Source organism: Manihot esculenta, chromosome 5 (genome assembly GCF_001659605.2).
Source record: "Manihot esculenta cultivar AM560-2 chromosome 5, M.esculenta_v8, whole genome shotgun sequence".
NCBI lineage: Eukaryota > Viridiplantae > Streptophyta > Magnoliopsida > Malpighiales > Euphorbiaceae > Manihot > Manihot esculenta.
This window is the reverse complement of record NC_035165.2, coordinates 27,095,236-27,159,358: the sequence shown is the minus strand read 5'-3', so window position 1 is coordinate 27,159,358 and position 64,123 is coordinate 27,095,236. Positions and strand designations below refer to the sequence as shown.

At 37.2% G+C, this 64,123-nt stretch overlaps 6 protein-coding genes and 1 long non-coding RNA gene across 8 annotated transcripts; 4 read left to right on the top strand and 3 right to left on the bottom strand.

The window, feature by feature from the left end:
• Positions 1-33,689: 33,689 nt before the first annotated feature.
• Positions 33,690-34,073, bottom strand: LOC122723709. Its single transcript, XM_043956815.1, has one exon. It carries the CDS (start codon positions 34,071-34,073, stop codon positions 33,690-33,692), a length of 384 nt encoding a protein of 127 aa, XP_043812750.1.
• A 1,806-nt stretch (positions 34,074-35,879) lies between these two features.
• Positions 35,880-42,597, top strand: LOC110615976 (putative DNA-3-methyladenine glycosylase YfjP). The gene is made up of 2 exons (XM_021758253.2): positions 35,880-37,217; positions 42,309-42,597. The coding sequence occupies exons 1-2, from the start codon at positions 36,079-36,081 to the stop codon at positions 42,328-42,330; spliced, it is 1,161 nt and encodes a 386-aa protein (XP_021613945.1). The 5' UTR covers positions 35,880-36,078; the 3' UTR covers positions 42,331-42,597.
• A 604-nt stretch (positions 42,598-43,201) lies between these two features.
• On the top strand, positions 43,202-45,688 carry LOC110616333 (long-chain-fatty-acid--AMP ligase FadD26). The gene has a single exon (XM_021758729.2). It carries the CDS (start codon positions 43,608-43,610, stop codon positions 45,558-45,560), a length of 1,953 nt encoding a protein of 650 aa, XP_021614421.1. The 5' UTR covers positions 43,202-43,607; the 3' UTR covers positions 45,561-45,688.
• Positions 45,689-47,245: 1,557 nt separating this feature from the next.
• On the top strand, positions 47,246-49,016 carry LOC110615150 (zinc-finger homeodomain protein 5). Its single transcript, XM_021756871.2, has 2 exons — positions 47,246-47,597; positions 47,703-49,016. The coding sequence occupies exon 2, from the start codon at positions 47,783-47,785 to the stop codon at positions 48,698-48,700; it is 918 nt and encodes a 305-aa protein (XP_021612563.1). The 5' UTR covers positions 47,246-47,597; positions 47,703-47,782; the 3' UTR covers positions 48,701-49,016.
• A 4,102-nt stretch (positions 49,017-53,118) lies between these two features.
• Positions 53,119-54,190, bottom strand: LOC110614389 (protein P54). The gene is made up of 2 exons (XM_021755908.2): positions 53,418-54,190; positions 53,119-53,339 (listed from the first exon to the last, which is right to left on the bottom strand). The coding sequence occupies exons 1-2, from the start codon at positions 53,795-53,797 to the stop codon at positions 53,231-53,233; spliced, it is 489 nt and encodes a 162-aa protein (XP_021611600.1). The 5' UTR covers positions 53,798-54,190; the 3' UTR covers positions 53,119-53,230.
• Positions 54,191-54,454: 264 nt separating this feature from the next.
• On the top strand, positions 54,455-60,118 carry LOC110615012. The gene is made up of 5 exons (XR_002487881.2): positions 54,455-54,602; positions 54,732-54,758; positions 56,176-56,223; positions 56,441-57,210; positions 59,486-60,118. It is a non-coding gene; the product is annotated as an uncharacterized LOC110615012 (long non-coding RNA).
• LOC122723644 (protein RADIALIS-like 5) lies at positions 54,916-56,684 on the bottom strand. 2 transcript variants are annotated; one of them, XM_043956483.1, is made up of 2 exons: positions 56,389-56,684; positions 54,916-55,212 (listed from the first exon to the last, which is right to left on the bottom strand). In XM_043956483.1, exon 1 carries the CDS (start codon positions 56,682-56,684, stop codon positions 56,400-56,402), a length of 285 nt encoding a protein of 94 aa, XP_043812418.1. In that variant the 3' UTR covers positions 54,916-55,212; positions 56,389-56,399. The 2 variants fall into 2 exon arrangements, with proteins under 2 accessions (XP_043812418.1, XP_043812417.1); XM_043956482.1 differs by having other exon boundaries at positions 56,404-56,684.
• Positions 60,119-64,123: the final 4,005 nt, after the last annotated feature.

The window sequence follows — 64,123 nt, the reverse complement described above, 5'->3', positions numbered from 1 at the left end:
AACGGATTTTTCCGTTACAAAAATTTGTTACTAATTAGTAACAGATTTTTCCGTTACAGAAATCCGTTACTAATTAGTAGGATTTTTTCGTTACTAATCCGTTACTAATTAATAAGAGATTTTTCCGTTACTATTTTTAACGGATCAGTAACAACTTAATCCGTTACTAATACGTTACTATTTATAAAATTACAATAAAATATTATAAATTATATAATCTAATCCGACAATTTAACCTGTAAATACACTCACCTATTACAACTCATCTCAATAACAAAATGTAAAAATTAAATGTCATGAATGAACTCAAATCCAATATCATATATTATGTAAATCAAATCAAACATATATCCAAACATCAAGTTGTGCAATTTTAAACTAAAAAAATTAACAAATTATTTATTATCCTAGTACATGTGTAATGAAAAAAGAAACTATATATCTGTCTGTGATGCTTGCTCTTTCAAAGTCAGAAAGCGGTCCTTCAAAAAAAATACCATGTGATCTAACAGTATAAACTACAAATCAAATAATTTACTATAAATTTATTTAATTTCTCACATGAATGGCCTTTGAGCGTGCATCAACAAACTCTGAGGTACCCTTCTTCTTATGCGTAGCCTCAAATAACTCATGAGATAGAGGATCTCTGCCTACTCTTTCGCGCTGCAAGTAAAATATAAATAGTAATAACATGCTTCAATATAAATTCACAATAAATTGGATAAAATTTAAAGTATTTGAAAAAATTTAAGTGAGAATGAATATTACGTACCATCTGTTGTTGATGCCTATACTGAGATATGGATCCTCCACAATGTCTTGATGGGCCAGCGCCTTGCCCACCTGTTTCACTCTTTCTGTTATTTGAGATTTTTTTGCATTTCTCTTTATACTCAGTTGCTCCCCAAGCGGATTGCCATGCATCCATTACTCCTTCTGTCAGTGATAGTCTCTTTTCCTTCCCATTCCTTATGCTACACATAAGGCTACAATACCGCTCGGCAGCTTTCTTCCTCCAAGCTATCTTCATAAGTTGTTCTATTGCCTCCTCCCATAAGAAGTGTTTCTGTAATTACTCACATTTAGCTACAAATAATGCATAATAAAAATAATCACATGTATTGTAAAATTTGTATTACCTTAAATTCTTGCCAATAGAATTCTTTAACCTCTTCTGGTATATTTTTCCAACAAAAGCCATCTGCTACTAAGTTTTCCTTGAAGATCAAGGTAATTCGCCTAGCAATCGGATCAGAAGGCTGCATGCTGTAAAAGAATAATTGACAAAAAAATTATTTTGAAATAAGCATAAAAATTAAATGCATAGTTAAAAATACTTATAAATTTTACTCACACTGAGTTTACTAAGGAAATATGTGGTCTGAGCCCTGTAGGTCCACAACTACCAGAAGCAGATGCAGATGCAGATGCAGATGTAGCCGTAGATGCAATAGGTGGCAAACCAATGGGAGCTGAGGCAGTAGCAGATGTGTGCATTGAAGCAGGAGTGGATGGTGCAGCACCCTGTGTGGATCTCTCACCCTGGTCTGGTCTAGGAATCAAAGCAGTATATTGCACCAAATCTTGATTGACATTTTGTGATTCACTTGTGTGGTCATTACCCCTGCCATGGTCTCCTCGACCTCGTGATGAAGATCCACGTCCTCGTCCTCTCATCCTGTAAAAATTTACATTAAACAAATCACATGTAGTTAACATATTTAATAAACGAGAATAAAAATATATATCAATTGTGTTATACCTTTTATTCACTATCTACATCCAAGTCATCAGTTCCATCATCATCATCATCATCAGTTTCTGTTGCTATTATAGTTTATCTTCATCATTTTCTTCACTATCATCAATTTCAATAACATCCCCAATAGGATCATTTAATTGTTGTATTGATTCATCAATTTCTCTAATAATGGCAGTGTGTTCTATCTCATCTTGTTGAAATGGTTCATCAGCAGGTTGTGTGTTTTCTTGTGTTGGAAGTTGAATTACAGAACGTGCTTTGACTTTTACAGCAGCCCACCATTCAATTTTATCTCGCTTTAGGCTAGGATACGGAGTATATATCACTTGTATTGCTTGTACTCCCAGCACAAAAGGCTCATATCTATTAAAAGATCGTTTATGATTTACATTGATAAGTTTATATTTACTATGGATCTTTGTTCCTACATTTGGAGTGGGGTCAAACCAATTGCATTTGAAAAGTACAACTCGCTTTATTGGAAGACCTGGATACTCCAAACGTATAACTTCAAGCAATTGTCCATAGTAATCGCTCTCTTCGCTGCTGTAATTTGACCCCTTAATACACACCCCACTGTTCATAGTTGCTCTACTTGTACAGTATGACTTTGATTGAAACTTATATCCATTCACCATATATCCATTATATGATGTCACACTTTGTAATGGACCCTTTGCAAGCGATATGATAAACTTGTTGGATATATTACTACATGAATCATGAGCAAAATTGTTGAACCATATAGAGAATTCACTCTCCAATTTGATGTCAATCTGAGAATCATTGACTAACGGATCATTTGAGCGCAATTGATCGATGTAAATGCTGGAAAAACCTCAACTTAATTAGAAAAAGTAATTTAAAAAAGTAATATATAAATTACTTATTAACAATAACTTACTCAATGTAGGGTTTCACTTCTGGACAATTTAATAATATGTACATGTGTGCTGCTTTATACTCATTCTCCATGAGATATCGAGTTGTCCCTTTTCCTATTGGTCGACCTGACTGCATGAAAATTGATAGATTGCCTTCATAATTTTCAGTACTTTCTGAAATGTCAACATTCCTTGGCACTTTTCGATGTCTAGTTTGGACATACGGCTCAAAGTAATGTGCACAAAATGAAGTTGCTTCTTCTACTAGGTACGCATTACATATTGATCCCTCGACTCTAGCTTTATTTCTGACATTATTCTTAAGCCGTCACAGATATCTATAAAATATATGACCAATATTAGTAAACATTATTAAATAACTTAATTAAAGTGAAGTTAAAAGAACTTACCGTTCAAAAGGATACATCCATCGATATTACACTGGACCTACCAGCCATGCTTCATATGCTAGATGGATGGGGAGGTGTTCCATACAATCAAAAAAACTTGGAGAGAAAACACGCTCAAGCTTACATATGATCAAAGAAATTTCACCATGCAACCGCAACATATCACTCTCACTTATAGCGGTAGATGTTAATTCCTTAAAAAAATTGCTCAACTCTGTTAAGGGCTGCCAAATATTCGAAGGAAGCAACTCACGAAATGCAATTGGCATAATCCGCTGCATGAAGACATGACAATCATGACTCTTCATACCAAACATCTTCAGCTTCTTCATATCAATACATCGCCCCATATTGGAAACATATCCATCGAAAAACTTGAGATTTCTCAACCAATCACATAACACTTGCTTACTTTGCTTATCAAGAGTATAACAAGCTTTGGGATATCTCCCAGTGACTTGATCCATTTCCAACTCTGGCCGATCACAGATCACATTTAGGTCTGCCCTTGACTTGGCATTATCCTTTGTCTTTCCTTCAACACTCATTATAGTGTTGATTATATTTTCAAAGAAAATTTTCTCAATGTGCATTACATCAAGATTGTGCCGAATCAAATTACTTTTCCAATACGGTAAATCCCACAAAATACTTCTTTTTCGCCAACCGCATTGCTTTGATAGACGAGAATTTATTTCAAATGCATCTTCATCTGTAACCCTCTTAAATCCCAATTCATCAATCTGTTTCAGTACTTCTTCACCAGAAATTGGTGGTTTAGCTTTCTTAGTAACAGATACATTCTTCCTAAAAACTATTTTATTTCTTCTAAAAGAATGACTAGGAGGTAAAAATTTGCGATGATTATCAAACCATGATTGCTTACCTCCTCTTGTCAATGTGAATGCATCACTATCTTTCATGCAATAAGGACAAGCGGTCCGTCCTGCAGTGCTCCATCCAGATAACATTGCATACGCAGGAAAATCACTTATAGTCCACATTAAAGCAGCTCGTAAGTTGAAATTTTCTTTATTGAATGCATCATATGTTTCAACTCCATTCTCCCATAAATCTTTCAACTCGGTTACTAGGGGTTGTAAATATACATCCAACTTATCTTTTGGATTTCTAGGCCCTGGGATAAGTATAGTGAGAAACATATACTCACCTTTCACGCATAACCATGGGGTAAGTTGTACGGTGTCAATATGACAGGCCATGATGAATATTGCTGACCAGATTGTCCAAAGGGTTGAAAACCATCGGTACATAGTCTTAGACGGACATTACGTTTCTCAGCACTAAAATGAGGCCAATTGTTATCAAAAGCTTTCCATGCATGCGAATCAGATGGATGATGCATTAAATCATCATCAGTCCCATGATTGGCATGCCAAGTCATATCCTTGGCTGTAGCATTAGATGCGTACAACCTTTGTAATCTAGATGTAATTGGCATGTAATACATTTTACTATAAGCAACTTGGGTTTTACTAGAGTTCTAGCTATCTCGCAATCGTTTGTACCTCGGATGATCACATACCTTGCACCTGAGCAATTCATTATCCTCACCCCAATAAATCATACAACCATTTAAGCAACTATGAATCTTCTGAATTGGTAATCCCAAGCCTTCAAGTAATTTCTTGATAGAGTAGAAATTATCAGTAAATAAATTATCAGTAGGTAAAATTTCTTTGATAAATTAGCACATATTATCGAAGCAGCGTTCAGACAAATGATGTTCACTTTTGATATTCAATATCCTTGCCACAGCTGACAATTGTGAATGATTTTCACAATCTGGCCACAATTCATGATTAGCAGCGGCCAACATGTCATACAATCTCTGAGTATATTGGTTTGGAGGCTCATTACTTATTGATGGGGAGAAACTAGGTCCTGCTGCATCTACAACTAGTTGTTCATAAGCATTAGAGAACTCACTATGTTGATATTCCACATTGCACGTGTTGTCAGTCGAATCATTACTTCTCCCATGGACCGCATTATACTTTTCAATTTCACCATGCAAATACCATACATAATAGTCTCTAACAAACCCATATTTCATTAGATGAAACCTAACTGTACTCTCATCTTCAAAACTGCGATTTTGGCACTTAAATCGATTACATGGACACCTAATTAGTTCTCCATTCAAACAGTCTGGAAACTGTTTGGCAGCTGATATGAATTCATTTAATCCTTCAAGGAATAAAGGATTTAGTAGACCATTTTTTAGTCTTGCATACATCCAACCTCTATCAGAAGACATATTGTATCTATTGTACCTATAATATATAATAATAAATAATGAGTTGGTCAGAACGATATTCTCATCTAGAAAAACTAAATTGAAATGTGGAGCTATTTAAATAATATGGTTTGAGCAATTATTAACTTGAATACTATATTGAAATGAACGAGACAGTTCACTAAAAGGCATTCATAGACTAAACAATACCTGTTTTGTTCAACTCAAATTCTTGAATACTCACTAAAAAGGCATTCATATATAGTTTCAATCAATGTCAACTTTTAACACTAAATTTATAGGGTGCCTGCTATTCTTTTGCTCTTTATATCTATAAAGTTTTGCATAAGCATATCCATGTTAAAGTGAGGAAAAACAATAGCAGCAGCCAACAGGAAGCATAAGGAGAGAAACTATCCATGTCAAATTTTGATCAATTCGGCTTGATCAATTTGTGAATCGAATTGTTCAGTAATAAATTAATTTGTATAATAGATTGTAATAAATTCTGAAACTGACTTTTTTTAAATTCAACTACTATTTAAATTTAATTTAAATTTAATATGATATGAAACCTTCAATCTTAGATTAATTAAAATTTAATAAATGTATGTGTGATGGTGGTATGATTAGAGGGATTCCTAATTCCAACAATATCAATTTCAATTGTTTTCGGGTTAGTTATTTTAAGTATTAATTTAATTTTAAATTGAAGTTGCTTGGGAACTGTATTGATTTTTCACCAATCTAATCTCCAAAAGTAGTATGATTGATTTATCATAATTTTATTCACTAAGTTTAATATTGGTGATTTGATTTTGATTAAATTAAAATAATCTTTCCAATATTAATGAACAATTATTCATTTACTTATTCGATGGAGCAGTATTGGCTTCCCTAATTCTTTTTTGGATGCATGAAAGGGGACACAGAGAGTCATCACAATCAATATGAAAGCTCAGCACTGCTGTGTAGATTTTAGAAAAGGATGGTTCTTTGTGATTTTCTTCCTGCAAATGGGTAATTGATGGGTGTTGGTAGAGATCAGAGAAGGACATGGGAACAGACTTGGCCTGCCAATACTTAGAGAAAAAAGGGTAGCTTCAAAATGTGGGGTTTGTGTTAACATGGCCAGCTATTCATCCAGAATATCAACTAATCAAACAGAAACTTGAAATATAATATTCTTTTAGATTGTTGTCTGGTGCCAACAACTGACACATGCTATAGTGGCAATGGACATAGTGAGAACGAAAGATATTTAATGGGATTGCATCAAATCAACCTTGCAATTTTATCCAAAATCACAAGAGAAGAAAGGGTAACCTCAATAATTATCTTGAAAGAATTTAACCAATCCAACCCAGCCGCTACCTTTTCTTTTTTCTGTGTAATTATAGGTAGTAGGAATATCATTAAGAATTTTGAAAAAGAAACAACTTGTTTTTGTGCCTCTGCATGAAAGGGAGAAGATGTATCTCTGGTTGGAGATTTTACTGGAAACTGGAAAGAACCAGTGAAGGCAAGTCACATGGGTGGTCCAAGATATGAAGTTGAAGTTAGACTTCCCCAAGGAAAGTAAGTAATGTGCTTCCTACAACAGTTCCTTGATCAACTTTAGAGTTTCCAGTATATGAGCCTTTCATGTAATTTGCAGCATGGCGTCTTTGTTCAGATGTGTCAAGAATTGTTTAAGACTCTGGCACTGTGCATTTCTTTATAGATATTGTCTAGGATTGGAAACAAGCATCTTATACTAGGAACTAGGTCTAAACTCTTCTCTAGTTCTAATGAAAACTTGTGGTTCGTTAATTTGATCTTTCAAATTTATTCACACTATGGGTGGGGTTTTTCCAATCTTCTTTCTGGGCATTATTGTTTACATATTGATTTTAGCTAAATTGCCAAGTGATGCAGGTTGCTGCTGTTTCCATTTGGTGTTTTCTATGTATTTATTTTTGGTGCCCTGGGTTTTACTCAGTATATTATCTGTGATGTCAATATTATGCGATAGAACAGGCTTTAAATCTTCTCATTTTGTACTTTGTAGTCATAATGCTTTTCGTATAATATCAATCATAAAAAATTACTCGTTCTAATCTGAAATAATAACCTTTTATGGGGTTGCACAACCCTTGGGGTTATGCAGATATAATTTCATACTCTGAAATCATGTGACTTGCCACTTATATGTTTTGAAATAATTTTATTTTAACATTCTCTCCTTTTTAGGTACTACTATAAGTACATTGTTAATGGGCAATGGCGGCATTCAACAGCTTCACCAACAGAAAGGGATGAAAGGGGAAATGTCAACAATATAATTATGATTGGTGATACTGCAAGTGTGAGGCCTTCTATTCGACAACAAAAGAAGGTTGGTCATGACTCTTATATGAACTTGAAATATAAGGCATCGTAATTATAACGACCCGAAAATCGGACCGCTACCGGCGCTAGGATCCAGATCGGCTTAAGGCCGCCGGGACCCGTAGCAAGCCTGACATATAACCTGTAAACCTGTATAATCCCATACATGATCAACAACATGCATAAAAATTTAAAACTTTTCCTTCAAACATCCAACTCAACCTGAACATACATGTACATAGTCATAATCATAATCGTGATCCCTCTGTGGGATCTCATCAATGCCCCAACGGGCGATACAACATGAGATGAGTTGGCTTTCATGAACATTATAAAACATTTTTGATCATGTAATAAAAGGGATACCTCATACACAATGTCAAGCACAATATCTAATCATCAATATCATTACATGACTGAAACTGTACTTTTACATAACATTAATACATTTATCATGTCCACACTATCTATTACATAAATCAGACTTCATTACTCTTGTAAACCTCCTGGTCTACCCTGTACCTGCAATCCTGGGGAAATGGGAGAGGGGTGAGCTACTAGAGCCCAGTGAGCAGAATAATAAAAACATTTAAATCATATGGATCATGGAATGCATCACATCACAGCTAATCACATCAAGGATGAATTTGTCACCAATAGCCCTCTACATGGTCCAACTGTGCCAGAACGTAGAATGGGTCCTGGTCTTTCCCTTACATATCATAACATAACAATGTCCAACTGTGCCAGAACGTAGAATGGGTCCTGGTCTTTCCCTTACATAGTGCCAGCGAACGTAGAATGGGTCCCACCGGTCTTACATTCCGTACCGTACATATCACATCGTCATATCATAGATCGAGGGCTATGGATCATCCAACATTCATCCACATCAACATAAAAATATACAATGCAACATATTCGTGAATTCTAATGCAAGCAACCTAATTCATCACATGGCATTCATGATGCGTGAAACATGCTGAAAAGTTCATTCTTTTCTTTAAAACATAATAAGTTATTCCACTCACCTCTGGGTAGCTCCGACCAGACACTGGGGCAACAGACTCACTGCTGGGGTCCTCGGTTCCTCGGGTCCGAACCTACACAGGTGGACTCAAATGAGGGACCAAACATACATGAACATAACTCTAAACTATTCCCCAAAAACCCCCTAAAACATCATAGAATAATCATAGAAAAACATGCAAAGGAAGGCTGGACAGGGCACTTTCGGCGGCAGGTTCGGCGGCCGAAAGTCCCTCCAGAGCCGAAAGTCAGGCAGGTTCAGCGGCACCTTCGGCGGCCGAAACTCCCAGACAGAGGCGAAACTCATGCATGTTCGGCGGCACTTTCGGCGGCCGAAACTCCCAGACAGAGACGAAAGTCTCCTTTCGGGGGCAAGCTTCGGCAGCCGAAGGCTGCCTCCACAAGCACGTTCGGCGGCCGAAAGTTCCTTCGGCTGCCGAACCTGGTTTCTCCCAGAATGGCAGAAACTCAGCTCCCTTATGCATTTGTGCCTCCAATCTCATCTAAACATGCATAAACCTATTCTACAACATTCCCAAACATACACAAGCAAACATACAAGTTCCTAGGGGCATCAAACCATCAAAAACCCCAACTACAACACACAAGCAACTCACATTGTTCAAAAATCACACCAAAAACCCATAAACATAACTATGACCTAAACATGCATTCTACCCCCATGAACTTCATAAAACTTACTTAAAACATACTATAAGCTAGAGATCGACTCTTACCTCTTGAAGATCGAGAGTAGAGGCGACCAAACTTGGAGTTGGAAGAGATTCGAGTTCTTGAACCTCAAAGCTCCAAAACTTTGCTCAAAAGCTCAAATCTTCAAAACGAAGTTAAAACAAGTGAAAAACTTGAAAGATCTAGAGGAAAAACATCAAAGATCGGTGAGGGGCGGCGGAAAGCTCACCTTGGTCGAAAATGGGGAAAAGCTCGCCCGTTTTCGCCTAAGGGACCCTTTTATAGTGGCTGGCCAGGCCACGTTCGGGGGCCGAATGTGCCTCCGCATGCATGCCATGTTCGGCGGCCGAACTTGAGGTTCGGCGGCCGAACCTGGACTTCCCTCACTTGTGCTTTCGGGGGCCTAAAGGAGCTCTCGAAGGCATGCATGTTCGGCGGCCGAACTTGAGGTTCGGCGGCTGAACCTGAGTTTTCCTCCAAGGTTGTTTTAATGCAAAAAAACTCATTTCCATTTTACTTAAAACCATGAAATACCTTAAAACATTTTATGAAAACATGTTTCTACCCTACTAGAGGCTTCCGACATCCAAAATTCCACCGGACGGTAGGAATTTCGATACCGGAGTCTAGCCGGGTATTACAGTAATATTATTTTTCTGGTTACTAGCTAAAAAAAAGAGAGATGATGGTGGAAAGCTGTATGTATTGCATCTGGATGTGTTTTAGAGTCCAGGCTACTGCTTTGGTCAATGAAAGAAGATAGTTGCTATTAGGGACTTGTCAGTAGACTACCTTCTTTCCCAAATGGCACTCTGGTTTTCCTTCCAACTTTCTATAAATAGTTTTTAGGACTTAGCAGTCTTTCTTAAATGTCTTACAAGTATCAAGCATTTAGTAAATTAATTTTTAGGACCTGCCGATAAGATCTATTTTGTCACTTAAAAAATTCCTACTGCCATTTATCTTTTGGCATCCTGGAGTTTCTCTAAAATCCTAGAGGATTTTTGCTTATTCAGAAAATGACATACTTAAATCACTACTCAAATACAAGCGAAATCACGACATCAAGCGAACTTGTATATAAGAAACAACTAATTCAACCAAAACAAGCAGAGAATCTTAAAACAATAAAAAAGAAAAACCATAATACCCTTACCTTTATAGACAGACTGAAGAAGAAGAAAAATTTGAGATGAACGCGATCTCTGGAAGCAAGAAAGGGGTCTGCAGGCGTCAACTGGTCTGAAAGCAAGAACACGATATCTGAAACCAATCTCTGATAGAAGACAGCAATGTACCAAATGGAGGGGAGCAAGAGACGGCAATGAACCGAGGGGAGGGAAGAAAGAGACGGTTGACGGCGATGAACCAAGAGGAGTGGCGTCAACTAGTCTGGCGTCAAATTCCGCCGGCGATGAACCAAGGGGAAGCTGGGATTAATTGAGATAGCTAGGGATTTAATTTGTTAGCAGACCTCAGAGTTTTGTGTGAATGACGGGGGAGAAAAAGAGGAAAGTCTTTAAGTTAGCGATTTAACTTTAGTAACGGTTTTATTCCGTTACTAACTTATAAGTTAGTAACGGATATCATAATCCGTTACTAAAATATGTTAACGAATTGCACTTCAGTAACGGATTTGGATATCCATTATTATATAATAAAAATTAAAATAATTTAGTAACGGATTTGTATCTGTTACAAAAATTAGTAACGGATTTTGTAATCCGTTACTAATTTGTTTTCTATCTTAATATCCGTTACTAATCTGTTATTATTTAGAAACCGATATTATCCGTTACTAATTTCCGTTACTAATCCGCTTTTATTTTGTAGTGAATTGAATAAATTCAAAAACTTACTATCATAATTAAAAAATAAAATTTTTAAATAATAATAAACATATTCTACTCTAAATAAATATGATAAATCATAGATAAAATGAAAATAAATATTAAATATATTAATTTCATAAGTATTAATTATTATAATTTATAAAATAATATCAACAAAACCTTTTATATAAAATTTTTTTTTAAGCAAAACTACTGATTGTATTAATAAAATTTCATCAAACAAAGAGGGATATCATCCCAAATAGAGATGATTATACCTAATACATTCTCTAGCCAAAGTATGAGCAGTTAGAGTGGCATGGCGACGAACCCATCTAACAGAAATATCAATTATAGAGTCTAACAAAGATTTACAATTATTTAAAATCAAATTCAGTTCAGAAATGTCTAAATGTGTAGACTGAAGAGCTTGAACTATCTGCAAACAGTCCATAAAAATGCAGCCATTAAAAAGCAAAAATTCCATTGTAAAGAGAAAACAGTGACGGAGAGCTAAAATTTCAATAATTACCGGCATACCATTATCTTCCGAGAAACCAAAAACACCACGTTGAAATATACCCTCAGAGTTTTTCACAACAAAACCGTAGCCAATAAAATCTTGAGCTTAAAACAAAATCCTATCAACTTGACAAAACCAACTGAAATTGTCCAAACTTGAAGATGACGCACGAATTTGGAAAGAAATGGCTTTAGAATCACGAGCAGGGTTGGAGGATTAAAACAAGTTCCTACCCTGATGTAAAGTAGTAGTGGTATTTCCATGCAAAATGTCAGCACGTTGAGCAGCTTTCCAATCCAAGATATGATGCATGACGTATTCCACAAAGTGAGCTGCTGAATTTTGCACCTGGTTCCATAATAATGAATTCCTTACTGACCATAATCTCAATGCATAGACCATTACAAAGGTTTTTTGAACCTTGTATCGGGACTTCAAAATCTGCAGTAAAAAATTAAAAAAATTATCATTAGGCTGCAAATCTCCCACTCTCCCTAACCTCCAAACGCCCTTGGACACAGGATAATGTAACAAAATATGATTGACACTTTCATCTTCATGTCACCAAGGGCATCTAGCATCCACATCCACACTTTTTTGCCTTAAGTTATCCTTTGTAGGCAATATATGTAACGACCCGGAAACCGGACCGCTACCGGCGCTAGGATCCAGATCGGCTTTGTAATACCCGGCTAGAGTCCGGCACCGGAATTCTACTTTTCGGTGGAGTTCAAGCTGTCGGAAGGCTCTAGAAGGGTGAGATTTATGTTTTTCTTAAATGTTTTGCTATGTTCATGAAGTTTTAAGCATAATGAAATGAGTGTTTGAGTGAAATGAACCAAGGCAAAAAAGCCAGGTTCGGCCGCCGAAATTGAGGTTCGGCCGCCGAACATGCATGGCTTTCGGTTTCACGTGTGGCCGCCGAAGGTGGTCTGGCCAGCCACCTATAAATGGCCCTCAGTCGGTTGAAGCGGTAGAGCACCGTTTCTTTCACTTGCTGAGGTGAAACTCTGCCCTTTGTGAGTATTTCTTCATGTTTTCATTAAATCATGCAAAGATTTGATTAGTTTTTATGATCTTTTGAAGGTTTTAAGCTAAAAACTCAAAGTTGTGAAGTTTGGAGAGTTTGAAGGAGAGTTGCTCCAAAACTCCACGTGAGGATCATTCATCTACTTGTTTTCACAAGGTAAGTGAAGATCTTGAGCTTGTTTTTATGTTTTCTGACGGTTTTATGGGGTTTATGGAGAGAGTTGCATGAATAGGGTTATGTGTGAGGTTTTGATGATTTTGTGCATAGAGCTTGTTTCTGTGTTGTTTTTGTTGTGTGTTTAGGGTTTTTAGGTAGTGTTTGACCCCTTTGAGCATATACATGAGTGTATGCAAGTTGAGGAAGTGTGGTGTGAAGTGGGAGAGGAGTTTGGTGCATTTGGCGAGAGGCAGGGCAAGTTTCTGCTCTGCTGATGAACTCAGGTTCGGCAGCCAAAGGTACATTCGGCCGCCGAACCCCTGAGGAGGTGTGAGGAGGTGGCTTCGGCTGCCCAAGCTTGCCCCCGAGCTTTTGGACTTTCGGCTCTGGAGGGGAGTTCGGCCGCCGAAGGTGCCGCCGAAGGTTAGAGACTTTCGTCTCTGGAGTGCCTTTTGGCCTCCGAAACTTGCCCCCGAAAGGGTTCGGCAGCCGAAAGTGGAAGTTCGGCCGTCGAAGGTGCTTGAGTTTCATCTCTGGAGAGGACTTTCGGCCGCCGAACCTGCCGCCGAAAGTGTTCTGTCCAGCTTTATTTTGCATGCTTTGCATGGTTGTTAAAGTGAGTTTAAGAGAATTCTTGGGGAGTTTAATAGAGTTGGTCATAAGCTAGTTTGGTCCCTCATTTCAGTCTATCTGTATAGGTACAGACCAGAGGAACCAGAGAGAGCAGCAGTGAGTTCTGCTCCAGAGTTTTCAGAGCCTGCAGAGTCAGTCCAGTTAGCCAGAGGTGAGTGGAACTAAACTTAAATATTTTACTTGCACAATGGAATGTTTTAGCATATCTCATGCATCATGATTATGCCATAGGTTGATTGCATTAGTATCCACGAATATGTTGCATTGCATCGTTATTTGGTGATGTGAGTGAATGCTGAATGATCCAATAGTCTCAGACAGGAAGTCCAGGAGCCTTTGACTACGCCCTGGCAATGGTAAATACAGAGGTGTTATATACACATATACATATATGACAGGAAGACCAGGTGCTCGATTCTACGCCCTGGCACAGAGTTACTGGGACTATGTGGTGACAGGTTTACTCTTGATGTGGCTTGTCTGTGATATGGTGCATTCCATGAGATCATGTTTTACTGAGAAGTTTTACTGTTCTACTCACTGGGCTATAGAGCTCATCCCACTTCCTTAACCCCAGTTTTGCAGGTTCAGTGTACAGTGTACAGGGACAGTCCAGCAGAGTACAGAAAGAGTAAAGAGATTTGTAATAACTTAGAGTGGACATGTAATATTAAAGAGATGTAATAGTTAAAATTAGAAATGTGCTTGACCTAGTGATGTATGTTTTGTACATGATCTGGATATGTCTATATGTTTTGCTGTATGTGAAAAACCAGGCTTAACAGGTATGAATTAACCCATCTAGAGCAAGCTCTAGTCAGGGGTACAGAGTACAGAGTACAGAGTACAGAGTACAGAGTACAGAGTACAGAGTACAGAGTACAGAGTACAGAGTACAGAGTACAGAGTACAGAGTACAGAGTACAGAGATAGTGCATGCACAGGTTAAGCCTTGGTTCAGAAAAGAGTTTTTATTTTCACAAAAAATGTATGATCATGTATGAGTTTTACAGGTACACAGAGAGTATAGCAGGCTTGCTACGGGTTCTGGCGGCTTTAAGCCGACCTGAATCCTAGCGCCGGTGACGGTCCATTTTGGGGTCGTTACAGGCTTAAGGCCGCCGGGACCCGTAGCAAGCCTAACATACATCCTGTAACACTGGTATAATCCCATACATGATCAAACATAAACATAAAAGCTTTAAAACATTTCACTATACCAAGCTTGACCTGAACATACAACATACTATAAACATATAACCCACACTATAGCCCTCATCAAATGCCCTAGTGTGGTCAACATTACGTATGTCAAGCCTGGTTTCTCATAAGACATCATGAAAAACATAACATACATCATGTACAAAAAGGGATTAACCATACCTTAGGGCCAAGCACAATACGAATCCATAAACATAACTCTACTTTACGTTACATTACTTCACATTACATTATCTTACAATACATTATATTGATTTACATTACATCTCCACGCTAACATACTAATCTATTACATAAACATAACATTAATCCTTGCCGACTTCCCGCACTACCTCAAACCTACAAACCTAGGAGTTAGGGGAAAGAGGTGAGCTAAAAAGCCCAGTGAGCAGAACAGAAAACAGTTTAATAAATCATATGCTCTCGTGGAATGCGTCACATCACGGATGGACATGACCACCAAAACTCCCTCTGTCTGTGCCCGGCCCTCGAAGGAGCTCCGCAGGACTTCTGTAACATATCATAGTGCCCGGCCCTTCGGGCTCCTCAGGACTTCTGTAACATAACATAGTGCCCGGCCCTTCGGGCTCCTCAGGACTTCATTATCATATCATAGCTAGGGCTATTGGGGTCGCCTTGGTCCATCCACATCAACAGCAAATTATGCAATGCAACATCTTCATGAAATCTAATGCAAGCAACCTAATACATATACATTGTATTCATGATGCGTGAAATATGCTTAAAACATTTGAGTTAGTTCTACTCACCTCTGGCAGACGCTGGACTGACTCTGCAACAGCTAACACTGCTGGCCTCCTCGGTCCCTCGGGTCCGATCCTACACAGGTGGACTCGAATGAGGTGCCAAACACACTCTAAACAACTCATAAATAACTCCCTAAAAACCCCCCTCAAACATCCTCAAAACATACATAGAAGACAACCATGAAAGGGTTGGACATGGCACTTTCAGCGGCACCTTCGGCGGCCGAATGTCCCTTCCAGAGCCGAAAGCCATGCAGGTTTGGGGGCACTTTCGGCGGCCGAAAGTCCTTCCAGAGCAGAAAGTCTAGCACCTTCGGCGGCAGGTTCGGCGGCCGAAGCCTCTCACAGATCCGAAAGTCCTGGCCTTCGGGGGCACGTTAGGCGGCCAAAGCTGCCTTCCATGCAGGTTCGGCAGCCGAACATACCTTCGGCGGCCGAACCTGGTTCCCTCCGAACGGCAGGTCCGAATCCGACATAAGCAAAACCAACCTCCAAACCACCCAAAACCTCACATGCTCTCTTTCAAACATGCAAACACACTCCCACATGCATAAAGGGGCATAAACTAACTTAAACCCCAACACAAACATCACATAAACATACATTGGGCATAAAACCCACATAAACCATAACATGCATATCTACCCATACTCAAGCATTAAAACTTCTTAAAACTTCATTAAAACAAAGAAAAGAGTGTGGATCTACACTTACCTCTTGAAGATCGAGGGTTAGTGCGATCCCTAACTTAGAGATGGGAGGAAACAAATTCCTTGGGTCTCCAAGCTCCCAAAACTTTGTAACAGCCCGCTTACCGGACCATCACCGGCACTAGGATCCAGATCGGCTTAAGGCCGCCGGGACCCGTAGTAAGCCTACTGTCAACTCTGTGTACCTGATAAATCCCATACATGATCACACTTAAGCTGAAAACTGTTACTTACTCTTCTTTTTCTTTCTTTCCTTGCTTGTCTATCTTTTCTTTTCTTGAAACTTTTCTCATCCACTAAGCCTGGACTATGCATGCTCTATCTGTATGCACTCGAAGAGTGATACCTGCTATGGTACCATACAGTAACTACAGAGATAGAAAGACTACCATGCACCAAGCCTAGCGCATCATAACAGCATTATCTCAATCATACATAACATAAAAGGATCATGTGCAAAGGGATAACAAGCACTAGGGCCAAGCACAATACTATAACTCACTATATAACTTGCTATTACATCATTTCTATATATTACATAAACTCTGTACTGTACATCATTATCATGTCCACTATTCTATACTATTACATATGCCTTTTACCCTTGCTATCTCTTTCTCTTTCTCTTCTCTGAGGCCCTGAAAAATGGGGTTAGGGAGCGGGATGAGCTGCTAAAGCCCAGTGAGCGGAATCTATAAAAAATCACATTTAAAACATGCTATCATATGATGCATCACTGCACAAACATTTCACATCTCGGATTGGACATGATCCCAAAACTCCCTCTGTCAGTGCCCGGCCCCCAAAGGAGCTCACACAGGTCTTTCACTAACTACTCATGGTGCCCGACCCTATAAGGGCTCTCATAGGACTCATCCAAGGTAAATGCCCGGCCCCCAAAGGAGCTCACACAGGACATACAATAATGACAGACTTATGGGCTATTGAGATCACCTCGGTCCAATCCACATATACAAGTAATAATGCAATGCATCAACTTGATGAATACTAATGCAAAGCATCCTACATACACATGGCATAATGATGCATGAATTATGCTAAAACAATTCTTAACTTTTAAAATAAAGTTCTGTTCCACTCACCTCTGTCAACTGCTGAGCAGTCTCTGTAACTCTAACTCTGTGGGCCTCCTTGGTCTCTCGGGTCCGTACCTACACAGGTGGACTCAAATGAGGACCAAACTTACTTAAACATAACTCTTAATATCTCCCCAAAACCCCTCTAAAACATCATAGGCATGCATGGAAAAATGGGCAAAAGAAGGCTGGACTGGGCACTTTCGGCGGCTGGTTCGGCGGCCGAAACCTCCCTCCAGAGACGAAACTCATGCATGTTCGGCGGCACCTTCGGCGGCCGAAAGCCTCGTCCAGAGACGAAACTCATGCACTTTCGGCGGCCGAACTCCCTCTTTCGGCGGCCGAAAGTCTCTTTCTCACCCAAAAGCCTAGCTTTCGGGGGCAAGGTTTGGCAGCCGAAACTGCCTCCACAAGGGGTTCAGCGGCCGAACCTTGCTTCGGCGGCCGAACTTGGATTCTCCAGAAAGGCAGAATCCGAGCACAACTCATGCTCTCAGCCTCCAAAATCCTATCAAACACCCATAACATGCATACCAACACTTCTCAACTCACAAAGAACATAACTCATGCATATAGAGGCCTAAAAACTAGCTCAAGCCTCAAAAACAACAACAAAACTCATATGATCAACATATGCTCAAACTCATGTTTATACCCCCAAAACATGCCATAAACCTCTCTAAAACTCTTAAAACTTGCTTGAAACATAAGGGGAGGTGAGGATCCATGCTTACCTCTTGAAGAACTAGAGGATTGATGATCCAAGCTTGGAGATGGGGGAAAACTCAATCAAAATCTCCAAGTGCTCAACTTTGCTTCCTTTTTCTCAAAACTCTAAAACAAAGCTCAAATCAAGTTAAAACATGCAAGATTTGAGGAAAACATGAGAAATCACACCAAGGAGAGCTTGAACCTACCTTTGACCCAAAAACAGAGTGTTTAACACTCAAGTCTCGGGCAAAGGGGCTTTTGTGGTGGCCAACCGACTCTTCCTTCGGCGGCCTAACGTGCATGCAAAACCATGCAACTTTCGGCGGCCGAACTTCACCTTCGGCGGCCGAACCTGGCTTTTGTCCCCTTGGCCTTTTCATTTCAAAGTTCAATTTTTCTTAACGCAAAACATGCAAACATGATAAAAACACTTAAAAACATCTTAAAAACCTTTCTTATACCCTTAGGGCAAGCTCCGACATCCTCGAATCCCGACTTCCAACGGAAAATCCGCCGAAACGTAGGAATTCCGATACCGGGGTCTAGCCGGGTATTACATTCTCCCCCCCTTAAGAACATTCGTCCCCGAATGTTCCTCTCTAACTCAGACATACTCAAAACATAACAGAAAGCACATAAAGACCAAAAGAAACTAGAACGAACCTCAAAAGAGATAGGGGTACTGTTGGAGCATAGACTCCCTTGTCTCCCAGGTGCACTCTTCGATATTATGGTGGTTCCAGAGGACTTTTACCATCGAGATCTCCTTGTTCCTTAGCTTTCTGATCTGGGTGTCAATGATCCGTACTGGCTGCTCTACATAGGTGAGATCTCCTAGGATCTCCACATCTGGTTCACTGAGAACCTTACTCGGATCTGACACAAACTTTCGTAGCATAGAAACATGGAAGACTGGATGGATTCTTTCCATAGACATAGGCAAATCAAGCTTATACGACACAGTTCCGACCTTCTGTACAATCTCAAAAGGTCCAATGTACCGCGGAGCCAACTTACCTTTCCTCCCAAAACGAACCACCCCTTTCATTGGAGACACCTTCAACAAGACCAGATCCCCCTCCTCAAACTCTATATGCTTCCTGCGAACGTCTGCATAGCTCTTCTGCCGGCTAACAGCAGTCTTGAGCCTCTCTCTGATAATGGGCACCACTCTATTTGTGATCTCTACTAACTCAGGTCCTGCTAGGGACCTTTCTCCAACCTCTTCCCAACAAACTGGTGACCTGCACTTCCTCCCATACAGAGCTTCATATGGGGCCATCCCTATGCTAGCATGATGACTATTGTTGTAGGCAAACTCCACTAAGGGTAGATGCTGCCTCCAAGATCCGCCAAAATCTAGCACACACATGCGAAGCATATCTTCTATGGTTTGGATGGTCCTCTCTGACTGTCCGTCAGTCTGTGGATGGAAAGCAGTGCTGAAGTCTAATCTTGTGCCCATAGCCTCTTGCAGACTTCGCCAAAACCTGGAGGTAAACTGGGGTCCTCTGTCAGACACTATAGAAACAGGAGCCCCATGCAACCTCACAACTTCCTCAAGATACACCTGCGCTAGCTTGTCCACAGAGTAGCCACTCCTGACAGGAATGAAGTGAGCAGATTTAGTCAGTCTATCCACAATCACCCATATGGAGTCTAGTCTGTTGGACGTCGCCGGTAACCCCACTACAAAATCCATCGCTATGTTCTCCCATTTCCATTCTGGAATCGGCAGTGGGTTAAGCATTCCAGCCGGCTTCTGGTGCTCTAGCTTCACCCTTTGACATATCTCGCAGGCTGACACAAACTGTGCCACTTCTCTCTTCATTGCTGGCCACCAATAAACTTTCTTCAGATCTTGATACATCTTGGTGGCTCCAGGGTGAATGCTATATCGCGCATTATGAGCTTCCCTCATAATGTCTCCTTTCAAACTGATGTCGTCTGGTACACATAATCTATGCCCGTAGCGGAGAATCCCTTGGTCGTCGAATCTGAACTCTTCGCTCTTGCCTGACTGAACAGTCCTGGCAATCTTGACCAACACTGGATCCTCATGTTGTTTCTGAGCCACCTGCTCCAGAAACACGGGTGTAACTTTCATCTGTGCAATCAAAGCACCTGTACCAGTTAACTCTAACTGTAGCCCTTCCTCAACTAATCTGTAGAAGTCCTTCACCACCGGCCTCCTCTCTGCTGTAATGTGAGATAAACTGCCTAGTGATTTCCGGCTCAAGGCATCGGCTACAACATTTGCCTTTCCCGGATGATACTGGATCCTGCAATCATAATCACTAAGCAATTCCACCCACCGTCTCTGCCTCAAGTTTAACTCTCTCTGACTCAGGATGTGCTGTAGGCTCTTATGATCTGTAAAGATCTCACATTTCACCCCATAGAGGTAATGCCTCCACATCTTGAGTGCAAAGATAACAGCTGCCATCTCAAGATCGTGTGTTGGATAGTTCAGCTCGTGCTTCTTCAGCTGTCTAGAAGCATAAGCTATTACTCTGTCATTCTGCATTAACACACAACCTAATCCCACTCGGGACGCATCACAGAACACTGTGAAGTCTTCATCACTAGTAGGCAGAGCTAACACCGGTGCTGAAGTTAATCTTCTCTTTAGCTCTTCAAAACTCTCTTCACATTGGTCAGACCATGTGAATCTCTGGTTCTTTCTGGTTAATCTGGTCATAGGAGCCGCTATCTTGGAGAAGTCCTGAACGAACCTCCTATAGTAGCCTGCCAAACCCAAGAAACTCTTGACCTCTGTCACTGTGGTGGGTCTAGGCCAATTGGCTACAGCTTCTATCTTCTTGGGGTCCACTGCTATACCTTGATCTGACACTACATGCCCTAAGAATGAAATGCTCCTTAGCCAGAACTCACACTTGGAGAACTTGGCATATAAACCATGCTCTCTCAAGGTCTGCAGGACTATCCTCAGATGATGGGCATGCTTCTCTGCATTCCTGGAATACACCAAGATATCATCTATGAAGACAATAACAAAGTGATCCAGGTACTCTCTGAAAACTCGGTTCATGAGATCCATGAATGCTGCAGGGGCGTTAGTCAACCCGAACGGCATCACTAAGAACTCATAATGCCCATATCTGGTCCTGAAAGCTGTCTTAGGTACATCCTCTTCCCTGATTCTCAGCTGATGATAGCCCGATCTCAGATCTATCTTAGAAAAACAACCTGCTCCTGCTAGCTGGTCGAATAGATCATCGATCCTGGGTAGAGGATACTTATTCTTGGTAGTGACTTTGTTCAACTGCCTGTAGTTGATACAAAGTCTCAGGGATCCATCCTTCTTTCTGACAAACAACACTGGAGCACCCCAGGGTGAGGTACTTGGACGGATAAAACCCTTTTCTACCAACTCCTGTAGCTGCTCTTTCAACTCCTTAAGCTCTGCTGGTGCCATCCTGTAGGGAGGAATAGAGATCGGTCTGGTACCAGGCACTAACTCAATCTCGAACTCTATTTCCCTATCAGGTGGTAGTCCTGGAAGCTCATCTGGAAACACATCTGGGAACTCTCTGACTACGGGCACTGAACTGGGGTCCCTAACCTGACTGTCTAGCTCTCTCACATGAGCTAGATACCCCTGACATCCCCTCCGGAGCAACCTACGAGCCTGTAGGGCTGATATCAGACCTCTAGGCGTGCCCCTCCTGTCTCCTCTGAAGACAAACTCAGATCCATCATCATCTCTGAACTTAACTACCTTGTCTCTACAGTCCAAGGTAGCACCATATGCAGATAGCCAATCCATCCCTAGAATGACGTCAAAATCTGTCAACTCTAGAACCACAAGGTCAGCTGGAAGGCATCTACCATCTATAAACACTGGACTATGTCGACAGACTGTCTCTGCCAACGATGGATCACACTTAGGGCCACTGACCCATAGGGGACACTCTAACCCAGACGTCATCAAACCCACTCTCTCTATGGCTCTGGGAGCAACAAAGGAATGCGAAGCACCAGGGTCTAACAAAGCATACACCTCAAAACACCCAATGAGGAGATTACCTGACACCACGGTGTTAGAAGTGTTTGCCTCCTGCTGTGTCATCGTGAAAATCCGCGCCGGAGCTGATGGACCTCCACCTCTGGGACCTGCAGATGAAGAGGCTGACCCTCTCCCTCTGCCTCTGCCCTGCGTCATCACTGAAACTGGTGGCTGTGGCATGCTAGCTGGCGCTGTCTGCTGGGATGGTGCCGTGAAAACTGCCTGAGGGCACTCACGAGCCATGTGTCCCTCCTGGCCGCACCTGTAACATCCTGTAATCCCAAAGCGACAAACTCCTCTGTGCGCTTTACCGCACCTACTACACACTGGAACCTCTGAACCTGAACTCATGCCACTGCCCAATCCCAGACCTGCTTTAATCTTGTTCCAGAACTTATTCTTCCTCGACTTCTGCGTGGAACCACTCCACTTCTTACCACTGGAAGTTGCTGCACCCTGTGAAGAGGGATCGGACTTACCCCTACCTGGGGTCTTAGAACCTGAAGACTGTGCCGGCTGCTGTTTCACTGTACCCTGTATAATGGCACTCGCCTCCATTCTCCGTGCTAAATCCACCACGGTGTGGAAACTCTCCCTCTCGGCTGCATGGATCAAAGAGGAATACCTGGAATGCAGTTTCATAGCATACCTCCTAGCCTTTTTCTGTTCAGTATCATAGGCCTGTCCTGCATACCGCAGCAACTCTATAAACCTATCAGTAAACTCATCAATACTCATATCCTCTGTCTGCTTGAGCTGCTCAAACTCTATCATCTTTAGCTCTTTCGAGCTATCTGGAAATGCCCATCCGGCAAACTCATTAGCAAACTCCTCCCAAGACATGTTATCCAACCTCGGGTCCACATAGACACCAAACCATTCCTTCGCCTTCTTACATTTTAAAGTGAACCCTGCCATCTGAATGGCTCTGGTATCATCTGCCCCTAGCTCATCTGCTATCATCTTGACTGCTTTGATGTACTCAAACGGGTCATCTCCGGATTGATACTTAGGAGCATCTAACTTTAGGTAATCAGTCATCTTTACCTTGCTTCTCACAGATGGGCCAGGTTGAGGTGTTTGGATAACTGGGGCTTCTGGTTGTACCACTGGTGGTGGTGGTGGAGGAGGTGCAGAACTCTCTGGTGTAGAGTATGCTGGACTGGGGTAAAAAGGTGAGGGTGGATACATGGGATATGGTGGATATGGGGGGTAATACGGTGGATACGGCATATATGTGGGATATGGGTGAAAACTAGGATGATCCGATGTACCTCCCATCGAATATCCTGGGCCCTGTGGGTAGGGCTGATAGTGGGGTGGATAACCATACCCCGAGGCCTGACCGCCTCCCTGTGATGATCCCACATCCTCCTCTGTAGTGCCAACACCTAACCCTCCATCCCTTCTTGGATCCACATCCATCTCTTCCCTTGTATCACTCGATCTTCTTCTCTGTTCTGTCTCCCTCCTGCTTTCATCAAACGACCTTCTAGGGTCCCTTGATGATCTTTCTCTGCCTGCCCTTTGGGACATAGCTCTTGGCAAAGCAGGGGGACGCCCTTCCATACCCTCATTCTCGGGCGGAGCTCCAGTCAATCTAGCTGATCGACGGGTTCCTCTCATCTTAGCTTCTGAAAACATAACATGAACTTTAGCATTATATGATCCATGTAAAAACATGAACCCTCAACTCATAGCATATCAGGAAATGCACATGCATAAATTCATGGCATCACACGCATCAAGACAGGACCCAACATCCTATCCTAGTGGACATGATCTTCCTATTGTGCTCGCCCTCTAAAACAACCTCTTTCCGATGTGAGATATCTCTAATCCCTGAGCATCTTAGCTCAGCACACCGTACTCTAGAGGCCCTATGCTCTGATACCAATCTGTAACAGCCCGCTTACCGGACCATCACCGGCACTAGGATCCAGATCGGCTTAAGGCCGCCGGGACCTGTAGTAAGCCTACTGTCAACTCTGTGTACCTGATAAATCCCATACATGATCACACTTAAGCTGAAAACTGTTACTTACTCTTCTTTTTCTTTCTTTCCTTGCTTGTCTATCTTTTCTTTTCTTGAAACTTTTCTCATCCACTAAGCCTGGACTATGCATGCTCTGTCTGTATGCACTCGAAGAGTGATACCTGCTATGGTACCATACAGTAACTACAGAGATAGAAAGACTACCATGCACCAAGCCTAGCGCATCATAACAGCATTATCTCAATCATACATAACATAAAAGGATCATGTGCAAAGGGATAACAAGCACTAGGGCCAAGCACAATACTATAACTCACTATATAACTTGCTATTACATCATTTCTATATATTACATAAACTCTGTACTGTACATCATTATCATGTCCACTATTCTATACTATTACATATGCCTTTTACCCTTGCTATCTCTTTCTCTTTCTCTTCTCTGAGGCCCTGAAAAATGGGGTTAGGGAGCGGGATGAGCTGCTAAAGCCCAGTGAGCGGAATCTATAAAAAATCACATTTAAAACATGCTATCATATGATGCATCACTGCACAAACATTTCACATCTCGGATTGGACATGATCCCAAAACTCCCTCTGTCAGTGCCCGGCCCCCAAAGGAGCTCACACAGGTCTTTCACTAACTACTCATGGTGCCCGACCCTATAAGGGCTCTCACAGGACTCATCCAAGGTAAATGCCCGGCCCCCAAAGGAGCTCACACAGGACATACAATAATGACAGACTTATGGGCTATTGAGATCGCCTCGGTCCAATCCACATATACAAGTAATAATGCAATGCATCAACTTGATGAATACTAATGCAAAGCATCCTACATACACATGGCATAATGATGCATGAATTATGCTAAAACAATTCTTAACTTTTAAAATAAAGTTCTGTTCCACTCACCTCTGTCAACTGCTGAGCAGTCTCTGTAACTCTAACTCTGTGGGCCTCCTTGGTCTCTCGGGTCCGTACCTACACAGGTGGACTCAAATGAGGACCAAACTTACTTAAACATAACTCTTAATATCTCCCCAAAACCCCTCTAAAACATCATAGGCATGCATGGAAAAATGGGCAAAAGAAGGCTGGACTGGGCACTTTCGGCGGCTGGTTCGGCGGCCGAAACCTCCCTCCAGAGACGAAACTCATGCATGTTCGGCGGCACCTTCGGCGGCCGAAAGCCTCGTCCAGAGACGAAACTCATGCACTTTCGGCGGCCGAACTCCCTCTTTCGGCGGCCGAACTCCCTCTTTCGGCGGCCGAAAGTCTCTTTCTCACCCAAAAGCCTAGCTTTCAGGGGCAAGGTTTGGCAGCCGAAACTGCCTCCACAAGGGGTTCGGCGGCCGAACCTTGCTTCGGCGGCCGAACCTGGATTCTCCAGAAAGGCAGAATCCGAGCACAACTCATGCTCTCAGCCTCCAAAATCCTATCAAACACCCATAACATGCATACCAACACTTCTCAACTCACAAAGAACATAACTCATGCATATAGAGGCCTAAAAACTAGCTCAAGCCTCAAAAACAACAACAAAACTCATATGATCAACATATGCTCAAACTCATGTTTATACCCCCAAAACATGCCATAAACCTCTCTAAAACTCTTAAAACTTGCTTGAAACATAAGGGGAGGTGAGGATCCATGCTTACCTCTTGAAGAACTAGAGGATTGATGATCCAAGCTTGGAGATGGGGGAAAACTCAATCAAAATCTCCAAGTGCTCAACTTTGCTTCCTTTTTCTCAAAACTCTAAAACAAAGCTCAAATCAAGTTAAAACATGCAAGATTTGAGGAAAACATGAGAAATCACACCAAGGAGAGCTTGAACCTACCTTTGACCCAAAAACAGAGTGTTTAACACTCAAGTCTCGGGCAAAGGGGCTTTTGTGGTGGCCAACCGACTCTTCCTTCGGCGGCCTAACGTGCATGCAAAACCATGCAACTTTCGGCGGCCGAACTTCACCTTCGGCGGCCGAACCTGGCTTTTGTCCCCTTGGCCTTTTCATTTCAAAGTTCAATTTTTCTTAACGCAAAACATGCAAACATGATAAAAACACTTAAAAACATCTTAAAAACCTTTCTTATACCCTTAGGGCAAGCTCCGACATCCTCGAATCCCGACTTCCAACGGAAAATCCGCCGAAACGTAGGAATTCCGATACCGGGGTCTAGCCGGGTATTACATCTTGATTTAAGCTTTAAAACTTCAAAACCCAAAAGGAAACTCATAAAAATGTGAAGGATTTGAAGAAAGAACATGAAATCAACCAAAAGAGGACATGAACACACCTGAGCTCAAGAATGGGGAGAAAACTCGCCCATTTTCGGTCTGAGGGCCTTTTTATAGGTGGCCAGTCAACCACCTTCGGCGGCCTAAGCTGTCTCCACAGCTCCACCACCTTCGACAGCCTAACGTGCCTCCTAAACTATCCCATGTTCGGCGGCCGAACTTGAGATTCGGCGGCCGAACCTGGTTTCTTCCCTCAAAACCTTCGGAGGCCTAAAGCACTCCCGAAACAGCCCCATGTTCGGCGGCCGAACTTGGGTCCTTCCTCCTTGGCCTATTCTTTTCAAAACTCCATTTCTTTTCCATTTAAAACCATAAAATCATGTGAAAAAATTTTAGAAACACATTTTACCCCTCTAGAAGACTCTGGCATCTTCAGAAATTTCAGATTCCAACGAAGACTCCGCCGGAAGGTAGGGATTCCGATGCCGGAATCTAGCCGGGTATTACAATATATTTCTACAATCTCTCTAACAGAAATCCTTCACTTTTGGAGGGATCGAAACATTCCACAAACTAGTCCATAACTCACCCCCCACATTAAAAGATGATCTTCCTAGTAAGTCCATACATACAAAGTATGCGGACTTCACCGTATACACACCTCTTCTATCAAAGTGCCACAAGAAGGAATCTTCCTTATTGGTAATACTAATAGGAATACTAATAATAGCCCTGATATCTCTTGAAGAAAAAAGCTCCATTAAAAGAGCAATGTTCCAAACCCTCCCATTACCTTCAAAAAGATCACAAACATGCAAGTGTGGTTCAATAAAATCGGGGCCATCATCCGCAAAAAAATGGAAGATACTTCTCACCATCATGTCTCTCCTTAAGATTAAACCAATTAGGGAACGTCCTCTAATTAATCACTAATCAACAAGTTGCCAAGGAACGTCCTTGGGCCTCAGGCAACAAATAACTGTCAATTGCATTAAGAAATAGAGAGATCCAATCCTAGCTACCCAAACGCATGAGATGTTGCTAGATCATACAATTTCCTTAGTTTTTTACACCAAGTGTTCTTATGTTTGAACAATCCAAGCAATTACGAACTTAAAATTATCCAAACTAACAATATATTACCTTGCAATCAAGAATCAACCGACCACATTGATCAAAACAACAAAGCAATAATGGAATCAAGCATGAAATTGTACGAATATTGAATAAACCAAAGACAAACAATGTATGTTCAGATCTCACAATCCATAAAACAACTAAAGTTTCAACCAATCTTCAACTAGAATAAAAGGTTTCAGCCACTCATGGCTGAAACAAAACCAAAGATAAAGAAAGAGATGAAGAAGAGATGTGGTCACTTGCAATCCCGTAGGTGTGTCTAAGGTGGTCTTCAAAAAGCCTGGGGAGGCTCCTTATGTGTCTTTTTATAATTGAAAGTGTTGCCCTAGGTCCTTACTTACTGCCCAAGTTAAATTCTTGGCTGCACATATGCTGTCCATGCCGCCCATATCTTGCATTAATGAGGTGGAGCCTTCTTTTGAATTTTGAATTTTGAATGTGCAAGACTTGATGTGGCATGTGTGTCTTCTTTGGCTTCTTTGACAAGCTGAATTTGAATTTCAAATTTGAATGTGCATCTTCTAGAGATTTGGCTTCTTCAATAAGGAAAAGGATTCTTGAAGATCTTGAATTTCAAACTGTTCTGCAGACTGCACTTTCCTTATTTGCTACTTTCCTTATTTAGCACTTTCCTTAATGAGCTGAATCTTGATTTTGAATTTTGAATTCTCTTAAGGATTTAAAATTTGAATTTCAAATTACTTTCCTTATTTGGCTCCTTTCAAGTTGCACTTGGCATGCTTACTCTCCTTTGCTCCATTTTAGGTAGTTTTAGGGGTATTTTCACCAAATTGTCTCTTTACACCATTTTCTGCAGAATAAGATTAAAATCACAAAATTAGGCAGAAAAAGTATAAATTATCATCAATATCATCATGATAAAATGGTCTAAATTATGCTCTATCACCAATGGTGACAAGTTGAGAAGTAACCTAGATGCCCTAGAGGAAATCAGAGAAGAAGCCCAAATCCGCACAACTGTTTATCAACAAAAGGCAGCTCGCTACTATAATCAAAAGGTTAGGGAAAGGAGCCTGAAGGCGGGAGATCTGGCGCTAAGAAAGCTGGAGGCCACTGGAAAGAGAGCTGTCGTAGGAAAGCTAGCACCAACCTGGGAAGGGCCTTTCAGAGTTGCCAAAGTAGTTAAACCAGGAGTATATCGTATTGAAGATATGGAAGGAAATCCAGAGCCCCATGCTTAGAACATCCAGCATTTAAAAAGGTACTTTTCTTAAAATATTGGCAATGTAATGTGAATGGTTGTACCCTGAAAGATGTGAATAAAATAAATAACGCCATTCAAATCATACGATATTATTATCATGACTTGCCTCACTCCCCTTTGAAAAAGAAAAAAAACAGGCACAAAAAGAAGCCCTCAGTGAGGTAGGTGACCGGTCTGAGAAAATAACCACCGGCACCACAAAACCTGCTGAGAGGAAAAAGCCCTCAGTGAGGTAGGTGACCGGTCTGAGAAAATAACCACCAGCACCACAAAACCGGCTGAAAGGAAGAAGCCCTCAGTGAGGTAGGTGACCAGTCTGGGAAAATAACCACCGGCACCACAAAACCGGCTGAGAGGAATAAGCCCTCAGTGAGGTAGGTGACCGGTCTGGGAAAATAACCACCAGCATCACAAAACCGGCTGAGAGAAAGAAGCCCTCAATGAGGTAGGTGACCGATCTGGAAAAATAACCACCGGCACCACAAAACCGACTGAGAGGAAGAAGCCCTCAGTGAGGTAGGTGACCGATCTGGGAAAATAACCACCAGCACCACAAAACTGGCTAAGAGGAAGAAACAACAAAAAGGCCAAAGAGCTTGAATCTCAAGCAAGTCTAGAAGCAGTACGAAACTGAGCCCAGGGAGAACCAAATACAAGAAAGAATCGAGCTAGAAGAAAAAAGAAAGACAACCGACAAAATAACACGAAAACAAGAACAGGAGTCCGACCTCAGCAACAAGGTCAAGGCATTTCGAAAAGCAAAAGGCTGAAATCAGAGCTCAAGAGCTCGACGAATAAACGGGCTTAAAACCAGCACAGACCCACAACAAGCAAACTGAGCAAAACAAGGCTAAGGAAAACACAGGAGGAGCAGGCCCAGCGAACACATGATAAAGATAGACAAAGTCAAAAAGACGAGCTTCCAGCTCAGATCAGCCCTTAAGGCGAAAAAACCCAATACAAATCAGCTAAATAAGAAAAGACGCCAAAAGACCGAGCTCACCTCCAAGAGAATAAGAAAAACTCGCAAGTCAGAGGCTCAGCCAGACACCGACCTCTCAGCTCGGACTAGCTTAACTGGCAAAACACCAGAAAAGACAGCCTGGCCCTTCAATTCAAGTAAGTTAAGATTTGCTAAGCAGGCACATGGCTTAAAGAACCCATGATTAAATTAAATAGGGTGAAAAGAAATTCACAAGTTAGATCAGGGAAACGGGCTAAGCATTAGAGAATTTGAGTAGATCGGTAAAACCAACAAAGACAATAAAGGCAAAAAATAACAAGATCCCATTCATTACAGATCGGCATACAATCAAGCATTGGAAGTAAAAGGGCAAAAGCACAACACAGATATAAAAAGGAGCGAAATCACTGTTTTATTGAGTCATCTAGGATTACAAGAGGAAATATTATCCTTAAAGGACTAACATCAATGATTACATTATTTATACTATCTACAGCGCTATCCTTTGGGAGTCTGGCACTCTCTGACTCCAGCCCATCAGTACCTTCGAAGGGCACAATTTCGGGAGCCAAAAGTGCCTCCGCAACTCCACCATGTTCGGCGGCCGAACCTGGGTTTCTCCTCCAAAACATCATCTTTCAAAACTCAATTTTCTTTCTTCACTAAAACCATAAAAACATAAAAACATTTTAGAAAACCTTTATTTTACCCTTCTAGAAGGCTCCAATATCAGAGAATTTCGGATTCTAACGGAGATTCCGCCGGAAGGTAGGAATTCTGATGCCGGGGTCTAGCCGGGTATTACATCAGGCATCACTTGTTGCCGACAGGTTCTCCTCATGGCGGGCCTCCTAAATCTAACGGTCCACCGAGCTCCTGAGGGAACGGTCTCAAGCATCAATCTCTATGAAGACACACATCACCTGGCAGGAAAAAGAATCAATAAAGTTAGAAAGCAATAAAAACAAAAATAACCTAAAACGAAAAAGAAAAAGAACACAACTCACCATGAGGAGCATCTCCCTGACTGTATCCCCTAGCTGCTCCCGAGTCCGAGAATGAAAAGCCACCTGCTCCCGAGTAGAGCATGCTAGGAGACTGGTGAGAGCAATCAAGCGTGGGTCTGAGGCCTCAGTGACCCCACCAAACATCCTCTCCCGCAACAACTCGACAACAATGCTCGCTGGGGACTAGGGAGTGATCTCGTCAGCATTCAGCACCTCATTGTCTAGAGCAGAGGACAACAGCCCCACGGGTGCTTTCTCCTTCTCCACAAGAGGGAGCACGGGGGCAGATTGCTGAGATGCGCGAGCCTTCTTCGATGCCAGAGCCGCAGTGGGAACCTCCGCAGGAGGAGCTCGCTTACCAGTGGTCTCCTTGAGAGTAGCAGCACCACTGGCAGCAGCCTTCTTGGGGCGAGGAGCAGCAGAAATAGACCTAGACTTGGCCCCATCCTTAGAGGTGCCCTTACCAGTAGGGGCGACCTCAACTTCACCTCCACCCTCGGGAGCCCTCTCATCAGAAGCAAGGACGACCTCAGTATTCTCCTCGGGAACACCTTCAAAACTAAGAGCGACCTCAGTCCTCGCAGGCTGCACGTCCCCAGCTAGTTCCTCAAAAACTATGAGCTCCAGGGAGGACGAAGCTGAGACTTGCCTAGATTTGGAGGCCGTGGGAGATGGGGGGCAGTGTCAGACTTGTTGTGGCTGGAGGACTTGGGAGCCCTCGAATGGTGATCCTTAGAGCTCGGCCTTGGGGCACGAGAGGAGACCAGAGTCGGAGGAATGGATCGGCCGGCCGACCTGGGGGAGATAATTTGGACCACCTCCCGAGTCGTATTAGTTACCGATCGGCCAGCTTGGAAAGCATCCAGAGCAGCCCTCATGCTCTCCCGAGAAAGAACAAAATTGTTCGATGGCTTGATCTTATCCATGGGAAGCTTGGAGGCTACAGAAGCGAAAACAAAAATCCAACGGCTTAGAAGGGCATTCAACAAAAATTAAAAAGAGAAGGCAAGATGTTAAAACAAAGCAAAATAAAATACTCGCATCCCTGCAGTCCTAAAGACTGGACACGAACATACATTTCTCGACTTCATACTTTTGTTCAACAGAAGTCAATCTGAGAAAGCTGACCTGCTCAGAGAGGGTTAGCTGGGGGAGGTCATTACAGCCCGGAGGCACCTCTTTCCAGGGGAGGTCCACTTGCCAAGACGACTCGGGGCCTCCTTTCAGCTCCACCACAGCGAACCCCTCTGTCCAGCCTTTGAATGAGTCTTTATGACCCGAGAAGATGGACAATCATCTGCGGAGGGCAAAGTAGTAAAAGCTCTGGCTAGCCCGGACCAGTCAGAAAAAGGTTGAAAACAAACGAGCTGTAGGTGTGAGACCAGCTCAGACTGACAGACTCAAAGGAGCACATGGAAAGAATCGAGTTAGGATAAGCATCTGGGGGGTTATTTGGAAGTACAGGAAGACCTCAAGGAAGAAAGGAGAAAAGGGAAAAGTTAAGTCATATTCACGCTGTTTGACGAAGAATACCAAACTACGGTCCTTTTAGGGGTCGATTAGACCAGAGGGAGGAGGTCGGGAAGAACAATCCTCTCGTTAGGAAGAGGAGCCCGAATACGAAAAAGAGGGGTATCCAGATACTCTAGAGAAAAGAAATTTACGAGAGAAGAAGAGGTAACATTAGACTCTAGATTCATGATGTTGGGTAGCTTAGGGCTATCCATGGCAGTGTAAGAAACGTACCTTGAAGATGATTTGGGCGGAAGGGCAGGATGAACGGAGCGCGCAGGAGGTAGAAGGAAAGCAAGAGTTCTGTAAAGATTTGGGGGATTTGAATTTTGAAAACGGTAAAGTGAAGAAGAGACGTTTTGATAAGAGCCGTCCTCGGGCCACGCGGTCACAATGGATTATTGGGATTTACTCCCTCATCAATCATGCAATAACTGTTGAGGAGGTAAAGGGGCAATTGATAACCGTTGGGCTTCATCCCCTCTCTGGGGCAGGGTCCGAGTCCGCGAAAGTAGAACAGGCCTAGAGTCCTGGGCGCCCCTTGGCAGGCCTGCTCTGCAGCTCAAGTTTGGGCCTCGGAACACGTAGTAGGTCGGGCTGCCCGCAAGCCTAGGCCCAGTAAGGAGAAAGCCAGCCCGATGATGGGACTTGAAGAGGAACAGCAGGCCCAGTCCTTTTGCAGCCCTATTTGCACGCGCACTGGAGAAAATTAAATGGTCGCCTGACATAGGTGAGGGGACTGACACTACTGTATGTACGAACCTACCTGACAGAGACAGGGGTCACTGTAGCAGAAAGGTTGTTAGGCGTCTCTTGTAAGGAAGAAAATGAATAAAAAGAGGAAGAGTACTCTCCTCTAGGACAAGCTTACACAACCACTGTAAACCCTATTCTCTGGATCTCAGAACATCAAGTACCTTGTTGAAGCAATAGGAGACAACCATCGGAAACATCATTGCCAATCAAGTGCCAAAATCTCTGGTAAAATGCAGGATTTAACCCATTTGACCCAGGTGCCTTGTTTAGATGCATTTGAAAAAGAGCAGCTCTAAATTCCTCATTTGAAAATGGAGCACAAAGATCAGCATTATCGGCATCACTAATCAAGGGCGGCACCAACATAAAAACCTGTTCACAATCCACAGAACCGCCATAAAATATAGACTGGAAATAATGCAGAAAATGGTTTTTTATTTCTTGCTCATCCTCAATCCAGGTACCCGACGACTCCTTTAATTTAGTAATACGGTTCATTCTTCGTCTACCATTAATTTGTGCATGAAAAAATATTGTATTTTGGTCCCAATTTTTAAGCCAAAAGCACTTTGCCTGCTATTTAAGTCTAGCTTCTTCCTGCTCAAGGAGATGATTTCAGTCTTCCTTTAAAGAGGCGTGAGGAACAGTTCTGGGCCCATTATCCAATAATCTCTGTATAGTCTTTTTCTTTTGCCAAAACTCTCTATTTCTAATCCTACCTCACAACGAAAGAGCAGAAACTAAATCATCACGTTTCATCACAAGGTTGTATGGTATAGAATTAACCCAAACTCCTTTAACGACCTCGGCCAGACCCTCATCACATAACCATGTATTATCAAATTGAATTCTTCTTCTATCGTCCCTATTATCCTTAGGAGCTGTATTAATCACCAACGGTTTGTGATCCGATCTAGGAAAATGAACAACCGAGCAGACAATATTAGTGAATTTATGAGCCCAGTCCTCAGTAGCAAGGGCTCTATCAAGCTTCTCTCTAACCATATTATTCGACTCCCTACCCTTCTCCCATGTGAAGAAAGAGCCAACAGTGGGTATTTGAACAAGATTATTGTCCTCAAGTGCCTGTCTAAACCCCTGCATAAGATAATTTGGTAAAGTTGCTTCTCCTTCTTTCTCATCTCTCGAGCATAAATCATTAAAGTCTCCCGAACAAAACCATGGAAGAGAGTTTCTACGAGATAAAACTTGAATAATGTTCCAAGACTGACGTCGTCGTTGTGATTCCGGAAACCCATAATAACCAGTAAACCTCCATTGGACATTACCTTGCGAAACAATCGAATCAATAAAATTTGAAAAAAAGCCAATCACATAAACAGACACATGACTCTTCCACATTAACGAAATGCCCCCTCCCAATCCTTGTCTATTGACTGAGAAGTAACCATAAAAATGTAAAAAATTACGAAAAAATTTCACACGAGAACTAAGAGCTTTTGTTTCCATCAAAAATAAAATGTCCGGCTTATAACTAGTAACAAAATCCTTCAATGCATTAACTGTTCGAGGATTGCCGAGTTCTCGACAGTTCTAACACAGGATGATTATTGCTTTCGGCTATCCTGATCTTTGACGGGATGAGTCGCTTCGATAGTCAATTGACGCGGATCGTCTTTTATGAGGAAAAAGAAAAGATGAAATTAAGTTTAATAAAAGGAAAATGCGAGAGTATCGGGTCACAGAGGAACCACATAGGGAAGCTTGGCTAAAAAACATAAAGATGATCTTCTTATATAGAAGTTCTTTAAAATTCTTAAATTGTTAATAGTATATAGCTCCATTAATATTTTTTAAATTTATATGATAAGAAAATTAATGAAAAATACAATTTTTTAATTTTAAAAAAGAAAACATTTTATTTAAAATTTTGATTAGTTTTTTTTAATAATAAAGTTATATATTTAATTAATTAAAATTATATTTTTTAAAAAATAAAATTTATATTTAAATAGAAAATATTTTAGCCAATTAAATTAAAGACTTAATTACAATTTTGAACTTTAACTAAATTTCATTATTTTTGGTCTTTTCACTTTTATAAAATTATTCTATTTCATTTTTTATTAATTATATTTTATTGGATAAAATAATTTAAATATGAAAAAAAAGTATTAATTTTTTCACTTTTATAAAATTATTCTATTTCATTTTTTTTTCATATAAGCATTCCATCAAATGAAAAATGTAACCAAAGAAAAAAAAGTTTTTTCTTTAAATTTAAAAATTAATTTTTTCACTTTTATAAAATTATGTCATAATAGTTTCTTTGGTTTGAACCTTTCATCAAATACAAAAATAAATAACAACTAAATTGAAGTCTCATACTTACTTTTTTTATATACGATTTATTTTAATTTATTATTTTTAAAAATAATTTAATTTATGATAGAATTTCAATAAATAAAATTTAAATGTAAAAAAATATTTAAATATTTTTAATCAATTTAATTTAAATAGACTAATAATTAAATTAAATTAAATTTTTTTAAATAATAACATATTATAATTATTTTTTAAAGAAATTATAATTTATCTTAAAATAAAATTTAAATACAAGTATTTGAAATATTAAAAAAATTCTTCCTTAATAAAATTTAATCAACTATAATGTTAAAGAAAATTTATCAATCAATTTGAATTTAAATAAAATATTGATATAATTAAATAATTAAATTCATTTAAAAAAATAATTAAATTAAAAATTTTTAAATAATAATAAATTTATAATTAATAAAATATAGCAGAAATATTTTTAAAAATTTTAATATTTCCTCTCTTCTGACGTTTGTATATAATATAAATAAATAAAATTGAAAACTCCAACTTATTTTCCATAATTTATTTTCTTTCCATCTCTCTTTGACCATATAAAAAACATAGGCTAAAAAATCAATCAGTCGATAATCTCACATCCAACACTCCACTTGACCCGCCCAGAGTAAAACCACCGTCTTTCCGAGACCCATAGCCCCCGCTCGCTTCTCTTAAACCGCCTCCGCCTCCCTTTCATCACTGTCACCACCGCCATTCACGACATCTACACTGTTGGCCTGTTCAATCCCACCATCAATTTCTCTGATCGCACATGGGCGAGCAAACCCAACACCAACACCAACACCAACACCAACCAGCCCAGCCTCAACCCCAACCCCAATTCCAGGTCCAAGCACAGCGGCAGCCACAGCCACAGCCACAGCCACAGCCGCAGCCTTACCATGACCCTATTCCTTCCTCAACCCCGACCTCTGAATTAATCAGTATTCCTCATCAGACCGTCTCTCCAGCCAAAATTCCCCCTTCCCGGCCTCGCAAAGTCCGTAAACTCTCCCCCGAAGATGCCGCAACCACCTCTAACGACCCCAATTCCTCGCACATAACAAATACCGCCGCCGACCCCCCTCAAACGACAGCGAAATCTGCCAAAATAAAAAATACCCAACAGCGAGCACTTGTTGTTGTACCGCAGCGCATCATTGCGAGATCGTTGTCCTGTGAAGGCGAGGTAGAGAACGCGATTCGCCATCTGCGCGACTCCGATCCACTTCTCGCCTCTTTAATCGACCTCCACCCTCCCCCTACCTTTGATACTTTCCACACTCCATTTCTTGCCTTGACTCGAAGCATTATCTACCAGCAGCTCGCATTTAAAGCTGGTACTTCAATCTACACTCGCTTTATTGCTCTGTGCGGGGGAGAGGCCGGTGTCCTTCCGGACACAGTTCTTGCTTTGACACAACAGCAGCTGCGCCAAATTGGGGTTTCGGGGCGTAAAGCTAGTTATCTTCATGATCTTGCCAGAAAGTATCACAATGGGATATTGTCAGATTCAGCAATTGTAAATATGGATGATAAGTCCCTTTTCACAATGCTTACTATGGTTAATGGGATTGGTTCTTGGTCAGTGCACATGTTTATGATTTTTTCGCTGCATAGACCGGATGTGTTGCCCATTAACGATCTTGGGGTTCGCAAAGGAGTGCAGCTGCTGTACAATTTGGAAGAGTTGCCCCGTCCGTCGCAAATGGATCATTTGTGCGAGAAATGGAGGCCATACAGATCAGTGGCGTCTTGGTATCTTTGGAGATTTGTGGAGGCGAAAGGATCACCTTCAAGTGCTGTGGCAGTGGCAACTGGTGCTAGTATGGCACAGCAACAACAGGAGGAGGAGCAGCACCAGCAACAACCACAACTTCTCGACCCAATCAATAGCATTCTCAACCTCGGGTATGTATAATATTCTCCACTTTTATTCCTAGTTTGTTTCTCGCCATTTATTTTCTTTTCTTTTCCATTTCTAGTGTTCTGAACTCGTATCTTTTCATCATAATTTGTTCATTTTCATTTGGTTTAAGTACATTTTGGTTTTTGGCTTTAAAATTTCTCATGCTGTTTGTGATTGTTGTTGCTTTTTTTTCGTATAGTTTCACTTACCTAGCCAGAGTGGGTAAACCTTGCAACTCTTTTTGTGATTGCAGATTGTGATTTCAGTTCTGGCTTCTAAAGTTTTTGTTAATATCAGCTGTGTGGGTAATAATTTGAATTCTTATCTAGGAATAGGGAATGTGTGCCCCAAAAGATGTGGGTTTTGGACCGTTATATAGGAAGTTAAGAGATTGATTCCGGAAAAATAAATTCCATGCTCAACATGAACTTTTGTATGTTAGAAGCACCCATTCTTGTTTCAAGAGATCATCCACAAGTCATTCGATGTTTGTGTTATCCATTTCAAAACAGTCTAGCTTCTTGTTCCGCTCGTGAAGAATATCTTCAGCCTTTAACAACGGAAACACATCCCAGTGCTTGATGAGGAAGAAGCCAACACTTATTCTGGAAATGATAGAAGTTAAAAAAAAAAGGAACAAATAAAGCTACTCCTTCCTATTGGAAAAAAGAAGATAAAGATCCTGATATGGATATGTAGTAGATTTACGTGTTCCACAAAAGTGGATTCTTGTCACTGTGTTTTCCCAGAAACAAAAGGAAAACTTTTAGCCATTTCAGGGTTCACCTTCTATTTAGAGAAGGGGAAATAAAACTGGTTACCTGACTTGTATTTAAGTGTGGCATTAAACATATGACAATAATCTTTGGCCTTATGTCCATGCCATAATATGTACAGGAAGGAAAGAAATGCCCTCAGGACTGAAAGAAATATGTTCAAGACTATGTAGCATTCTTTAGTCATAGACCAAGGTTGTTAAATCTTTTCTTTAACCAGGTAACAGGAGAGACTATCCTCAAGTTCTGAGGATTGTAAGATCTTAAAAACTTGATATAGGCATATTGATGCATCAATAATGTGAAGATTTACATTTTTGTATACTTAACAATGGACCTTACTAATTAGGACTCGCAGCTCAAATTCAAGTGATACTAATTTAATTATTTGTCATATATTATGTGAGAATAGAACTTTTTTAGCAATGGTTATCTACCTCTTTGCTAACCTCAATGATACTCGGATACCTTTGTGTTTCTTCCTTTGACATATAGGGGAAAGTGGGCTCCAATGGTCGTTGACATTTTTGTTGTTATTCTAACCATTTGATCATAAAGCATATGCAAGAGCAAATGTGGACCAATGTTTGAAATGAAGTGGCTTAGAGATTATAGGTATTCAGATTTGGTCAATTTATCTACTTTTCTAGGGGTATTTAAGTTACCTTGCAACCTTGTCTGTTGTCAAACTCTCTTGATTTTCCATTTCCAATTTATTTAAAATAATTATCTAGACAGTATGCCTTTGTCAAGTGATGTATAGCACGCTCTATGGGCATAGAATTATTTGTTGAGGCTGTAGTAAGTTAGAAATACTTTTAGAACATATTTCTTTGATGTGGAAACTATCTTTTAGGATATAGTGATGATATGAGCTGATTTGATGGGCATGGTGACCATGGTAGTTTAATGGTTTTGATTGATTCACAATTAGAAAGATTGTGGTGGGAGAAATAAGAACTTTGAAATAACGGTTTCATAATAACAGAAATAGGAGGAAGGTAGTTATTTATGTATGCTAAAGAAGAAAAAGGGTCAACTGCTAGATAGGGATGTGAATGAATCAAGGTATTCATGGCTCAAGCTTAATTGAACTTGAGCTCTGTTATATTCAGCTCGTGAGCTCAGTTCATTTCCAAATTCATGAACAGTTTCGCAAACTGAGTTGTTGAGTAGTATTGTGAACAAGCTTATTAGGCAAGTGGTTCTCAATTTTATAGGAGAACTCAGCACAAACTCAAGCCTGCATAAATTTTCATGTACCAAGCTTGACTTTGCTAAAGCTTAGTTTTGCACAGTTTAATCACACTTTTGGAGCTTATGAATATTAAACTTGTTAATTTTAAACTAAAACTTATTATAATTATAAATAAATTGAATGATTTATGAACTATTTGATATTAGACTCGATAGAAGCTCGACTCGTTTTAGTTTATTTGCTAAATGAAATAAGAACCAAGTCTGACTTTATATTCAGCTTGAGTTCAAAATAAGTAAAACTCGATTCAACTCTAGCTCAAAAAAATTTTGATGAACCAAACTTGAATTCTTTAAAACTCAGCTCAGCTTGGCTCGTTTACCCCCTATTGCCAGAAATTAAAGATAGTATAGGTTTGCAGTTAGTTGTAGTTTCTCGAATACTCTTCAAAGACTTTGTTAGTGTGTTTACTTCTAGAAATTAGTTATCTGCTTCCCACTTTTCATTTTCTAAGAGGATTGTACTTGTCATTTTCTATGAAAAAGGAAAAAGGCATTTGCAAGTTAATAATAAAAAATGGCTTTCCAATTCAAAATAATAAAAAAATACTCATTAACTCTCACAATTAAAAAATAAAGTATTAAAAAATTTATTGTGGCATTTTAAACTTTGAAAATGTTCTATGATACACTTAAACTATTCAAAAGTGTAATTAAAATTGCGCATGAACATGCGCTGACATATATCCACAAGACTTGAACTATTTTATTATTAACGGTCAACAACTTAATAATAAGGATAAATTACACTTTACTCCCTTAGTTTTAGCATAATTAATAGATTGATTTCTGTATTTTTAAAATCGAGCACTTAAATTTCTGTATAATTAGTCCGTCCAAATGGGGGGTTTTTCGTTCATTTTTGCTGTTAAAAGTGTAAATATATCTTTATTACCCTTTTAAATGGGTAAACTACATGTTAGTCCTTAAGTTTTAGCATAATTAACGGATCAGTTTTTATATTTTTAAAATCGAACACTTAAATCTCTTTATAATTAGTCCGTTTAGGTTCTAATATTTTCATCCATTTTTTGCAATTAAAAGCATGAAATATTTTTGATGTCCTCTTTTTAAATTAAAAATATTAAAGAGTTAGGGTTTCATCTATTTTCCCTCATTTATTAAAATGTAAACATTTTGATATTTTTTTTTCATTTGAAAGAACAATTAAACCCCATTAACTTTTATTCATATTGTTTTATTCAACTACATTTTAACACTTTTTGTTCTTTAATTTTCGTTTATTAAAATACTTCAATACTTGATAATTTCAAAACTTTCAGAAAATATATAAAATTTTAATCATTTTTAAGTGGTACTAAGTAACGTTTAAATAGATTGTAGATTTTTACAAAAAGTATTAGGAAGAAATTATACTTTCAGAAGTTTGACCTCCAACTAGTTTTAAACTAATGTTTATAATAAATGGAACAACCGTAATTTTGGAGTGACTGGATATGGAGAGATTTAAAAATTCAGTTTTAAAAATACAAGGACTAATATGTTATTATGCTAAAATTTAGGGACTAAATCGTAGTTTATGCAATATAAAATGTTTCACTCACATTGGCAATCCATTTGAAATGATTATTCTCCCTTTGATATGTTGACTAACAGAATTATGGACGGAAGAATCTCTCATTTAGACAGACTGACTGATTATAGAGGAGTTTAAATGTTCGATTTTAAAAATACAGGGATTGATTCGCTAATTGCGCTAAAACTCAAGGACTAAAATGTAATTTACTCTAATAATAATGATTATACAATATATACAGATTTTGAAATTGAAATTTACTCTATGTTTTGTACACTTAAATAATATTATCTTTGAATTCATATTTGTTTGAGAATGCTATAAAAGATTTACGTTACCTATTAATTGTGAATATGAGGTCATTTTAAGTCTACCCTTAAGCAGTTAGGTTGTGTAATGGGACATTTTCAAAGTTCAGGGCGTTACGAGATTTTTCTAGTAAAGTTTAAGGGTACAAATATGTGTTCTGCCTAAGATTTTTATTATAAAAGAAAATAGTGGAAAACATTTTAAAGTTGTTTTTCAAATCTTAGTTAAATATTGGAAAGCTGGAAAACTGGAAACCGGAAAATGTGAATACAAAATTTTGTTTTCAATTTTCTTGGAAAAATTTTTCAGAAAACGAAGCTGATTTTCTAAAAATGAACAAGCCCTATTATTGTACTAATTATGATATACATTGGTCAAAAGCATAAAAAATTTGATGACAATTCATTCTGTATAGTTTAAACTGCCAAACCACATCATAAAAGGATGTTACCAGTAGTAGGAGTTTGGAATCAAGATTCATGATTAAGACTTTGGTGTCTACCCCAACAGATCCATTTTCAGTTGCATGTCACTTTATAAGTCCAGTATGTTGGCCTTAGAACATTTAGGTCAATCATTTGTAAAATATCGTCCTTTTGCTACATAATTTGTGTTTGCTGTTAATTCATATTCTATTCTTTTTGTTTTATTTTCTATGATTTTGAACAGATGAATTTAACACAGTTCTTTGTAGTTATTCCTTTGCTGTGTTGCTGGTATGATTTAATTTGGTACTGCTTTTCATAGTTTATATTATACTTCTCTTTCTTAGGAAGATTCAATTCGCTCTCCCCTTCCTTCTCTAGTCTCCCCATCCATGCACACATAGAGAACAACACCACAACAAATTTTAACTTATTGATTAAACGAGGTTTGAATCGTCACTTTTTAACCGCATACTGGACTCTCGCCTCTGGGGATAAGCTGCTAATTGTAATTCTATGTGAAGGCCATCTTGAGTTACTTTTTGGCCACATTTCCATCTAATTGATTTACTGCTTTCTATCTCTTCCTAGCTTCCTCTAGGCATATTAGGAGCATGACATTGATATGACTATTTAATTTGCTTATCTCTTCCACATGGTGAGTACAATCTCAATTGAGATTATGATTTATCAAGCTGTGTTAGAGCCACTTGTACACATCTCTCGATGTTTTTACTTTTTATAGCTTTTTTTTTTTGCCATTTCTTACCTCAATGTTATTTGATCCAGAGCCTGTGCTTGGGGACAGTGATTGGGACTTGGGATGAGTTAGTTGATAACCTCTATCAAGCAATCGGATTGAGAAATATTTACAGAGCAGTGCAAAGATGTTACTTGTTACTTATGGTAGGTTGGATATTCGAATAGTTAAGAGGTGTATTTTGTCTAGTAAACATGCTTGGAAATTAAATAAGACTATCAAATGTTGAAGTTCTAGTCCTTGTTAAGAGACCTGTTTTGTTATCGAACTCTTGCAAGACATTATAGAGATGAAAGAGCTTCACTGTTTTTGCCTTCATTGTGGTTTGGGTATGTGTTCTGCATTACAATTTGAACCAGGCTTCTAATGTGAGAAGCAATTGAGGCTGCCGCTGTAATCCGTCGATAATAATAAAAAAAAGTTGGAACATATGGGGGAGGGCTTTTGCATGTTGGGGCTATCTCCCAGATACACGTTGCATGGGCGACATTATGCGCCAACAATTAATGTAACCCTTGAGACTGGTTGAAGAAAACAGAGGAATGAAAAGAAGCAGCCGTCTTAGGATAAGTTGGAGTAAGACTATTATGGGCAATGTTGGTTTGCCCCATTCTCAATCACCACTCAACCTATCTGAGATCTCTCATGTGATTTGGCTCAAACTCATTAGTTAGACTCAATTTTAAAAAATATATTAAAATGTCTTTTTATATTTTAAAAAAATTTACCGATTAATTTTTTTATTAATTTTAAATTTAAATATTAAAAAAATTAAAATATTTCTAATATGAAAAAAATTATTTAACGAATTTTTAAAATTAAATAATTAAAATTAATAGAATGATTAATTTGATAATTTTTTAAAATTTTAAATTCATCCAATGCAATTTTTTAATTTTATAGATCCACAAGTTTAATATACCATCCATTTATTTTTATATATCACTTTTTCTAAAAGTTATTTCATAAAAAAATTGTTCATTAAAATGAGTTCATTTATCGCATATACATAGGAAGAAAGCCAAAAGCCAAACAAAACCTTGTTAGACGGCTGGATATCCAAAATTTCTGGGAATAATTCATTCTTCACATCGCCTAATCGAATATTACACCTACAAAACAAAACATCGATTGACTATTTTCTAATGTGAGTTTAGCTTTGGATTAGAGTCGCATATTCTATTCGCATATCTCTTTATCCTCGTATCTTCTTCTTGTTTTCTCCAATAAACATCACTTCATCGTTTTTTAATCTTTCTTACACCCTTCCTATAAAAATCGCCAAACGACGTAATAATTGCTAACCAAAATCTTCTCATTTCAGCAACATGAACTACGAGAATTATGATCCTTCTTTCCCTGACCAGCCAGTGGTCGACCTTTATCTCCCTGTTTGGGCTAGACTCCCGTCCTTCTCGTCCAAACCAGCCTTCATCTGGGCTGAAGATGGGTCTAGTGGTGCAACCAAGGCTTCAGTTCTTACCTATTCTCAGCTCAATGATTCAACTCAGTTGATTTCTAATCAGTTACATGAGCTCTTGCCTAGAGGCAACACTGTTATCGTTTTAAGCCCACCTGGTCTTGAGCTCGTTGAGGTCATCTTTGGGTGTCAAAGAGCTGGCCTTTTGAGCGTACCCATCTTTCCACCTGATCCTTCTTTCGCTAATGGAAACTATCACCATCTTGTTAGAGTTCTTTCCCAAACAAAGCCTAAAGTTGCCATAGCTGACCAGGATTATATTGCTAGTGTTCAACGGTATCTCTCCTCATCCTCTAGCAATCAGAAGCTTAGTGAATTGTTGCAGAAGCTCATCTGGATTTCTACTTGTGATCTCAAAGGTAAAAAAGTTGGTTTAAGTATGGATTCTTCGTCGTATAATGGTTGTAGGCCAAATGAAGTGTACTTGATTCAGTACACTTCTGGTGCTACTGGGATTCCAAAACCAGTGCTGGTGACTGCAGGATCAGCTACTCACAACGTAAGAGTCGCGAGGAAAGCTTACGATCTTCATCCAAACAGTGTGATAGTCTCTTGGTTGCCTCAGTACCATGACTGTGGCCTTCAGTTTTTGTTGCTTACTGTTGTATCTGGGGCTACATGTGTATTAACTTCACCTGGAGAGTTTATTACCAGGCCACGGCTATGGCTGGAGCTGATCTCAGAGTTCAAAGCTACCTGCACTCCAGTTCCATCCTTCACATTGCCACTTGTTGTCAAGCGTGGTGGGGTTGAACAGGGAACTCGACCTGTAACTCTATGGAGTTTGAAAAACTTGATCATCATCAACGAGCCAATTTATAAGGCACCAGTTGAAGAGTTCATTGACGTGTTTAAGCCTTTTGGGCTTGACCCATCATGCATTTCCCCATCTTACGGCTTAGCAGAGAACTGCACATTCGTTTCAACAGCGTGGCGATGCAATGGCAACTTTGGTAGTTTTCCATCTTACAACAAGCTCTTACCGAGTGCAAGGCTCAGTTGTCAACATGAACAAGATGATGAGGACATGGACATCATAGTTGTAAACGAAGACACACATGAAACAGTTCCGGATGGGATCGAAGGTGAGATTTGGATCTCATCACCAAGCAATTGTTCTGGTTACCTTGGCCACCCATCTTTAACTCGCGAGATATTCCAAGCGAGACTCAGAAACAAGGTGAGCAGATGCTTTGTCCGCACCGGCGACAGAGGAATCGTGGGAGGAGAAGAACGATTTCTATATATTACAGGACGATGTTCAGATGTTATAAGACTCCGAAATGGCCAAGAAAAACACCCTCACTACATAGAAACAGCGGCTTATAATTGTTATCCAGATTTTCTCAGAGGAGGTTGCCTCGCTGCAATCCAGATTTCAGACAAGGTAGCTCTTGTTGCAGAGACACAAAGAAGAGAAAATAATGTTAGTGTCTTGAGGCAAATATGTGAAGGAATAAAAAAAGGTGTTATGGATGAAGAAAGAGTTGAAATCGGGCTGATTGTTCTTGTAAAGAGTGGAAATCTTCCGAAGACAACTTCAGGAAAAATTCAAAGATGGGCAACCAAAGAAAAGCTTGTTGGAGGCAAAATGAGCATAATTATGGAGATGTTATTTGACAATAACAATAATAATTGTAATAACATTAGCTTGTCGTCTTCGTCTGGACAGTTGCTCCAAGCAAATAAGAGTATGGAGGAAGCAGGAAATGCAAGAACATTGATGGCCGAAGGGAGAGAAGAGATCTCTCTAACGCTTTCAAACGCAGCAACTCGTCCCTCCTTGCTGTCACTTTTGTGAGAGCGACATTCATATATTTCTGCATATTTCCAGGGAATAGCTTAATTTGATTACGAGAAGTCACTTCCCCACGGTTAGAAGAAGAAGTAAGCTATTGTTTGCGAAAAATATAAAAAAAAAAAAAAATTATAAAGAATATTTTTCAACAAGATAATTTATTTTCTATTAATTAATTTTAATTTAAAATATAAAATATATTAATAAATGTATATTATAGAAATTTGAGTAAAAATATTAAAGTATAGAAAATAATTTAATTTTTTTTAATTAGAAAAATATTTTTTTCTTTAATTAGAATTTCTTATTAATCAACGGCGGCTACTAACCAGTAAGATATTAATATCTAGATATTAATAATATCTAAGAGAGATTCTGAAGGAGGGTTTAGAAAGAAGGAAACTCCTAAAGTTGATGATCTTAAACAAGTTACACTGTTAGCTAAACAGTGAATAAAATCCATGACCAATTAAAAATGCTCAAGAGAAATCAAGTGCATGCAACAAGAACCAGACATAGTTTCTCTCTGTATGAAAAGAAAGAAAATGAAATTTCACTCTGCTGTCTGCAGAGTTGCAGTAGGGGGAAAAGAGAAGAGTAAGAAACAAAAAAGAAAAATTTTCCGACAGAGTAATGGCGTTGGTAATGAGAAAGTAAGCATAAAATGCAAAAAAGGAGCAGCAGCCGAGGGGAGTGGTCGTCGTCATCGTCATTGTAGAGGTGAGAATTTTATTGGTGGAAGCAGAAGTGCATGAGAAAAAGGGAATAATGAAGATGAACGTTTAAGAGGAAGAAAGTACCAAAGCAAAGAGAGGGACAAATTCAGCTATCAATTGCATCACTGAAAGGTAAAGACATTGCTTGGGAGCAAGCGTGGTATTGCAGAGATAGTTGCAGAGACACCAACACAGAAATCCCCACATTAGCCTTTTATTGGCTCATGCTTTTTGATTTGGAGAATCGCTTCACTACAAGACATACACAACTAGGGCCGGCCACGGCCTGGTTTCAACCTTAAATCAGATTGCTCAATCGATTTCTGTTTTTAAAACAGATCCAAACTCCACGGAGCCAGTTATGGGTCTTTTTTTACTTATTTTTTATTAATTTTTATTTAAATTTTTACTTCTAATTCTTTTTAATTGAAATTGAATTGAACATTTATAATATATATAGAATTAATTAAAATTAAAATTATAACTAGAAAAAACGGTAACCGTAACCGTATCATAAATAAAATCGATTTAAGAAACCGGACTAAAATAATTTTTAACCATAAAAAAGACTGATTTATGTTGGATTCTCAAATCAGATCAAACTGGCGGTTCCGCTCGGTGCTGTGGACCAATCCACATACAATTTTCTTTACTTTTCACCGTACTCTCGCTTCCGCTCTGTAATTATTGCATGGGAGGTGCTTATTCTAAGTAGCTGGTAATGGAGTTTGACAAAGAATCTAAGGAGATTTATGAACAAAAGCATAGGATAGAGTTGATATTTTGAACAGTAGCAAAAATTTTAAATTCTGGGTCGCATCAAAGGAGGAGTAGTACATAATCTGTTGGGTCATTTTGAGGGCTAAAGATAAGAAACGGAAAATGAAAGGCAGGCAATAATGAAGGGGGTAAAGTGGGACCCAAGGTGGCAGGGCGTGGGAGTGGGATGAACATGACGTTGTCGGTTGTTTTGCACAGAGTAGGAAAAAAAAAAAGAAAGAAAAGAAAAAGCCACCCATTAATCTCATCACTTGCTTTATCTCTCTCTTACAAACTTATCTTACCCCTGGCTTCATTACAAGAAACCAAGCTGTCTCTTGTTGGATTTGTAGTTGGCTTGTTGGAAGCACAGAGGCAAAGTCCTTAATCCCATCAAACAAAATCACCAAATCAACCTGTCTCTCTGTCTCTCTCTCTCTCTCGCTTGTTCTTGGTGCTTCTACTTCTACGTACTTACATGACTAAGAGCCATTAATGAAGGATTAAAGCTGGTGGCTTGTGAGTGATGCAAGCTGTTGATGCCTCTCTTTTCTCTTTTGAGACTGTGAGTTCTTGTTTGTTTTTATAGTATGAAACCTGTTTTATTAGTTCTGCTTAGTGCAATCTTCTGTGTCTTGTAAGAAAATTAACTTGGGCATTCTTTCTTAAGCTTTAAGAACTTCGAGATTTCAAAGTTTGATTCTAGTATGTGCATGAGAGATTTCAAGTAAATATACACAGTTCGTAGTTATGGAATTGAGAGGCCAAGATATGAATGATACGAGAACGTCGTCAGTTCCGTCGAGCTATGGTCATGAATCATCAGGAGTTGAGAGAAGAAGAGATGGGAATCACAATGGCAACTCAGTCCTCACTTACACTCAAACCCTAGACCACCATAAGCAACCATCACTTCCCCAGACAAGATCTCCCAACCCAGATCGAGTTTCAGTCATTGCAAAAGGATCTAACTCCAAGACAGCCAATGTTAGGTATCGAGAATGTCTCCGAAACCACGCAGCCAGCGTCGGCGGCAATGTTTACGATGGCTGTGGTGAGTTCATGCCGGGCGGAAAAGAGGGTACACTCGAAGCTTTAAAATGTGCAGCCTGTCAGTGCCACCGTAACTTCCACCGCAAAGAAGTAGATGGGGAGACCCAATTCAGTCCGAGTTCAAGAAGAAGTACAATGGTCCATAGCCTTCAATTGCCACCACCATTGCCGTCTCCAACGGTACTGCATCATCAAAGATATTCCATGGGGTTACACACTAGCCCTACCTCCGCGAACATGGTTCAACCCATGAGTGTAGCTTTTGCTGGTGGAGGAACCGAGTCCTCAAGTGAAGATCTCAATATCTTCCACTCCAACGCCGAGGGAGGTCCAACGCCACCGCCTTTTGTTTTATCCAAGAAAAGGTTCAGGACAAAATTCACACAAGAACAAAAGGATAAAATGATGGAGTTTGCAGAGAAGATTGGGTGGAGGATCAACAAGCAAGAAGAGGAGGAAGTGGAGAAGTTTTGTGCAGAAGTTGGAGTGAGAAGGAAAGTTTTCAAGGTGTGGATGCATAATAACAAGAATCCAAAGAAGCAGCAGGAGCAGCATCAGCAGCAGCCACCGGAGGAGGAGGAGGAGGAGGAGGAGGAGGAGGAGGAGCCCCTGTGAGAGAAGCAAATTAAAGAAGGCTATTGCTTGAGATGGATATATAGATGTAGACATTAAAAGCATGGTTGGTAGAGGAAGGCAAGATGAGACATAGTAAAGAAGAGAGCTTGGCTTTAGCAAGATTCTTGAATAGAAAGTCTTCCATCAGAAATTTTCGCATAATTTCACAGCTATGGTTTTTTTTTTTTTTTTTTTTTTTTTTATAATTTTTCCATTGAAGTAGAATGATATATTCTGATCTCTTATCTTTTGCTTGGGAATTTCTTAAATATTTTCTTTAATATATTTTAATAGTCACTAATTACTAGGGTATGCTCGAGTATCTTGAAACGAAAGGTGCAAGAGTTATAGTTCCAGACAGTGGTGGGTACGGAAATTTAAATTAGGAATTTAATTATAAATTAGGAATTTAATTTTATATTTTCAGTAATATCATCATTTTTATTTATTTTATATAGGCATATTAAAAATAAAGCTCTTAAATTAAGATTTAAATTAAAATAGAGTAACATTTACGGATTTAGTTTGATGGTAAATACATTCTAATAAATAGAGTAATATTCACGAATTTAGTTTGATGGTAAATACATCTGAATAAATAAGAGAGATTTAGGTTTTATTCTCCAATTTTTAATTTTCATTTCAAACAAAACATTTAAATAAAACTATTAGAAAAAATCTACATGAATAAAAATATTGAAAGTTAATCAATTTATCCATATAAAATACTTTGTGTTTTTAAATTTTTTTAATTTAAATAGTCTAACTTATTATACATAAAAAATACTATTTAATTTTAATCTATATTTGAGACTTAAAAAAAAAATCTAACCCATTTCTATTAAACTTGTTCTTTTAAATTTATTTTTTAGGAAATTAAATAGTGCATGAAATCTTTAAATAGTTTAACATATAATTTTAAATTTAAAATAGTTATCACTTTGTAATGATTAAATGGTAAAAAAATAAATTAAATCGTAATTGAATAGATTATTTTATAAATATTTTTAAAAGATAAAAAATAAAATAATTGAAATTGAAATCTTAAAAATTAAAAATAAATTTTCTTAATTGCAAATGAATAAAGAGGGTAATAATTACTTTCAAATTTTGAGTTTATAAAAAATTTATTACTTCGTCCTATATCAAAATTACTTAATTAAAATATTTATATATTTTATAAAATTAAATTGTCTAATATATTTATTAAAAAATTATTAATTAATTCAGATATTAATATATATTTAAAATTATATTAACTAAATAATTTATATTATATATAAAAATGGAAAGAGGAAACAATGAGATTTTTAAAAAAATTTCTATTAATATTTAATAATTATAATATTTTTATTATTTAAAAAACTTTAATTTAGTTCTATTAATATTCTATTTAATTTTAAATTAATTAAAAGATATCTTTTCACATTTGAATTATATTTAATTAAGTGGGTTTTTTATTTAAATTTAAACTTTATTCGAGATAAGATTTTTATTATTTTTATTTTAAATCTAAATTATAAATTATAAATTATTTTAATTAAATAAATTTATTATTTTAACTTCAAATTTTAAATTTTATAATAGATATCATTTTTATTATAATTTTTAATTCAATTATAGTTATAGCTTTGAAAATATTACGATTAGAGTTATAGGTAAATTATTAATAGTTAATTTTTTATTATAATTAAAATTATTAAAAAATTTAAAATCGTCTAAAAATGAAAAGTTTAATTTTTGTAAACAATTTGATGTAAACTTAACTCTTTCTTTAAAAAAAGCTAGATTTTAATATTAAATTAAGTAATATTTATAATACCAAAAATTAAAATTTTTTAATATATTAAATTTATAACTATTATTAAATTGTAAATTTAATAGAATATAATTATTATTTATTTGAATGTGATTGAGTTTTCATAAAATATTAATTAATAAAATTTAATTAAAATATAAATTTATAATATTATGAATTATATATTATAAATATCTGAATAAGACTAAAATTATATATATTTAAAAAAAATAAATTATGATAATGAAATAAAAGTGACAAGAGAGTTCAATAAATTACATGTAATTTATATATGTATATATTAATGTATATCTTTATTTTTTAATAATGAATGAATTTATTATTTAAATTAATTTAAAGTATATAAAAAATTGACTTTTGAGAAAAAATTAAAATTTTGAGATAAATGAAATAATACCTTTAAATATTAAATAATTATGAAAAAATAATATAAAATAATAATTTTATTAATATTAAATTATTCAATAGTTAGTGGTTCTTTTAATTATTAATAATTAATAATTATATTAAAATTATAATTAAATATTAATTAATTATGAAAAAGAATATAAAAATAATAGTTTTGATTATATGAAATTATAAGATAATGTTTTGATTTTTTAATTATAATAATTATATCTAAATTTTAAAGTAAAAATAATTTTTATTATCAAAATTAATTTAAAATTGATAAATAATTATATAAATTTTAAAATATGCATTAATAGTAAAAAAAAATAAATTTTGATAATGACAAACCAATTTTTAATTAAAAATATTATAATAAAATAATTGTAATAATATTAAATTATTAGATAATAAGTCTAAATTTATAAAATTAAAATTATAAAATAATAATTAAATTGATTATAATAATTTTAAAAATCAACTATCAACTCTATATTAAAAAAATTTAACAATTTTAATATAATTTAAAATTTTTTTATCTAATTGTAAAAGATTAATAATTTTAATTATATAAAATTATAATGAGTACATATAATAAGTATTAATAACGTTGTAAGTATTAACAACACGTTAACTGATATTAATATAATATAAATATTCAAGATTAATTAATAAATTTTTTTATAAAAAGGAATTTTATAAAATATAAAAAAATGAATTAATAAATTTTTAAAAGTTAAAGCGCTTAATTGTAATTTTTTATATTAATTTAATATTAAAATAAAAATACCATAATACCCTTAATAATTTTAAAAATTTTGGAGGCCATGCCCCTTGGGACCAACGTACCTCCGCCAGTGGCCCCACACAAGAACCAACCCAAGTAAAAGAATACCCTAACACTTAAATCTAGAAAATCTTTCTGTAGAGAATGCTCAAAGCCAGCAATAGCCAAGGACGGACTTAGAGAAAACTGTTAGAAACCGTCATTATCTTGAAATTTTACTTTTTAAATATAAATAATTGAATATAAATTTATTTTTAATAAATTACAGTGTTTAATTCTCTAAAATTTTAATAAAAATTTAAAAAATTAATTTTAATAAGCAAATATATATTTTGACACTCCTAAATATAAATGTTACATTTATTACAAACTCTACTGAAAACATTTGCAACGAATCTAGTATCAATAAATAAATAAATAATTAAAGTTGACATTCTAACTAGTTAACATTAATGCCATGATTTTATACTTTCAAATTAAGAGTGTATATAAATTAAACTATTTATTAACTATTCTTCGATAAAAATTTAATTGAGTTGGATTCGATTTTTAAATAATTTAAATTTAAATTTAAATTTAATTTTTAAATTCGTTTCGTAAATAGAATAAATTTAAATTTTATAATATTTAACTCATTAAAACTCATAAACTTATTTCATTTTCGAATTTATAAGCAGACTCACAAGCAGAGACTCGTAAATAGTATAATTAAGTAAGCTAAAGTATTATTATAAAAGAAATAAATTTAAACTCTACGTGTACTTTTATAAGTCAAACTTAAATTTTATAAAGTTTAATTCTATATAATTTAGTTACATCCTTAAATTTGCATATATTTAAATTATTAAAATTTAAAAATTTATATTTATAAGTTTACAAACTAATTTATAAATATAACTATTTAACTAAAATTTATTATATAGGTAAATAAATTAAACTACTCATTCATTATTCGATACTAAACTCGATAAAAATTTAATTCTTCTAAACAAATTTACTAAATGAGTCAAACTTGAACTTTTTAATACTAACTTTAATTTGAAATGAATAAAATTTAAATTTAATTTGAATTCAAAAAAATTTTAACCAATCAAATTTAACTCTTCAAAAAAGTTAATTTGACTATATGTTCATTTACATCTCTTCATGAGATCTAACAATGGAGGCACCCCGTTGAGAATAATGAAAATTTGTAGGCCTTAATAGTTTATATTTGCTTCAATAAAAAAAAAAAATGAAACCCAAGTACCCAAACTCAATCACATGTTACAATTTTTAACCATTAATTATAATTTGATCTGTTGGGTATAAATTTAAATTAATTAATAAAATTGAAAATTTTTGAATACCAAATAATAAAAAAAGAAAAATACCATATTTGTACATAACTCATCATTGAGATGTAAACTGTGTATAATATTCAATTAATAATCAATTTAATTTTGTGTACAAAGAAGAAATTAAGTTCAACATAGTCCATTATTGGTATAAATATAAAATATTAAAATAATACTCTTATTATCTTAAATCAATAATCTTAAACAGGTGTGGGTGAATCACCACTTGGTCCAGGTGCAGGTGTTTCTTCTGTTGTTGCTGTTGCTGAGCTGCCTGGCTTAGATTTCTCTGAAATTACTCCAATATGCCTGAAATAAAATAAATAAATAAATAAATTTAATGTGGAAAAAGAAAAAAAAAAAATCAGTGGCCATGTAGACACGTACTCTAATTTGTTCACAACCCATTGACCCCATGACGAAGAGGGGGTTTTGGAATCCTCCGCTGGGGCGGTGCTTCCGGAAGTCTTGGTTTCCTCCGTTGATGTGGTGTTTTCGGGGGTCTTGGATTCTTCCGTCGAGGGGGTCTCTCCGGAGTCCTTGGATTCCTCTGTAGAGGGGGTGGTTTCGGCGATCTTGGATTGCTCCTCCACCTGGGGTTCGTTTTCGGTAGTAGAATCGGCGGTTTTCTTGACTGTATCCTGGGCTTCCTCCTTAGCCTCATCTAATTGTTCATAGATAGTAGGGGACTCATCACCATGCACTGAATTGGCTGATACAAAAAGAACCAAAGCAAGAACCAACACATAAGCTACAACCTTTGTCATCTTTCCTTGTTGAGTTTTGATGTTTGGAAGATGAGAAAATCAAAATATATTTATTATTTTATCTTAGAGACCAGATGAATCTGTTTCATCAAAACCTGTTAAATCTGATGATTTATAGCAATTGGGGTTTGGGGTTCACCACGTAAATTCTGACATTGAAAGCTACTTCCTTGTTTGGCGGATCTAAAATTGCAAATTTTAGAGGATTCATTGCAAATATAGAGTTTGAATTTTTGGGTTGCTAGCTTGCAGCCACAAGAAAGAGAGAAATTTGTGGACTTTGCTAGTGGTATGTGGTTTTCAGTTATCATAGGACAATTGGCAATTCAAAATGATTCCTTGCTCTGCCAGATTGAATTTGATGTCTAAATTGTTGGATCACGATAGACTAGGCCTCTATGATTTTTTGAAAATAATTTATTGAATATTTGAACAAAACTTATTAGATATTTAAAATTATAAAAAGCTATATTGAATAACATTAAAAAAATTTTAATTATTAAAATTTTTAAATATTTTTCTAAACAAACGGAATTGAGTAAAAAGAATTTCACTTGAGTTTGTTGGTTTTGGGCTTGCAAGCGAATGCCTGGATGAATCTTGTTTAGCCCCGTGGTTGGTTAAAATATTGGCAAACATTTTGTACTAAAAGAATGAAGTGTACAGATTTCCCGCCCTTTTGGTCTGATTCACTTTATAAGAGGCCGTTTTGTTTCTGTGCTCTAAGCAACTCGTTTCATTTCTGTCTCCCTCAGGTGCAACAATGCTCGGCGATTGATCACCTTTGGGGCCTGGCTTTCTGAAGGTCAGTGCTTCCAAATCTCATAACTATGCTCACAAATATTTTTTTTTTCCTGGAAATTTCTTTCTAGTTCACGAATTAAACGCACCAGGTGAATCAATCGATATATTTTAATTTTTACTTATTTTGCAGATCTGGATGAATCCATTCTGCGATTACGTTAGTGTTCTCTTTCCCCTTTTTCAGCTATCTGTTTGTTTGCATTTTGTTTTTCTTAATTGAAGTCTAGTCGTGGATTGTTCAATTTGTGCTTTAATCAGAGTTTCATCTTTTTTCTGATATGATTGATCTGTATCGTTTCTGTTGCTTGAAAATGGCAGAAAATTGCAATTTAATTTATACATATCACACAATATTTTATACGATTAGAAATTGAACGCAATTATAGTAGATTACACAAGCTTAAGAAGAGCAGAATCACACACATGCACTCTTCGTTCTTTTTTTGCTTATTTTTTCCCCTGATCTATTAATTACACAGAAGCCCAAGTCAGAAACGTCACAGCCAAAGCCAGGAAGACTAGATTCACTTCTTTTTTAATACTTGTGCATATGCTTTTTCTTTCTTTATGATGTCTCAGTGCTTCACTAGATCCTTAGATTTTTCATTAGCCTGTATGAGACAAAAACAACATTATTCAGTACAAATTCACAGGGTGCGGTGTGTACAGAGTAAAATTTTTGTGAATTTTATGCACAATTTTAATTTTCTAGGTTTTTCTCCCTTGAAATTGGGGGGGGGGGGGGGGGGGAGGGGGGAGGGGAAGAAGAGAAGAGAATCTAATAAGGAATTGAATAAAGCAAGTCAAATTGATCAATTTTATAAATATGAAACCATATCTAGTATATTGAATCTGGTTCGTTAAGATGCTGATGCCGCCTAAAGTTTCAGCTAGATCCAAGAACCTTTGTCGTGAGCAGGTCTAGGGGATTAATGGACGGTTGCAGGGAATATGAAAGTTGATTAAAAAAGTCATGTTGCTTCACATGATTATACTTCCCAATACCAGATGCACCGGCAAATTTATAATAATTTAATAGTCAGCTCCATATTACAGGACCATGCGCATGTGAGCAAAACAAGTAGGATTAGATTTCATGTGGGTCTTTTCCGTAGTAAGTTGGATAGAGTATTATGGATAGATTGTATATAAGATTTGAATCTTTAGAAAAGTACCTCGAGGAGGAACAGTGTCGGTGTCTGGTCTAGCATTTAGACGTGTAGCTACCAGGAAAAGGAAAAAAGGGAAGAATTTGGGTAACAGAGGGAAAGTGGACATGTATCACTAACGTTATTGCAACATGTAATACAGTATGCTGCTTCAGTTGTTTAAACTTACTAAATGCTCTTTTAGAGTAAAAGCAGCTTATCCTGTTAACTTCCAAGTTCTTCTATTTTGAGCAATTGGACATTTCACATGACTCAGAAATTAATTCAGATTCCCTGTCTTATGCGCTTAATATGCTAATGTTTTTGCATGGTTTTAGTCTTTTAGACATGATTTTTAGTATGTTTCCCATCCAATAGTCCTGTTTAACAAGTTTCTGTGCATGTGCCTTGGACTATGATAACTAGCTTGCCTAGAGCATATGGAGTGGCTGGGTGACATTCAAATAGTAACCGGTAAGTAATGCCCTGGCAGTTTTTACAATATATGTCCTATGGGAAGAGAACCATATCTATCTAATAATGTTGTGCTGATCTATGAGGGAAGGAAAGACATAATATGCAAGAAGAAATGGAAGTTCATGAGTGCATCTAAAATTGTGCTGTTGAGTAAATATTTACCAGTACATATTCTACCTCTGCTCTTCACCAATTCCTCTACCATTGCTCCCAGTGGGCTTGTAGGTGGGAAGTGGGGCTTGGCCAGATTCTATATACATTAGGTCCTCCACAAGAAGATCATAGTGTCTCTTTACTTCTTCAGGAGATTTGCCGCCTACGGCCTTCGCCACATTTTGCCAGCGGTCTGGGGTGTCTTTGTCATATACGGCCAAGGCCTTTTCAAATAGCTTGTTTTGCTTGGGTGTCCAGGACGAGCTAGAACCATGTGAAGAAGATGAGAAGTAGCTTGATGTCATTTCCCTGGACGTGAAATAAGAATACTATGCTAGTAATGTAAATGGGCTGACTAGTAAAGTTAAATTAATGATGGGGGAATGTGAAACCGAAGGCAGAAGAAAAATGCTAAAGAGAAAGTTTATGAGAAAGAGAGGGAAGAGCTGCCTCAGTCAAGGGAGAAGACTGAAGTCAAGGGAGGGTATGGGTAAGAGATTGCCATGCTTGGTCCTTATAAACAGGAGAGAGAGTGGTGGGGTTATGCAAGTTGGCGAATATTTTTTTCGAGATGGTATAACAAGATGTGATTCGCTTCCTTGAGCATGGGTAAGAAGGACGAGAAATGAAAAGAGAATCCATGTAAAAGGACTGGCTCTTTATAAAGTCCTTTTCTTGTCTTCTATAATGTCATCAGCAACAGCAAATGGAATTCTTCGGGAATTTTACCTAGTGGGGATTAGATCCCAAATTCTGAGTCTACTCATCAGCACATAGATGCGCCTACAACATGAACCGCCATTCCAGCTTTTTAGACCTGCATAAGACACAGTAAGATATTCTGCCATCTTTGTAGTGGAACTGGGATTTCCTTGCCCTTGCTTATTTAGGCAACTTGCCATGATATACCCTTTTTAAGTAGTATATGTTTATTGCAACTCTTTTATGCGTGAATGAGATCTTGGATTTGTTCCTTACAATTGGCAACTAAAATAATAGAAGAGGAGAATGAGTATCATTTATTTTCAAATCGCACTAAGCAGCAGTAGTAACACAACAACCTCCTTCGTCCTGGCTCTTCTTTTCTTTTTCTTAAGTACAAAACTAACTTATTGGAGTGTCTACTAGATTCTACCTGGATTACCCTTGTAGTTTTCGTTTCTCATATTGCATGCCACACGTAGCTAAAACATCAATATTTATCTCTAGACCTAGAGTAAGTAACAGCATCCATTTCATAGGACATAGATCTGATTAGGGTTTTATAATATTGCCTACATGTCATGACTATTTGCCTATGATATGTATCATATTATTAGCATGGCATTTAAAGGGAAATGAATGAAGTCAATTATTGGCATCTGCAATAATGAAATGCTATCATGTACAGCTCTCTAGATGAATACTGTTGATTCTGTTGCCCCTTTATTGTCTCATTCAGTCTTCCAAATCGATTTAACTTGATTAATCCGATCCCTCAGCATTCTGGTAATTCCGCCTCACGAGACGAGGCGGCGCCATATTCTTTTTGGACTGTTTAGTAGCTATCAGGATCAGAAGTAAGCATTTTTGGTTTGGATTATTTTCTTTCAGTTTAATCATTCAAAACTTATCTGTGAATTGGATACGTCACTAATTGCTATTGGAACTTGGAAACGCTGTGAGTCATCACCTTATGCTCTTGCCTTCCGAACAAAGTTCCAAATCTGAGAAGTATGGTGATGCCAGTTTATTTTTCACCAGATATTGCACTTTGAGGGGGATAATTTGTCAGGTTTTTGAGTTTTGAGGAACACTAGACATTAGTTAAAGCCTTGAATTACCATTTGAACCCCCTACAAAGGCCATAACTTTTCTCTTTTATTTATTTATTTCTTTTGTGTTAGGAGAGTTTATGCTTGCCTTCCTTCTAGTCGTTTCAATTTCTAGATCAGTATTTTCTTTCTCGTTTTTGTTAAAATAATTATAAAACAAGAAATTTACATAGTTAGAAATCATTTTAGAATCAAAGGTAGTAAAGAATTAGCCCCAAGTCGATTATGTTTTTTTCTTTTTCATTATGTAACGTTATTATGTTTTAGGATTCCTTGCAATTAACAAAACAATCTTCCCTTAAAATTTAGGATTGATGCTGAGCTTTTACATAAAGAAGGACAACTGCAGATTTATATTTTTCCAGTGGTGAAATTTCTTTTCCATGCATCAGAAAACATGAGTTATCCCTCGTTTAGGTAGGGGTCGGATTACACTTGTAAATTTGTAATGCACTTTTTAGTGCATTACAAATTTTTAAAAAAATTACTTTTAAATGCAATTTTAAAATCATAAATTTAATTAAATTGTATTTAAAAATAATTTTTTTTTTTAAAGTTCATATATTTATTAGATTATAATTAAAGTTAATGGAGCATATGGGAAACTCGGGGTCTGATTCGAGCTGGGGCTTACTGGAGGATTGGGAATGGTCAGTTAGTTTCAGTCTGGGGCAACCCTGGTTGAGAGAGCTGCCTGAGTCCCTGGTTTCCACAACCCCTCCTTTGAACTATGCTAGAGTTGTTGTTTCAGATCTCATAATTAACCACAGATGGAACGAGAGTTTAATTGCACAGATGTTCAACGAAAGAGATAGAAGTTGTATTTTAAACATCTCTCTTAGTCTTTCATCGTGTTCTGATACATGGTGCTGGAAATTCGAGTCCAAAGGTTACTATTCGGTTAAGAGTGCATATAGGTTCCTGGTTGATGGCTTTCAACATAGGGAAGGGAGCGAGATATGAAAAAGGTTCTGGAAAGCTAAAGTTCCCCCAAAAGTGCTCAATTTCTGCTGGCGGGCTCTAGTTAATGTTGTCCCTTGCCTCTCGTCACTTCAGTCCAAGAGAGTCCCAGTTGATCCTTCATGCCCGTTGTGTCATGTAGCCCCTGAGAATGTCTTGCATATTCTGATTCAATACCCTTTTACCCGCAGCTGCTGGTTAAGCTCGCCGTTGGGTTGGCCTGCGCCTTCTGCATCTTCTTTAAATGAGTGGTTTTCTTTAGCCTTCACTTCTGCTTCTGTGGAAAATGTCTCCCTTATGCTAATGATCTTATGGGTTTTGTGGCAAAATAGGAACAATGTTGTATGGAAGGGCTAGGGTCAGACTGCGAGTGGTGTGTTCTTCATGGCTCTGAATTTTTTGCAGCAATGGAAAGCAGCCCGGGTCGTGTCCTCAGTAAGCACCATTGTCAACCCGGCTCGCCCGATCTGGTCTCCTCCGCCGCACGGTTGGATCAAGGCGAACATTGACGCCTCTTTAAGCTTGCAACGAGGTTCAGTAGGTTTCGGTTGTGTAATCCGGAAGGATGATGAGAGTTTTGTGGCTGCTAGAGCAGACTCTTTTTATAGCCAGATGGATGCAAAGTGTGCTGAAGCTATAGCATTACGGAAAGCATTGAGCTGGATTAAAGAGTGTGGATGGGATCGAGTTCTTTTCGAATTGGATGCTCAGGTACTTGTGATGTCAGTTAATTGTGTTTTGTTAGATGATTTATCGTTTTTTGTCCTTCTGGTTCAAGATTGTAAACTGTTTCTATCTAGTTATGAGGAAGCAAAGTGTGTTTTTGTTCATAAATCTGCGAATAATGTCGCTCATGTTCTAGCAACATCGGCTCATTCTGAGTCAGGTCAAGGAGTTTGGATTGATATCCCTCATTCTCATATTGTTTTTTTGTTCTCTTTGAATTAATAAAGTTTTCTTGTTATTTCAAAAAAAAAAAAAGTATAATCGTGGAAATATACATTTAGTTAAGCTGTTTTCTTCTGCTTTGATTTTGGTCCTTTGAGTGTAGTGAAATGTTAAATATTCCATGAAGCGACCTCATAGGAGAGTGCAAGGACATTCTATGGTGTAATGACGACAAGTAGCTATGTGAACTAGTGGCACTTCTCTTATTAATTGAGTTCAGTTCATATGGGTTCAACCTAGTGGAACTATTAGGCTTCAATTGCTGAAGTTGGAAGCTATTATTGCATGGATGGATAGGATAGCTAGCCTCAATAAGACAAGTTAATAACTCGATCTATTGGAAGTAATGCTTATCTTCATCTTATCGTCTTAAACAATGAATTAAGTATTGGGTTATTGGGAAAAACTTGTAAATGTAGCTGCTGTCTTATTCCTCTTAAGCATCACTACATGTTTCTTGTTAATCGTTTTAATGTATTTTCATTATAACGTATAGTTTTAAAGGTTCAAGCTACACCGAGGCGTAAGGAGATCATGGAGTCTAGATCCAAGTCATAGGCGCGGCTCTTGCATGAGGTGAGCTCAAAGAGAAAATTTAATAAAAAAATTAAAAGTAAAATAGTAATAGATATAACTTTATCTGAACAAACGTATCAAAGTTACCGATTTACAAAACATTAGTAAGTATAAAATAATTATAGACTTATTATTAATATCATTTTCAGATTTTGAGAAAATAAAGTACACGCAAATTTGAATAGTAAAAAACAAACCCCAAATTTATGATATTAACAAATTAATAAATATAACTAGCACTATTAATATTTAAAAAAAAATGAGAAGAATAATTTTAGATCACTTATAAATAAATGATCTAAATAACATGTTAATATTAATTTTCTTTAGAAATAGATGATATATAATTAAGAAACTTAGCATCCATTTATTTAAAAAATAAAATTGTATTTGAAAAGTATTTTTTATATAAAATATTTTTTATGAAAAATAGAAAACATTTTAAATAATTTATTTTTCATTCTTAGTTTTAATTTAAAAGAATAAAAAAATAATAAATTTATATAGTAGTATTAATAAAATTATCAAAAAGTTAGAAAATTACTTTTTTCATTTTATAATTTTTATCCACTTTATTTTTTTTACATATATTAAGAAAAATAATATTTTTATATTAACTTTTTAATTATATTCATATTAAAAATATTAAATTTTATTAAATATTAAGAGATATTCTAAAAGATTTTTTAGAAATAAAATAAAATTAAATAGAGTTATAATAGTTAATTTATATGTTATTATCGTATAAAATAGGAAAAAGGATAATAATTTTAAAATAATAATAAAATAGATAAAATTTATAGAATGGAAAGAGTATTATAAAGTTTTTTTTCTTTAAAGAGATTTTTTAAAAGTTTCAAATACCAAAAAAATAAAAATATTTTTTAAAAAATATTTCCCAAAACAAATGAAATCTTAACAAATTATTTTTTTCCAAGTAATATCAAAGAAACTGAACTAAAACATAAAAATAACATTGTTATTGGTACTTATGAAAGGACAAAATCAGAGAAATTAGAAACATAGTAGTTCAAGATCAGTTAGAATGACAAGATAACGGGGATTAAAAGGACCATAAATGATGAAAATGAAAATTTAAGATGCTTGTTATTATGGGTGTTGGATTGATGAGATTTTGGGACTCTATCGTCATAATGCTTATTTTTGAAAACTTTCTAGTGCATTTTATAAAATGCACAATTATATAATTTTAATATTTTAAAATATTTAAACATTAAATTTGATTTCTTTTAAAATAAATTAATATGTTTAAATTTTATTATATTGGTAAGATCGGAGAATGATAAAAGAAAAATTCAATTTGTACTTTACATTCTGAGATCAAACGTAGTCACAGTCAAATTTATAGAATGATAAGAAATACCGTCATACTTAAACTTTAATTTTCAGACGAGCTATGTTATAGATTGCATTATGAGACGAGCTGTGTTATAAATTGCGCTATGAGCATAAACATACTTAGACAAATAGAGTCTAATTTTAAATTCGAGAACCAAACAGATAATTCTCATATGTCAAGATATATTCGATTTTGATTTTAGCTATTTGTATTTAGGTTAAATTAGGATTCTTAATATTATAAAAGAGGCATTCTTATGTATTGGGTAGATCATTTCATCTTTCGCTTTCCATTCTTAGTTATGAACATGTGTTTTATTCTTTTCGGTTAAAGAATAATTAAAATTTTAATTTAATTTTTTATGAAATTTATGTAATTTTATTGTTTTTTTAATTATTTTTTGTATTTATATTATTTCGGTATTTATTGCTTACCATTATTCTGTTAGTTGTAATATTAAAGTGCCATTGCTTAATTGATAGAATAATATATTGCTATTTAGATTAATTAAATCGGTAATTGTACGCAATTTAATTTACTACTTATTTCAGTTTAACTAAATAATTACCAATTTAATTAACCTGAATAATAATCTATCAATTAAGCAATGGCGCCTTAACACAACAACCAATAAAATAATAGTAAGCACTAAATATTGAAATAATATAAATATTAAAAATAATTGAGAAAATAATAGAATCACATAAATTTCACGCCCAATTAAATTAAAACTTTAATTATTCTTTAATTGAAAAGAAAAAAAATTTAACCACATTCATACTAAGAATGGAAGACGAAAGATGAGATGATCTGTCAGATACATCAGAATATCCTTTTATAGTGTTAAGAGTTCTAATTTAACCTAAATACAAATAGCTAAAATTAAAATTGAGTACATTTTATCAGTTTGGTTCTCGAATTTAAAACTAGTCTCTGTTCGTCAAGTATATTTATGCTTATAACATAGTCCATAACATAGTTTATCTGGAAATTAGAGTTCAAATATGACTCTATTCCTTATTATTTTATAAATTTGATTATGACTATTTTTTATTTCATAGTGTAGAGTCCAAATTGAATTTTTCTCTTATTATTCTTTAATTCTATCAAGATAATAAAATTTAAACGGATCAATTTATTTTAAATGAAATTTAAACTTAATATTAAAATATTTTAGAATATTAAAATTAGATATTATCGGCATTAACATCAGATTTAGGCATATCGATAAATTTTTTAATTGATCGGTGTTTTTTATTTTTGCTGAAGTGGTGCTTGCCAAAGGTGAAAATAGAGTGGGCGCATTTTTCTAGAGCCTTGCGCAAGGCACTCAAGGCAAGTCTAAGGTGAATATCAGCTTACATTTTTCCTATAGAGGTGTTATAGCTGAAGTGCTTCATTGGTGGGTGGAATAGGTTATGCGGGATTTTGTTATTAGAGAATTCCAGAGACTGGCTATGGTATACAAAATAATTGGAAAGATTATCTGATGCTTGGCCAGAAATCTCTTTTGGTGATTTTATCAGGTAATGCTCCAGGGAATCTCCACAAAAACAAACCTCATCTGTTTGATGTCTAGAATCCTTATCATTCCAAATCCACCTCTAGAAAAGTTGTCAACAGTTCAAATTCCTTCATTATTTTTATTTTTTCTCCCCTTCTGGTGGAGCCATGGAGCTCCATTTTCTTTGTCTTTTTCTCTGTGGTCCTTTCCCATGATTGAATCGGTTTCTTTTACCTTTTTTAATCGGTGTACAAGATGAACCGGTCCTACAACCCCCCCTTTATTGAGTATGAAAACAGCAGTTGCAGGGCAGGATCCTGTGATTTTTGTGAATCGGAAGGAGTCCACGCCCTGCAATTGCTAGTTTATGGTCCACTGTCCAGCAAAAGCAGAAGAGTAGAGGACCACATCTAGAGGAATCTTCGAGTAAAGGAAAATAAAATTTTGGCAATATTATCTTCTTTACCATTGAATCTTCTTCAAGAAAAAGCAAGAAGAAAAGAGGGGAATATATGTTTTGGTGGTGGAATGTTCCAAAAGATTAAAAAGGAGTGGGACGCTTTGGAATTCTTATGGCAACCA

What these genes read in the sequence shown, in the direction of transcription:
- LOC122723709 (XM_043956815.1), bottom strand. Translation starts at nt 34,073, where the DNA reads ATGCAGGGGTTTAGACAGGCACTTGAGGACAATAATCTTGTTCAAATA.
- LOC110615976 (XM_021758253.2), top strand. Translation starts at nt 36,079, where the DNA reads ATGGGCGAGCAAACCCAACACCAACACCAACACCAACACCAACCAGCC. An exon ending in AATAGCATTCTCAACCTCGG is followed by an intron (nt 37,218 to 42,308) that starts GTATGTATAATA and finishes TATTTGATCCAG; the next exon opens with AGCCTGTGCTTGGGGACAGT.
- LOC110616333 (XM_021758729.2), top strand. Translation starts at nt 43,608, where the DNA reads ATGAACTACGAGAATTATGATCCTTCTTTCCCTGACCAGCCAGTGGTC.
- LOC110615150 (XM_021756871.2), top strand. Translation starts at nt 47,783, where the DNA reads ATGGAATTGAGAGGCCAAGATATGAATGATACGAGAACGTCGTCAGTT.
- LOC110614389 (XM_021755908.2), bottom strand. Translation starts at nt 53,797, where the DNA reads ATGACAAAGGTTGTAGCTTATGTGTTGGTTCTTGCTTTGGTTCTTTTT. An exon ending in TGGGTTGTGAACAAATTAGA is followed by an intron (nt 53,340 to 53,417) that starts GTACGTGTCTAC and finishes ATTTTATTTCAG; the next exon opens with GCATATTGGAGTAATTTCAG.
- LOC122723644 (XM_043956482.1), bottom strand. Translation starts at nt 56,684, where the DNA reads ATGACATCAAGCTACTTCTCATCTTCTTCACATGGTTCTAGCTCGTCC. An exon ending in GGAATTGGTGAAGAGCAGAG is followed by an intron (nt 55,213 to 56,403) that starts GTAGAATATGTA and finishes TGTCTCATACAG; the next exon opens with GCTAATGAAAAATCTAAGGA.